Below are 72,089 nucleotides of genomic sequence, written 5' to 3'. Positions count from 1 at the left end.
TAAGCATGTTTTAAGAAATAACAAGCATTATGAATACAGAAAAGTATTGAAACATTAAAATAATTTCATAAGCAGTGAAATAAATAAAGCTAAGAAAAGATCATACAACATGACTACAACAATGAAAACGAAAAGGTCAACTATTAAATAATAAAAAGTGAATTTTACAAAATCACTAGAAATAAGAATGGCACTAAAAATGAGATAGAAAACACATTTATCCCACTCCTTTGAGGAGGTAGAATGTTCATAAGTGTGATATATTACATATATTTTCAGACTTTTTTGATGTGATCAGTTTTGCCAGGGTTTACCTTCCCCCTCATTAATATATATATATATATATATATATATTTATTTATTATTATTATTATTAGTTTTCTGGTATAACTCTCAGGGCAGGAGCCACAATGGTGCCATCTACATGTCACAGAATAAGCAGATAATAAATGCTTAATGACTACTGACTAATGCAAAATTATTTTCTTCTTTCAATTTTTTCATCTCCTCACTACATCTTGTTTTTAGTCAGTCATTTTTCAGTTATGTCCAACTTTTCATGACCCTATTTGGAGTTTTCTTGGTAAAAATACTGGAATAGTTTGACATTTCCTTCTGCAGGTCATTTTACAGATGAAGAAACTGAGACAAAGTGTTAAATGACTTGCCCAGAATCATACAGCTTTTAAGTGTCTGATGCTAGATTTGAACTCAGAAAGTTGAATCTTCCTGATTCCAGACCTGGTACTCTATCCACTGTGGCTCCTAGTTTCCCCCTTACTGCACCTAGTGACCATATATTCTCTGCTGTGAGAAATGATACAATAACTACCCTGAATCCTTTTCATACTAAGATAGATTTGGTCTTATTTTTATTTTTAAAGGAAACTGATGAAGCTGCATCTGGATTAAATTTCCTAAATGGCAAATTGGCGTACAGCCTGGAAACAATGTAATTTTGCTTAATAGAAATTATAATCACTGCTGTTTTTGTTTTCCACCTAACCTGGATGCTGAGAAATACATTTTTGTTAGTAATAAGGCTCATGTGAAAATATGCAACAGATTAAAACCTTTGACAAAAATATCTTCAGAAATGGTAGCAGTAAACAGTATAGGAAGGGCAGGTGGCCAGAATGAGTATCTTGAGCTTAAGTACCCTTCCACAAGCAACTTTCCTTGCAAGGAAATAAGCCTGAAATTGAATTAAGTTCAATGCAGTATATAGGCAGTCTGTAGATTATCCCTTATTCTTTTTTTGTAGGCATTAAATTGGATTAATTTAGATAGTAAATATCGTAGCAATTCAGAATGAATGAAGGCAAGAGTACTATTGGAAGACTTTATGAGTAGTCAGAATCTTATCCTTGAAAGGTTAAGATTGGATAGTAGAGGTTATCATAAGATCATAGGTTTAGAGTCATAAGGGAAGTTTGAAGTCATCCAGTGCCCTTATTTTACAGATGAGGAAATTAAAGTCTGAGGGAAATTAAATAAGAGGTAGGATCTTTTTTGCCTTCCCCAACAGATTGCTCCCACTTTAATTCTCATAATCTCTCTCCCTCTCCCTCTTTTTTTTCTCCCTCTTCCTCTTCTTTTCTCTCCTTCCCTTTCTCCTTCTCTCTTCTTCCCTTAGTTCCTCCCTCTCTCTCCTTCCTCCCTCCAATATTTTTCTAGTTACTGGTTCTTTTCCTTGTCCTAAGTCTCCTCCATGTAATTTAAAAACAACAACACCCTTACTTATATCTCACAATCTCTACTAGTCTATATCTCTCCACTATTCATCATCCAGTCATCCCCATTCACTGTAAGTGTACCCTAAGTTTTGTTCTGGTCTTCTTTTTTCCCTACGCTTTCTCATCTGATGATTTCACCACCTCTCATGAATTCAGTTCAAAACTATGAAGATGACTCTTAGATCTCTATATCTACACCTAGCTTTTCTTCTGAGTTCCATTTTCATATCACAACTATCAATTGACATTCAAACTGGTTGTTATCTTTTCCCCTAAATCAATCACTTTTATATATGTCATATATACAAATAATTGCTCAATTTTGTTTTTTTCTCTACAACATCTCTCAATAAATCTTCCTTTCTTCACTTTCTCAGCCCCAACCATAAGTCAGGTTCTTATAATTTATTACTTGAACTATTCCAGTAATTTCTTAATTGTTTTCTTGCCTTGAGTTTCTCCTCATTCCAAACCATCTTTCAGGGGGTCCTCAAACTATGGCCCGCGGGCCAGATGCGGCAGCTAAAGACGATTATCCCCCTCACCCAGGGCTATGAAGTTTCTTTATTTAAAGGCCCACAAAACAAAGTTTTTGTTTTTACTATAGTCCGGTCCTCCAGCAGTCTGAGGGACAGTGAACTGGTCCCCTATTTAAAAAATTTGAGGGCCCCTGTAAAATCTATATGGTTACCAAAATGATTTTCCTAAATCACAGTTTTGAGCACGTCACCCACTTACTCATTAAGTTCCAGTGACTTCCTTTTTTCTTCTCTAGAATCAAATATAAACTCTTCTATTTGGCATTCAAAGCTCTTCACAACCTCCCTTTCTACTTTTCCAATATTCTTATATTTTGTTTGATACCACACAATCTATAATCCAATCATATTGGTCTATTTGCTGTCCTGCACACAAAATTTGAGCTCCCTTCTTTGTCCCTTTGCACTGGCTCTCCCCCATGCCTGAAATTCTCTATTTACTTCTACCTCTTGGAATTCCTGATACTTCCAGATGTTTGTGACCTCTCTCCCAAAACCATCTTGGAAAGATCTCATATATATTCTGTATATATTATATAAGTACTTGGACATGATATCCCTTCAATGAAAATGTAAATTTTGCGGCAACAAATTTTGTCTATTTTGTCTTTGTGCACAGCACTTAGCACAGTGCCCATCACATGCTAGGTACTTAAAAATTCTTGTTAAAAATAAGATTGTTGAAAAAGCATTCATTATGTACTTAGTGAGTACACACCATTGTAATAGTTTCTTCCCTAGTTTTCCTACTACTTGTCTCATTACTCTGTTTTATTCTTCACATGGCTCCTTCAATAATCTTGATGAGTAGGTCTGATCATATCACTCACCTGCTCAACAACTCTAGGAGCCTCCAGCCCAGTGTGGTTTAATGGATAGAAAAAAGCAGTAGATTTGGTGAAAAGAAGGTTGGAGTTCAACTCCTGCCTTAGGCACTTTAAGATCTACCATCTTAGGCAAGTGTCTCATCTGATAAATAAGGAGGTTGGACTCCCTGGCTTCTAGCACTTAGTATCTTTATGAACATGAACATTCATTAATTATATCAGAGCTTCGACTGTCCTATTTGTAAAATGGCAATAGCAATTGCTATCATGCTTGTCTTAAAGAGTCATGAGGCCCCAATATAAAGTGCTTTAAAAACCTTTAAAAGTGCTTAAAAAACCTTTTGGTTTAATCACCTTTGGCAATTAGGTGAAGCAGAGCACTGGCCCTGGAGTCAAGAAGACCTTGGACACTTACCAGCTGTGTGATTCTGGATAAATTACTTAACTTTGATTGAAAAAGTGAAAAGAGAGTAAGGGAAGGAAAGGAAAGAAAAAGGGAGGGAGGGAAGAAAGGAAATAAGAAAAGAAGAAAGGAAGGAAGAAGAAGAAAAAAGAAAGACCTTTAAATGTTACATATGTCTCTGATTAGGTGCTTAATAATCACTTATTAATTGATGGATTAATTATTACTTCTTTTTTTCCAAATCTAACTCTGTACAGGGTACTTTATTATTTCTGTAACATCCATTAAAGGATGGTGGACCCAAGATGGCAGCGTAATTTAGGGAGCTGCTCAAGCTCTCCCAGTTTCTCTTGAAAACCACATGAAACCAAGCCTCTGAACAGAATCTGAGAGAATGAAATTACTATCCAGCTCAAGAAAGACTGAAAAAACTTCAAGAAAGGTCAGTTTCACTGGAGTAAAAAAGGGTGTTCAGCCCAGCTCAGATAGACTCTAAGATAAAAAGCTGGTAATCATAACTGTAAATGTGAATGGGATGAATTCTCCCATAAAACAGAAATAAACAGCAGAGTGGTTTAAAAATCAAAATCCTACAAGATGTTGTTTACAAGAAACACAGAGATACCCATACAGAGTAAAGGTAAAAGGCTGGCACAGAATTTATGATGATTCAACTGAAGTAAAATAAAAGCGGGGTAGTGATTCTGATCTCAGATAAAACAAAAATAAAAATAAAGCCCATCAGCAAGATATAGAAAGAGAAATTCCATTTAAAATTACTGTAGAAAAAAATTATATATTTGGTAGTCTATTTGCCAAGACAAATCCAAGGACTATATGAACACAAGTACAAGCACTTCTCACACAAATAAAGTGAGATCTAAACAATTGGAAAAATATCAATTGTTCATGGTTAGGCCAAGTTCATATAATAAAAATGGCAATTCTGCCTAAATTGCTCTATTTGTTCAGTGCCATACGAAGCAAAGTGCCAAAATATTATTTTATAGAGCTAGAAAAAAATAATAAGAACATTCACCTGGAAGAACAAAAGGTCAAGAATATCTAAAGTTAAAGAAAAAATTACAAAGGATGGTGGCTTAGCAATACTAAACCTAAAACTATAATATAAAGCAGCACTCATCCAAACCATTTCATGCTGGCTAAGAAATAGAGTAGTAGATCAGTAGAATAGATTAAATACACATAACAAATAGTCAAAGCCTATAGCAGTCCAGTATTTGATAAACCCCTAAACTTTAGCTTCTGGAGTAAGAACTCAATATTTGACAAAAATTGCTGGGAAACCTGGAAAATAATATGTCAGAGCATCAACATAGACCTATATCTCACACTCCATACCAAAATAAGGTCAAAATGGATACATGATTTGGTCATAAAAGATGATAAAACAAATTAGGAAAAGGAGAGATAATTTACCTATCAGATCTTTGGAAAAGGCAGGAATTTATGCTCAAAGAAGAACTAAAAAACATAATGAAAGGTAAAATGGCTAATTTTGATCACATTAAATTAAAAAAGTTTTTGCACAAACAAAACCAACAGAAACAAGATTAACAGGGAAATACAAAGCTGGGTAAAAATCTTTTCAGCCAGTATTTCTGATCAAGGTTGTGATATATAAAGAACTATGTCAAATTTATAAGAATACAAGTCATTCCACAATTGAAAAATGGTCAAAGGATATGAACAGACAATTTTCAAATGATGAAATTAAAATATTTATATGAAAAATGCTCTAAATCACTATTGATTAGAGAAATGCAAATTTAAAAAACTCTGAAATACCACCTCATACCTCTCAGATTGGCTAAGATGACAGGAAAAGATAATGATAAATGTTGGAAGGAATGTTAGAAAATTGGGAAACTAATGCATTGTTGGTGGAGTTGTGAAATGATTGAACCATTTTGGAAAGCCATCTGGAACTATGACCAAAGGGCTATAAAACTATGTATATTCCTTGACCTAGCAGTACCATTACTGGGTCTGTATACCAAGGAAATCATAAAGGGGAGAAAGGAACCACATGTGCAAAAATGTTTGTAGCAGCTCTTTTTGTGGTAGTAAAGAATTGGAAAATGAGTAGATGCCCATCAGTTGGGGAATGGCTGAACAAATTGTGGTACATGAAAGTTAAGGATCATTACTGTTTTATAAAAAGTGATGAATAAGCTGATATTAGAAAGGCCTAGAAGGATTTATATGAATTGATGCTGAGCAAAACAAGCAGAACCAGGAACACATTGTACACATTAACAGCAAGAATGTACAATGATTAACTATGAAAGACTTGGTTCTTCTCAGTGGTTCAGTGATTCAAAGCAATCCGAACAGACCGAACAGAAAATGCCATCTACATCCAGAAAAAGAACTAAGGAGATTGAATATAAATCAACATATGCTATGTTCACTCCTTTTTTCTGTTTTTTTTTTTAGTTTCTTCCATGGTTTTTTCCTGTTTGATCTGATTTTTTTCTCTCCCAACATGATTCATAAAGCAATGTGTTAAAAATAAATTTAAAAAGAAAAAAAAAAAACATTCCTTAGGGTGCTCCAAAAATGAACAGGATGGCCAAACTCATTTCTTAAGCACATTATCTGTCAACAGGTCCTTCTTAACTCTGTTGTAAGTAAATCAAAATAGGTATTTAGCTTTTTAAAAATGGAACCCTATTCTGAAATTAATTTTACCTCAGTTTTAGAAAACCTGGGCATTATGATTTTCTGCTTCACAGTATCCCAAAAAAGTACCAATGTGCACAAATAGTTATTATTATGTTTGGGTTTTGTAGCCAGTACTTTCTCTTTGAGGTTTTTCTCTTGTTTTCGCAAGTTCAAAGGAAGTTGTTGCTTTGGTAAAAGATCAATTGTCACTTTGCACTGTGGTTATTACTGTTTGTCATAATTTCCTAGGTAGGCTCTTCTTCCTGTTGTTAGTAACAAAACACCTCAAAAATTGGTCATATAAGTTATCCCAGAGCTCAAGCTTCATTAAGTTTCAGAATATTTCTGTGACCAAGGGAAATTTAACTAATTTTAAGATGTATAAATATAATCACTGAGATCTGGGACCATGTCTCAAGATCACTGTGGATATAAAAATGTTGTACCATCCAATTCCTCACATCCCATATTTTGCTGCCTTTTGCCCATCCACTTTCACACATAATTCCCACTAGCGTATGACTCAGTGATCACAATATTGCTAACTTAGAGTCTGTCTTTTTGTATTGTTCCATAGAACTCAAGGAAAAGTTCATAGGCATAATAAACATATTTGAACACTTTTCTGAGTAAATGGAATATTATTGCATTTTATTTGATTTTGATAAATCTTGGTATGATCATATTTCCTCAGAAGTCTGTTTGGGGGTGATCTGTGCTATTAATAGAGTACTATTGTTGTATGATATATATGTATGTATGTATCTATGTATGTATGTATATCTTCCTGAGTTCAAGTCAAGCCTCAGATACTTAATATCTGTGTGATTCATTTAACTCTATTTCTCTCATTTTCCTTATCTATAAAATGAACTGAAGTAGGAGATGGTGAATCACTCTAGTATCATTGCCAAGAAAAAAACCCCAATAATAAGTAGTGTAGAAACAAAAGGCACCTAGTAATAATTGCTATAAAGTCATTCATCATAATTCCCCAAGTAGAAGCAAAGGAGATTTAAGAACATCCAAAGCAAGATTAGAACCCAGGGGTTCTTATTTTAGATCCAGAGTCCTTTCATTAATCAACTTATCCTAAATTATCAAAAGTAAGTTATAAAGTTAAATATAAACAATTAAGCACAAAATATCAGCTGCTTTTAATTCACACTATCATAACATCATAGAGTTAGAGTGAAAAGCAACATTAAAGATCATGGAGAAGAGTTCTCCATGGGAACTGTTCTCCCTCATTTTATAGATGACAAAATTTACATCTGAGAGCAGGGATGTGCTGGTAAATGATTAATAACCAGATATACAATATACATTTAAGTTTAATGTGCATTATTAACATTTTCTTCATTACTTTAAGGCTAGGCAATTAGCGACAACAACAAAATCAATTCTGATTTCTAAATTGTAAATTTAACAATAACAGCAAATGTAACAATCAGCTCTCCCTAGTTGGTTTACAGTTGTTCTAGAATACTCCTACCTGAAATCCAATCTGACTCAAGTACAGAGAAATTCATCACCAAGTTATTTGCAGGAATAAGAAATTTTTAGTTGCAGAAAATATTGAAGACACAATCTATTGAGTCTTAGATGGGAGAGATCTGAAGTAATCTTCAAAGACCTAGGATGATTTGGGGATTCCCATTAGTGGACCACATCAGGAGTTCTGCATCCTGTTAAAATCAGAGGTCCTTAAAATAAAAAAGGCATCATTACAGGCCTGATAGAACCAGCCAGAGCTTGTTTTCTGTTGGCATGGCCTTCAGGTTTCTAGGGTAAATTCCACAGTATGATACAATATCAGAGAGTCATAACAAAATATCAATGTATAATATTTTGCTGTATCTGCTGGAACCCAGGTCCCTGAGAAACATCTTTCTTTGTTCTCCCAACCATGCCCTTCCCTCTCAGATACCTTCCTCCCTTTCTTTTCTGCTCTTCACTTCTTTCTTTTTCACCTTTGTGTATTGTGTTCCTCCATTAGAATAAACCTCCATAAAAACAACTTTTACCTTGAGAACTCAGGTAACTCAATGACCAAACATGATTCCAGAAGACTGATGAGAAATCCTGACAGAGATGTGATGAACTGAGGAAGCAGAACGAGATCTATATTTTCAGACAGATAATTTGTTTTGCTTTATTGTGTATATTTTTCATAAGGGCTTTTCTTTCTTTTTCTTTCCTTTGGGCTTTTTTGTGGGGGGAGAGGGAAAGGTAGAATTAAGAGGGGCTTAGAGCATAAGGATAGTAGAATAATAAAGGAACAAAAAAGATCATTTGGAAATATTTTTAAACAGTATGATAAATGTGGGAATATGTTTAGAAAAATTTCACATGTTTACTTATATTGGATTATTTGCTATCTAGGGGAGGGGGAAGAGGGAAGAAGTGAGAAAAATATGGAACACAAGATTTTGTAAGGGTGAATGTTGACAACTATTTTTGCATGCATTTTGAAAAATAAAAAGTTAATATTATGTAAAAATGATGTTTTCAAGAAAAAGAATAATAACTAACATAGATAGGGCATTTAATATATGCCAGACGTTGTGCTTAGAGATAAAGAATCATTACTTCATTTGAATCTCACAACTACAGCTGATAGGTGCTAGTATTATTCTCATTTTACAAAGTATAAAAATGAGGCAAACAGAAATTAAGTGACTTGTCCAGGATCAAACAATTAGTAGTAAATTTCTAAAGGCAAATTTGAACTCAGGTCTTCCCAATGTCTCAAATATGGGTAGCAGCATTGGGAAGGGTAAATAGTAAAGATCTGATATTTTTATTCTCAAATAATCCTTTACTAATTTTATATAATGTTTTGGTAGTTGTTTTTAGAGATTTTGGCACATAAGAACACTGATTGCAAAAATTATGAGGCATAATGATTCTAAAGAAGTCAGAATATACCAACCTAATGTGAGTTCTCTATTTCACCCAGTATTCTGCGTGCTATGTTGTGAACCACACTCAGTTCCCACAGTCCTCTCTCTGGGTGCAGATGGCTTTCTTCATCACAAGGCCATTGAAACTGGTTTGAATCATCTCACTATTGAAAAGAGCTACGTCCATGAGAAGTAGTCATTGTATAATCTTGTTGTTGCTATGTACTATGATCTCCTGCTTCTTCTCATTTCACTTAGCATCAGTTCATGTAAGTCTCTCCAAGCCTCTCTGAAATCATCCTGATGATTATTTATTACAATTTTGTTTATTTTAATATTATAACCTTTGCCTAAATATGGGTATGACAATGATTTTCAAATTGTGAATATAACGTACTTATGTCCTAATACTGTTCTATGGGAAATTATTTAATTGCTTTTCCTTTTTTCCTCTTCTTTTTTCTTTCTTTCTTTCTTAATTTTTTTTGGTGAGGTGACTTGCCCAGGGCCACACAACTAGTATGTATTACGTGTCTGAGGCCAGATTTGAATTCAATCCTCCTGAATTCAGGGCTGATATTCCATCCATTGCACCACCTAGCTGCCCCATTGTCTTTCCTTCAAACATAAATTCTCAAGCAGTACAATATCAGAGATGATTTATAGTGCATGAATAACAATGATAGAAATAGAAATATGTTATTTGATCCATTGTTAGGAAAACTTTTTTGAAAACTTTAGTTCAAAAGATGATTCACTGAATTCCTGAGACAAACAAAGCTGCCTTTAAAAATTTATATATTTGGTTAATAATGTCATTGGCCAGATGTGGATAGTGATCACATATTTGGAGAAATAGTTTGCAAAGGCTGTAAACAGTGATTTGGAAATTATCTTAAAAATCTGCTTGGTCTAGACAATTGAATCAGTCTAAAACATCCTTGGGACCTGAGTCATCTGTTATACCTCATTCAGGGGTATAGCTCACAGAAAACAGCTTTTGAACCAGTCTTCAAAAAGTCTATCTAGAAAGCTAGCAAATTTATCCAGTATAAATCAATTCAAATCTCCAAGTGGATTTTTTTCAGGGGTGTCAGAAGTGATGTATTATTTGATAGATTATCTACATTGAATAAATTGATTGTGTAATTACTAAGTCTCAAATTCATTTTGGAGTCATGAAGATAAATGATAAGAGGGGGAAAAGAGGCTTTTGACGTTTAGTGACAAAATGGGAGTATTATTTGATAGGTTATCTACATTGAATAAATTGATTATGTAGTTATTAAATCTCATATTCACTCTGGAGTCATAAAGATAAATAAGAGGGAAAAAGAGGCTTTTGAAGTTTAGTGACAAAATGGGACCCTTGAGATGGTTAGTTTTGCCTATACATTACTGTACAAATCTCTGATTCAAAAGAACCATTTTTTTTTCTATAAAGAGCTGAAAGATGATTAGAGGAGATAATATGATACACTAAAAAGGACCACATGGCACAGAGGATAGAGAAATAGATTTGATATCAGGAAGATTTTGCCTTGAATCTCACCTCTGTCATCTCATAGCTATGTGACCAGAATTTAAACCTCAGCTTCTTCATCTGTAGAAAAATAATGAGATCATGTACATGATGTTATGCAATATACTATAGATATTGTTAAGTCTTTGCAACTATCAATTATTATTGAAAGAAAACTAGTTGATTAGAAGGATGATAATCTTAAAGATAAAAAAGACAAATGGGAATATAGGCCACTTTTGGATATCATTTTTTTTAGTAAATCCTATGGTTTCTGGATGTCAAAGCACTTTGTTCATTTTATTAGCCCTTATGGGAGAGAATATTATTGGACTGTTCTACAGAAAAGGAAACAAGGCAGAGAAAGGTGGCATGTCTAGCCCAAAGTCTACAAAAAAAGTGGTATTAGAGAAGGCCAATATTTTCTCAGCATAAGGTGCCAATGCTGGAGTCATGTTGGTATATCAGAGCCAAATGAGAAAACAGCCAAAGAGTGATGTAGCTTGAATACCTCCTTTCTTCCCTGGAGGTGTAAAAGGATGCCATGTGGGATCCTTCGGCTTTGGAGGGGCTCCAGAGAAATATCTCACCAAGGTTTCATGACAGCAAGGAGGCCAAATCTCTCCTGGAGAATATTCTTGTGGTGTGTGAAGAAGGTGTTAAAGAGCCAAAGAAAAGTCATTTTCAGGTCTCTCTAAGCCAGAAGTTCTTTTAAAAAATGGAACCTAAAGCTTGTGTGTTTGCTTGTAAAATTTATATGCACCTAAATTTGAACTCATGCAACATATAATACCTAAGGATTAACCATAAAAGTCCGACATCTTGATCCAATTTTCAATTTTTACCCACATGATTCCATTTCAGCTTTAAGCTTTTCTCTTTGCATGGGATATAAGGGATAGAGGATGAACATGTATTTTCATAGGTATAAGAAATTCCCTATTCCAGGGCAGATTGATACCTTCTTTGTTACTTAAACACTTAGGGAATTACCTATGGCATTAAAACGTTACCTGATTTGCTAAGAGTCACATAGTAAAAATGTATTAGAGGCAGATCTTGAATTTTTACAAAGCTGATTCTTTCTCTCTACTATTCCATGCCAAATCTTTATTAGTCCTTCATGATCCACTTTGAGGAGGAGCAGGATGGAAAAGGAAATGGGTGCATCTGGATAGAGCAGTGAAGGATTTCATCTTCTTGGAGAGTAAATTCCTTAATGAGAGTCCATACAGTACAGTAGAAAAGTGGTTTTAAAGTTAAAGGACCCAGAGTCAAATGCTGCTCCTAACACTTAATACTCATGAGATCTTTGGCAAATAGTTTAAGTTCAGTTTCCTCATCTATAAAATAAATGAGTTGAACTAAAAGATTTCTGAGATTCCTTCCAACTCAAGACCTGGGATGCTATGCCTAAAATGGAAAAAATATAAAACAAATATAAAACAAAAAATAATTCTGGAGAAAGTATCATAGACCTTTAAATAAGTGGTATCTAAAGAAAAAAAGGACTAAGAAAGTGACTAAAGTGCTCATGGCACAGAGATCATTCTGAAAAGAGGTAAGGTGGTACAGTATATAAAGCACCAGTCCACCAAGTCAGTAAGGAAAATCCGAGTTCAAATGGTACTTCAGACACTTGATGGTTCTGTGTTTTACACAAATCACTTAATCTCTATCTGCCTCAATTTTCTTATCTGTAAGTGGAGATGAGAATAAGTACCTATCTCCTGGAGTTGTTGTAAGGCTCAAGTGAGATAATTGTAAAGCGCTTAGCATGATGCCCATCAAATAGTATGCAATATATAAATGTTAGGTATTATTATTAATATTGTTAGACATATACTCCAAGGAGGTCAAAGACTGAAAAGCCCAATCTATACCAAAATATTTATAGCAACACTTTGTTTAATTAATCTAGAACTAGAAACAAGACAAATACTTATCATTTGGCTCATGGCCACAACTTTTCTGGATTTCATTTTTCTTCAACTTTAAAAGAAGATTGGATTTGATCATATGTTAAGGATCTTTTCAGTTCTAAATCTATGATTTTATGAACCTATAAGCCATTTAAGTTCTCTGGGTTTTAGTTTATTTTCTATAAAATGAGGCTGCTGGACTCAATATTCTCTAAGGTCCCTTCCAGTTTTAAATTAATGAATCCTTCAAGTCACCAAACCTCTTTGGGACTCAGTTTTCTCATCTGTAAAAATAATTAGATCAAATTAAATGATACCTAAAATCCATTCCAGCCCTAAATGATAATCCAATTAGTAAAAATTTGAAAAAAATAAGATATGATCAATGGTTTTATAACTATTCACCAACTGAATGATAGACATTAAACTTCAACATGAATTGCTCTCATGGTGCCTTGGCAGTTGCCTACAAAGAGGGTGTAGAACAACATGAGAAAATCCTTTGAAGAGCACAAAAACTTCTAAACAGTTTCATTTTTTAAAGTGTGAGGATGTTAAAATACGAGGCACATTATCAAGAGATAGAAGTTCAAAGAGGCCCGAGCTCCGTGTTGGATAAACAGTAACATATGCACAGCCTCAGAGAGATTTCAGATGTGTTGCAAAGCAAGGCTCTGTCAGAAGAAAAATGTTCAGAGTTCAACTGTGAAAAATTCATTCGCATATTAGAAACGAGCAGGTGTCGGAAGAGATCACCAACTTTCTGGGAACGTCGCCATCAGATATCCAAAGAGCAAAGAGCAAAGGAAAAGGCAAGAGGCTGGGGATCATTGAAGATCAGGATTTCTGAGAGAGGCTGAAAAGCAACAGGTGACCTGGAGCACTATTTAAATGTTAGCATAAGATGTCTTTTTATAAGGAGAAAATCAAGATGTTGGAAACACTTTAAATTCAGCCACTGAGCAGACTTTCTAAAGAAGTGAGCCAGGATTGGGCAGAATTCGGAGAACACTAGTTAGAAATGAAAATAATTTGAAAAACAAGAGAAAAACTTTTTATCGATGAAGGAGAATGACTGAAATAATAATGCCCAGCATTTATGAAGGACTTTTAGTTTGGCTAAATGTTTTAGATAAATTGTTTCTTATCTAGTCCTCACAACAATCCTGGGAGATGGGTGCTATTTTTATTTCCCATTTTACAGATAAAACTGAGGTCACTAATCCTGGAGTCAACTAGCTGGTAAATGTCTGAGGTAGAATTTGCTCTTGCCTCTTTCTGACAGCAAGGATACCACTCTAAGCACCGTACTATGTAGCTGTCTAGGTGAAATAAAATAAATATAACTGCATTGGTTACAGTGATCTAGAATTGGAAAGGTTTGTAAAGGCCACTGAATTCAATCTCCTCTTTTTAAAATTAATGTAGAAATGGATTTAAAGAGGCTAATTGACTTAGAGGGTTATCGGATCATAGATTTAAAGATAGTTGAGACTTTAAAAGTCATTGATCAACCTCCTCACTTGACGGATGAGGAAGTCAAGAGGTTCACTGTGATTGCTCAATAAAGGTAGAATGGCTAAGTGATAGAGATGATATTATTTAAATCAAAGTGAAAGCATAACAGTTCCAATAACTTGACAGAGGATCAGAGAGAATTCATGCTCACAACTGGACATCATTAAAACTATAGAATAGGTATACTTTGCATTCACCACACTAAATTCCATACCATTCAACACACTATTCAATAATCCCTTCTCTCTTTCTAACTTTTCCCTTCTCCTTTCTCTAGGCATGGTGAACTATCTGATCTCTTGTGGCTAGAGGAAGCTATCCCTATTTATACTCCCCACTTTAGAAGCTAGGATCTTTAAAATTTCTCTCCATCTCCCTAATTAAAATTTCCCAATTCCATGTCACATTTCCTGAAGACTCATTTTTTCCCATTAATCTGATAAGTTAACTCGGGTCAATGTGATAACAGGTTTATATGTTGTTCCCACAAGAGATCATATTTGATTTTGAGCCTTCTGACAATCTAAAAGCACTGTGTAAGACGAATGATCAATTTTATCTGTTGTTCAGTTTGATTGGAGCATCAAGTATGTGAATAGGGGTACTATGAAATGAGTCTGGGAAGTAGATTGGAAGCAGACCGTGGAGTATCTTGAGTGCCAAACTGAAGAATTTAGATTTTATCATAAGAAATGGGAAGCACTGAAAATTTTATTGTTGATGTTTTTTTTAAAGTAAAATGCCTTAGAACTTTTTTTTTTAGAACTTTTTTTAAAGTAAAATGCCTTAGAAACATAAGACATCTTAATTTTTCCTTGGTATTTAAGAAGCACTGAGACTTATTTAAATATGGTGTTTGATAAAAAAAAAATCATGTATGAATATATGAGGGAAGCAAAAATTGAAATTTTCCCAATTAAGAGTAAAGAGGTAGCTTAGATTTAGTCCAGATTTTCTCAAACCATAATTGTTCTGTATATCTGGGGCTTACAACCCCCAAGGAAGTTGAAGGTAGATTTCTGGGTGGTAGGTAAATGTGTCATACAGTGTGGGATGTTAAATTAAAAACTAATATTCCGACTATGGAAATTGTTGGTCCAAGGCATGGACATAGAGATAAAAAGATCAAAGTCCTGAATTATTCAGAATGTCATTTGCACCACTGGATATAGACTGGAATTGGAATACTGAGTGGTGTTTTTTCTGTTGTTTTCAGTCCCCAGTTCCTCTCTACTTGCCCTCATTTACATCTCTTCCATCTCATTTCTTCTTTTTTTTCCCATAATGTTCTTTCTTCTTTTCCCTCTCCTCCTCCCTCTTTTGCTTGTTTTTCTCCCTTTCCCAGAAATCCCCATGGCCTTAGGACATTTTCCATTGCTCATGACATTTTCAGTTGCTACAGAGGTAGTCACAATGCTAGAGAATAAGCATGTGTTTTCAGAGAAAAGTTATTTTCCAAGAGCTGACTCTCATTCTGAAGAAAAGAGATATAGTGGTTCTCAAGACTTTTAACACTTTGATTAAATGCAACAGCCCACTAAAACTCTAAAGTGGTTTCTTGGGACCACAGGACCTAAAAGGGGTAAGGAAAGTTATAGCCATTCTCTATACTCAGCTTGATTCATAGTGCCCAGGTGTGTGTGTGTGTGTGTGTGTGTGTGTGTGTGTGTACCCAAGGCCATCATCCCCTCTGGATTCTACAAAGAAGAAATTGTCCCAGTCTGGTTGTTTTATAGATGCATCCTATTCTGGCTACACAGATAATAGCAAGCACTAAAGGAATACAGAATGTTTTCTCCTAGACGCATGGTGCTGTTAATATTTGTTAATTATTTGTATAAAACAAATTATATTAAACAAATGTTGTATTGAAATCATATATGTGCATACATATGTATATCATATATTCTGATACTATTTGTTATATTCTTGAGTTCTTTAAGAAGCTTCACTGTACAAGATCCAACCATATAGAGTAATGTATGTAGATAAAGTAACAGACACCTGAAAAGACACTGAAATTATGCTCTTCCCTCCGATTTCCCAACACAATCATGTATTAAATACATTTTGGTTCCTGTTGTTGTTTAATCATTTCAGTCATATCTGACTTTGTGACCTCATTTGGCATTTTCTTGGCAAAAATACTGGAATTTGCCATTTTCTTTTCCAGAAATCAGAATATCATTTGGATTTATTAAACATACAATTCTTAATGGGTGCCAAGAAAGAATAGGATTGACAATTTTGAGCTTGAATCCAGAGGTCAAGCTGAACTCACAAAACTCACTTAAAACTACCTGTCTTCTCCAAGTAAGACTTTCAAACTTTCAAGAAGTTTATTAGCAAGCAAGATCCTTACAAATTGGGAAACTGAAGCAAAGAGGGCTAAGTAACTTGCTCAGATTCACTAGTTAGTATATGAGCTTAGATTTGAACTCAGGTTTTTCTGACTCTAGATCCAATGCAGTATGCCTTATTAAGCAAGGTCTGACTATATATATTTTATTGCTGGTATTCAATAAAAGGGTGAGAATGCTGAAGGAAAAAAAACAAACAAACAAAAATCTGGAGGGAGACATAACTGGTGGCAGTCCCATACGCTGCTTTACTTTGAGTTGAGTTCAACTGGTACTTGTTTCTAAAGTATTTTACTTGGTTAAACACTGTATCAGATTGATATAATCTTTTTTATAAATGCCTGTGACCACCCTTATCCTGTACATTTCCTTGTATCCCTTGGCTTGCAGCATGGGGACAGTAGGATAGCTCTGAGAGTTGCATAGCAGAGTGTCCTTCCTGTAGCAGAGGCCTGAGATCCCCATCTTTAGCCCACTGTTGAGTGTTCTCTAACTGGGGGAATAATTATGGGCCAATCATATGTTTTATAACAAACACTCCCAAGTGGAGAATTACTACATACTTGAGCACTTCAAATATTTCTTATCAGATAATAAACTCAATCTGGTAATCTGGTGAACTTAAGGTGACACATGGATTTTGTCAAAGCGTTTTTTGGGTTGTTTTTTTTGGTCTTTCTATCTTAGTAGCTACCATTGTGTCTGGCACATAATAGATATATAATAAATGTTCACTGGGACAGAGAGATTAGAACAGGAACACCCGAGTTCAAATGCAGCCTTGGACACTTATTAGCTGTGTGACTGTGGGCAAGTCACTTAACTCTGCCTCAGTTTCCTCATCTGTAAAATGAGCTTGAGAAGGAAATGGCAAACCACTCCAGTATCTTTGCCAAGAAAAACCCAAATGGAGTTACAAATTGTCAGACACAACAACTGAAAAACAACAACAAATTCTAATTGATTAGAAATAATATCTCAAAATCAGGACTCTTCAGGTATGACTCTCAGGCAAAGTTTCTTATCCATAGATACTTCATGTTTTAAATTGGTGTTAATTATCACAGACTCACGAGATATATTGCCACCTTCATCTTCAAAACTGGAACTGGCATGATTTAGGGAACAGAATATTCCACAATGGGAGACAGAAGCAACTATATTTCATTCTAGACTGGTCTAGCCATCTGCACTTATAATAATTTCACAGTAAGATCTAGATCTGGGATTTTATTGATAAAGGTGTTGAAACTCCCTCTACCAATGTAGAGGGGCAACTCCTTTATAAGGTATGGTCTTTGAGTATTGTCTATCACTGATATGTCCAGTGGTTTTCTCATGATCTCAGGCATAGTATATATCAGAGGCACACAAAATTCATCCTTGACTCCCGTGTTAACTGTTCATCTACTAAATCTCTTCTCTTTCAATGTATCTCAGCATAATATTGAAGTCAAGGACGTCAATGTATGTGGGCTGTTACTTCCATGAAGAGGAGTTCAATATTTTCACTGCTATATACACTTCAGAAGTAGAGACTAATAATAATAATTACGGTAGTGCATAGAATATTAATGAGAGAAGAATAACAGCAGGATAATGACTTATCCTCAGAATATTTCAATCTTAACACTATCAAAAAAAGATAAGCTTAAAATAATCATAATCATAACAATCAAAAGGTGGGATTATGTTCAATTATAAAAACAACACAACAATAACAATAGTTATATTACTCACCTTGTGCATGAAAAATAATAAAGTAGCATCTTTCATAGAACTACCAAAAACATGCAGTTGTTAAAATGTTTTTACATGTAATTAGAAAAAAATCCTATAGAAATTTTAAAAGATACAAATAATAATAAGTTGATGGGAAGATTTGAATTAACACTGTGGTTAGAGTGATATAACTATTTCTATGAATTAAAGAAATAAATAAGATGGCATAGGATTGTAGACTGATTCTATTTGAAACCATCATAAGGACCAGCTTGGCAGAGAGGACAGTAGAGAGAGTGTTACTCTCTTATATTTTACTGGTTCAGTGGATAAAAGTACTGGATCTGAAACCAAGAAGATCTGAGTTCAAATTTGGCCTCAGATACTTATTAGCAAGCAAGAGTTTTAATTTCTCTTAACCTCAGTTTCATCATTAGTAAAAATAGGGGTTATAATACCATCTACTTCCCAATGTTGTTGAAAGGATAAAATGAAATAATATTAGTAAAAGCACTTTGCAGACCTCCATGTGTTATAGGAATTCTAATTCTAATTATTATTGTTATATGATAAGAAGATAGGATATACTGGTGCAAATTAGAAATGCCAATACTTCACTTGCTAGATACACATAAAATGGACTAAAAATGCTCTTGTTTATACAATAGTCAAACATTATAGCATTATTAGGGATGGGTTGGGAGATGGAAGCAAGCATTTATTAAGTGCCTATCATGCCTAGGCACTGTTAAACACTTTACAAACATTATTTTATTTGATCTGGAAACATATCTTGCCAAGTATAAGCAAGAACTTTGCTTATAATTGAACAAATTCATTGAAAACTTCATAAGATGGCTTAGTCATGTACTATAAATATAAATGATCTAGACATAGTGAGAATGCTAGAGTAGTTGATGTCTACATGGAAATTGTTTTCTGTTTTAAAACACACAAGCAACACAACAATGTCAAGAACAATTTATGTAAAATATAGTGTCATACGGGGAAAGCAGTTTTAGCTTGGGTATGTGCTTTTGCTTGGCATTAACATTACCATCACTATTGAATAAAAGTAAAATCTTACTTTTAAGTCAAAGAGGGAACAAAACCTCATGTTACTCATTTGATGTGTATAGTTAACAAGTTTTAAGATTTCACTGAAAAATCCCACTAAACAGTTATTTAATCTCATGAAAACTTTGTCAGTGAAATCAGAATATCATTTGGATTTATTAAACATACAATTCTTAATGGGTGCCAAGAAAGAATAGGATTGACAATTTTGAGCTTGAATCCAGAGGTCAAGCTGAACTCACAAAACTCACTTAAAACTACCTGTCTTCTCCAAGTAAGACTTTCAAACTTTCAAGAATTTCAAAAAGAAAGCTGAAGCTGAGTACTAGAAGAGGTTGACTAACATCCTGAAGTCAAAGTGTAAAGTGAAGAGGTACTTTAAAGTAATTAGAACCTATTGGTCTTGATAGGCTCCGAACAAAAACCTGTACTAAATTAGCAGGGCTGATCTCATCAAGGCAGCTGTAGAAAGATATACATGTTATGACAAAAAAAGAGAAAAAGAATTATCAAGAGGTTTTCAAAGCCCATAATCAACATGATAAAAATTTACAAAAAAAAAAAACTTTTGGATTTTTTTTTAACAGAGAAATAGTAATGAATAGAAATAGGTATCAGCCATTGGCTCTTTCAAATACAACAAAAAATGCTTTGTCTCTGAATGGAGTCTATGAAGCAGTTAAAATCAAAAGTGAAATCGAATGGACCACATCCACATAAACTCAACAAAAATATATCCCTCAAAAGAAAGTATCAAATAAATGAATGAGCTGTAAATTTGTTTATAGAAATAATAAGGTTTTTGATAGTAATTCAGAATTCTATTATTACTAAAAGAAATTCCAGATGGGTTATGGTTAAGAATTCCTGATTTGTTTATTGATGTAGATTATGCAGTGAGGTGGTGAATGGAAACTATTATATATCATGATTGTATGCAAAATTTTAGCACCTACTGAATACTTAGAAAGACATGATTGGTTATATAGAATAATGCAATAGAAGTTCTCTATCTTTTGTGATGTAGTAGACAATAAATTCTAATAATACAGACACAAACCTTAAAATATCTTTTAGAATTTGACAAATAAATTTCAACAATAAGGACCAGAGAATCATAACAGATGGAACCATTGTCTACAACCAGTTAGATATGACTATATTTTATTATATTTTAAGAACAATTTTTTAGATAATTGTTGTCATAATCAACAAACTGTATTATGGAATGAAAAACATTTAATATTCAGGGATCTAATGGAAGAAATTCAAATTTTTGAGTGAATAAGTCAATATACTTATTATTATAGGTGTTCTATCTGATATTCTTCTGAAGAAATTTTTGTTGAATCAGTGAGAAGATGAGCTTATGCTCTTGTTTGACTACAAAAAAGTCATTTTATCCATGTGCATTATAGACTAGAGAACATCAAATATCAAAGAATAAATACAGAATTATGAATATTTCTCCTCTGATCATTCAGATCTCCTCTGAACCCTATCAAAGTGAAGAGAAGAATGTGGTAACAATGATGGCATTTACACAGTAAGTTAAATCTTGCAAAACATTTTACATTTACCATGACAAAATTTGAGTATATTTCCACTCTAGTGCAGTCCTGCAATCCCTAGCCAGACCCAAACATTAGTCTATGCTCTTCTTCCAAGTTCTAAAACATTTTTCATAATACCATTCAGTCAGTTCGATCATCTTAAAAAAGAATGCTTTCCTTCATTTTTGTGAAAACGCTATCCTTCCTGTAGTCAGTTTCCTAGTCAGTCATTAAAAGGTGGCAAATACTGACTTTCTACAACACAAAGTAGTTCTAAGTTCTTTCAGGATATTGATATACTTTTCAATATCTTGCTTTTCTTAAAGTCAGAGGGAAGTGACTGAGGTAGCTTGATTCTGTGCCATGGTGATAATGATGATCAACTAAGAAGGTCTGTTACTGGCAGAACTGGTATATGCATTGAGATGCAAAGCAGCGCCAAGAAACAATATAAAGTGTGAGAACAAGCAGTCTGAGTCACGATCTATTGCAGATTCCAAATCATACACTTCTGTCTCTATATATAGCATGTCAAAAGTGTCATTTCTGCTGTCAGGCAAACTTTTTAGATTGTCACCTCCATCAGTATAGCAGCAACAATGGCATTTCTTCATATTATCTGCATTTGAATTTTATGGCAAGATTTGATTTATCCCTCCGGCATATTTGACTTGGGAAACAGTAGGGTAGGAGAGCCTTTAGAGAAAAAAATAGATCACTGATTTTTGCTTGTGCTTCAAGTGGAATTGCTGGAGATGACATCGTCTAGAGAGTGTTGTACATTTTTGGATTTGGCTGTCAGAAAGCGTTCCAAGTATGGTGTGAAAGATGTATAATATTCTTTCAGCAATGCTATTTTTCTAACTGGTATGAATGTGGGTTTGAAAACAGAATGTGAGTTCTCTAGTTAATAATCCTTCTGTGTCCTGATTATACAGCTGAGGTGCTAGAGGCAAGGTGCTGTCACATTTTCAAATGTTGGAGAAGTGGAAAACATCTTTTTTTTTTTAAGGGTCAGTTTTTTTTTTCCTCTTCGTGTATTTTGCTTTTCTTGGGAAGTATTTTTGGATCCTCTTGGGCTATAGTTACTCTTTGTCCAGGATCTTTAGAAAAGAAATTTCTGCTTTGTTCCATAAGGCAATGTTAATCCAATAAGAGCTGACTGCAGCTTAACAAATGATTTTCCCCCCTACTCCCCAATGCCTTGAGACAAAAGAATTTAGTCCTCTACAATGATATTGGAATTTATATTTTACTGCTGACCTTACCAAGATCTCATAGGGGGAAAACATTACAATGTTTCTTTTAAAAGAATTATATTTCAACAGGTATATTCATTCTACAGGTTCTTTAAAAAGAATTCTAAAGCTCAGGGAAGCTGCAAAATGTAAATCTATGCAGTATAAATCGTGACTTTTTAAGTAAATGGTCAAAGAACTGAGATGTTTTTATAAGGAAGGATCCCCTGTAACCTTATATATTAACGCTTGGCCTGAATAGATTCTAACCTTGACTGCAGTGGTAATTGATCTTCACTCACTCAATGAACTGATTTTCTGCAGCAGAGATTTCCTGGTCTACCAGCTGCTATTACCATTCTATACAAGGATACTTTGTGTATGTTTTGTGTCATAGATTATGATAGGTATCTAAATCTTCCTTCTTCCCTCCCTTCTTCCCTCCCTCCTTTTCTCCTTCCCTCCTTCCTTGCCTCCCTTCCTCTCTCCCCTCCTCTCTCTTCCTCTCTCTCTCTCTCTCTCTCTCCCTCTCCTCTTTTCTCCTCTTTTCTCCTCTCCTCTCCTCTCCTTTCCTCTCCTCTCTTCTCCTCTCCTCTTCTCCTCCTTCTCTTCTCTTCTCTTCTCTTCTCTTCTCTTCTCTTCTCTTCTCTTCTCTTCTCTTCTCTTCTCTCTCTCTCTCTCTCTCTCTCTCTCTCTCTCTCCCTTTTTTTTCTTTGTGCTGAGGCATTTGGGGGTTAAGTGACTTGCCCAGGTTCACATAGCCAGGAGGCCATAAGTGTCTGAGGCCATATTTGAACTCAGGTCCTCCTGACTTCAGGGCTACACCTGAAGATACATCTTCAGGGCTACACCTGAAGATACACCAACTAGCTGTCCCTGATAGGTATCTAAATAGAAGAACCAATGGTTAGATCAATCAATAGAGATGGAACTAGAGAGATAATATATTTTTATTCTATATTATTTATCCTTATCTGTCTTTCTGAAAGGCAGAGGTCTCATAGTCCCTACCATAAAGAGTTTACATTCTGATCAATCAATTAGTAGATATATCAATCAATAGAGATATATCTATATTTATCTAGATGTCTTTATAGATATATCTATGTTTATCTGCATAGATCTCTACTGACATAACTTTCAATGTCAAGAGATGTGTGACTTTGTCTTTCTATTTCCAGTGTGTAGCACAGTTTCTGTCCCTTAGGATCTGTTGATTAGTAGCTATCACACACACACACACACACACACACACACACACACATATGTATAAGGCACTGAAGGTGATAAGATATAGTCCCTCCAATCAGGCAAATTATAGGAGTATATGATATAAACAAAGATAAGTATTATACAAAGCATTATATATTATATTGGTGAAATGCTAAATGTGTATTCTATTTCAGGTCAAGTGGGCCTATCTCTACTAACTGAGGCAGAGGGAAGGTCAAGGTAGACTTCATGGAGAAAGCAGCATCTGAATTATGCTCTAAAGAATGAGTAGGGGAAGGTGAATAGAGGGATAGAGCCAAGATGACAGAATAAAGGCAGGGGCTCACATGAATTTTTCCCTAAACACCTCCATAAACCTTTAAATAATGATTCTAAACAATTTCTAGAGCAATAGAACCCACAAAAAGATTGTGTGAAACAATTTTCCAGCCTAAGACCACTTAGAAGGTCAGCAGGAAAGGTCTGTTGCACCAGGGTGAGAGTGCAGTGAAATCCAGCACAAGCCAGGTCCTAGCAAACCAAGTTTCTGCAAATCAGGAGAACTCTTTGGAAGCCACTCAATCATCATCATCATCAGTGGCAGCAGTGGCAGTGGCAGCAGCTTCTGGAGCTCATAGCTCATAGAAGGTAAAGGAGTTGATTAACTAGTAAATTAATCCTTCTAGTAAGAAGGAGATTAAGAGCTCTCGTAAGAGCTGAGGCAGGACTCTGTTGCTTTCCCCATAATTAAATCTGTATTGCAATCCTGGATCATTGTCCTAGGGTGAAGAAGAGACCTAGAACATCAGAGTTTATAGCCTCAGTGGAATGAGTATCATTCTCATGGTTCCAGGATAGGAAAGAGTGGTCATTCATAGACCAGAACACAGGCCAGGAGAATAGTAAATTCTGTTCTCTCCAGATCAGACAATCTTGAAAGAATTGAAAACTTGATAGTCCCTAGAAAGATTTCTTAAAATAGCCACGTAAAACTCCTGAACCTTGAGACAATGCACCTTCCTCTCTGAAAGCAGAACTCTATTTTAATAGAGTGAAAAGTTGAGTAATAGACTGAGGAAAGGAACAAACAATAGAAAAGGATTCTGCCCACAGAAAGTTGCTTTGGTGACAAGGAAGATGAAAATATATGCTCAGAAGATAAAAAAGTCAAAGCTCCTACATCCAAAGACGTCAAGAAAAATAAGAATTGGTCTCAGACCTTAGAAGAGCTCAGAAAGGATTTGAAAAATCAAGTAGGACAGATAGAGGAAAAATTGGGTAGAGAATGAGAATGACACAAAAAGAAGTGCAAAAAGTCAATGAAGAGAAGAATGCCTTAGAAAGTTAAATTAGCCAAATGGAAAAGGAAGTACAAAAGCTCATTGAAGAAAATAATTTCCTAAAAGTTAGAATTGAGCAAACGAAAGCTAATAACTTTATGACAATTCAAAAATAAATATAACAAAACCTCTAAAAATGAAAAAGAAAGACAATGTAAAATATATCATTCATTGGAAAAACAACTGACATTGAAAATAGATGCAGGAAAGATAACTTAAAAATTATTGGTTTGGTTTACCCCATAGCTATGATCAAAAAAAGAGACTAAATATTATCTTTCAAGAATTTATCAATGAAAACTGTCCTAATATCCTAGAAACAGAGAATGAAATAGAAATTGAAAGAATCCATTGATAACCTCCTCAAGAGATCCCAAAATGAAAAATCTCAGGAATATGATATCCAAATTTGAGAACTCCCAGATCAAGGAGAAAATATTGCAAACATCCAAAAAGAAGCAATTTGTGTATTTGGAGTTATAAACAATGTAATACAAGAATTAGATGCTTCTACATTAAAGAATCAGAGGGCTTGGAATACAACATTCTGGAGAGCAAAGGAAATAGAATTATAACTAAGAATCACTTATCCAATGTAATGCTTCAAAGATAAAAAACGAAAATTCAGTGAAATAGAGGACTTTCAAGCATTTTTGATGAAAAAAACCCAAAATTGAATAGAAAGTTTGATTGTCAAATACAAGATTCAAGAGAAGCATAAAAAAGTAACCTGGAAAGGGAAATCATAAGGAACTTAATAAGGTTAATTTGTTTACATTTCTACATGGGAAATAGGTATTTTTGACTTGTAAAAAAATTTCTCATTAATAAGGCAGTTAAAAGGAATGTGTATGTATTATATATATGTATATATATATATATATATATATATACAGAAGAGTATGAGTTAAATATGAATGAATTATATCTAAAAATAAAATTAAGAGGTGAGAGAAAGGGAAGGAAGTGGTAGGATGGCATAAATTATCTCATACAAAAGAGGAAAGTAAAAGCTTTTATAGTGAAAGAAAAGAGAGGAATGAGTAAACCTACTCTCATCAAAATTGGCTCAACACTCAGTTGGGTGTAGAAATCTATCTTACCCTAAGAAACAGGCTAAAATAGAAAGGGGATGTGAGAAGGGAGAAGGGTGATAAAAGGGAGGGAAGATTTGGAGAATGGCTAGTTAAAAGCAAAACAATTTTAAGAAGGGACAGGGCAAAAGGAGAGAGTAAATATATAGGGATAAAAATAGTAATAGTAATTATGATAATAATTGTGAAGCAAGTTTCTCTGTCTGATAAAGGTTTCATTTCTCAAACATATAGGGAATTGAGTCAAATTTATTAAAAAAAATGATAAATTAACAAAAGATATGAACATAGGAAATAAGGAAAGCTATATTATAAGCCATATGAAAAAATTCTCTAATTTGCTATTGACTGGAAAAATGCAAATTAAAACAATTCTTAGGTACTATTTTGTACCTAAATTAGCAAATAGGCCAGAAAAGGAAAACTGAAAATGATGGAGGATTTGTGGGGAAAATGAGAGATATAATGCATTGTTGGTGTAATTGTAAACTGATTCAACCATTCTGTAGAGCAATTTGGAATTATGCCCAAAGAGCTATAAAACCATGCATATTCTTTGACTTAGCAATATCACTTTATTTGGTCTGAATCTGAGCTTTAAAAATACTAAAAAGGGAAGGACATATATGTACAAAAATATTTATAGCATCTTTTTTTCTCAAGGCAAAGAACTGGAAAGGGATGGGATGCCCATCAATGGGAGAATGGCTGAATAAATTGTGATATGTGATTATGATGGACTACTGTTGTGCTACAAGAAATTATGAGCAGGATGCTCTAACAAAAACCTGGAAAGACTTGCATGAGTTTATATAAAGTAAAATGTTCTAAGTACAAAATAACAACAATATTGTGAGATAATCAGCTGTAACCGATTTGGCTATTCTCAGCCACTTATGGTGAAAAATGTTATCTATCCCCAGAGAAGGAAATGATGGTGTCTGAATACAGATTAAAGCATACTTTTTAATGTATGAAAGCCATAAACTTTGAGAGTTTTTTGGGGGGGAGATAAGGGATGTCTATGTTTTCTCTTGCAACATGACTTTTATGGAAATGTTTTGCATGGCTTTACAATGCTTTTTCAATAAGGAGTGGGGAGGGAGAAGGGGAGACAATCTGGAACTCAAAGTTTTAAAAACAAATATTAAAATTGTTTTGAATACAACTAGGAAAAATAAAATAATAAATAATAAAAAGAATGAATAGGGATTTCAAGTATAAGGAATAATGTGAGCAAAGGATTAGGATTAAATGAAATTACTGAAAAAATAGTGTAGACAGATAATATAGCTTAGAACAGAACTCTGTAATAGGATTGCATTTAGGGAATGGGACATGGATACCAATTTAGTAAAATAAGCTAAGAAAGAATTTCAAAAATCTAAGTTTGATATTGTCACTTCACTCTTCCATTTCTCCCAGTCAAAAAACTCCATTACTCCCTATTATCTGCAGAATCAAATTTAAATTATATTTTACTGTTTAAATACTCAGCAATCTATCTTTTGAATTTTTCTACACCTTACTAGCCTGCTTGTATTTTGTGATCTAATGACATTACATTCTTTGTGTTACTCAAATTAGAAACTCCCAATGTGATGGTTTTCACTTTCTGACTCCCATGTCTGGAATTCTCTTTCCTACTTGTGTCTCTTAGCTTCTTTGATCTTCTTCAAATCCTATCAAAAATCCCAACTTACAAGTAGCCTTTCTTTATTCTCCTTGATATAAATTTCTTGCTTCTATTGACTATCTCCAATTTATTTCGTAGATCTGGTTTTTTTTACGTAGTTCTTGCATATTGTCTCCCCCATTAAACTTTAAATTTCTGCTGAGTGAAGTGAGCAGAACCAGGAGAACATTGCATATAGTAACAGTAGGATTATGTGATCATCAACTGTGATGACTTTGGTTCTTCTCAGAACCTTAGTCTCTCAGCATGCTCTCAGAGTTTCAGAGCGCAGATGCAGCGCAGCCATTGCTGTCCTGCTAGTGCCTCACTGCTTCCCCCTGAACTCTGTAGATAAAGCTCGGTAATACCATCCAAACCCCCCCCCCCCCCGAAAAAAAAAAAACAAAAAACCAGACTGCATTTGATGTTTTTGTTAGTTTGTTTTCTTTGATTCTTCTTTGACAAAATGAGCAAAAAATTAAAATGGACTCTAACTATTGATAGCTTCTATATGGATAGAGAGCAGACTTTAAACCCTGAGGAGACTAAAAACAGATTGTCTCCGGATGAATCCCCAGAGGGGAATATGATCTGGTCCTCAAAACACAAGACTCTCATAGAAGAAATTAAAAAGGCTCTCACAAGGGAGCTAGAAGAAAAATGGGAAAAGGAAAGGGAAGCTTGGCAAGAGGGTCTGGATAAATCATCCCACTCATTTAAAGACAGAGTGGATAAAGAAATCAAATCCTTTAAAAACAGAATTAGTGAATTGAAAAAGGTAAACAATTCTAAGGAAAACAGAATCAGTTAATTGGAAAAAAATAGCTCTCTAAAAAATAAAATTGGTGAAATGGAAAAAAATTCCATAGAATAAAACAATTCACTTAAAAACTCAATTGGACAATTAGAAAAAGATATTTTAAAAGTGAGTGAAGAAAATAATTCATTAAAAATCAGAACTGAACAAATGAAATTGAATGAATCAAGAAGACAAGAATCAGTCATGCAAAACCAAAAAAATGAAACAATGGGAAAAATGTCAAATACCATCTTGGGAAAATAACAGACCTGGAAAATAAATCTAAGAGAGATAATTTGACAATTATTGGATTTCCTGGAAAATATGACAAAAAAAAAAGAGCTTGGACACTATTTTCCATAAAATTATCAGAGAACTGCCCAAATATTATAGAAACAGAGAGTAAAATAGACATGGAAAGAATTCATTGATCACCTACTGAAAGGGACCCTAAAAATCAAAACTCCAAGAAATATAGTGGCTAAATTCCAGAATTATCAGACCAAGGAAAAAATACTACAAGCTGCTAGAAACAATCAGTTCAAATATAGAGGAGCCATAATAAGGATTACTCAGGATCTAGCAGCATCCACATTAAAGGATTGAAAGGGCTGGAATCTGATATTCTGAAAGGCTAAAGAACTTGGTTTGCAGCCAAGAATTACTTACCCATCCAAAATGAGCATTTTTTTTCCAGGGAAGAAGATGAACATTCACTGAAATAGGTGAATATCATCTATTTCTGATGGAAAAACCAGAACTAAACAAAAAGTTTGATCTCCAAATATAGGATTCAAGATAAAACTAAAAAGGTAAAAAGAAATCTTGGAAACTATATTTCTATTATAAAGATATATAAAGAACACATGTATAATTTGTTCTAGAAACTAGAGTTGGAAGGGAAATTGTACCAGAAAAGGGGTAAAGTGGGGGTATTACATCTCACGAAGAGGCAAAGGAAACCTATTATATCTGAGAGAAAGAATGGAGGAGGATGAGCATAGTGTGTATCTTACTCTCATCAGAATTTGCTTAAACAGAAAAATATTAGACATATTCAATTTAAAGGGAAACTTCTCCCACCTCATTGAAAAGTGGTAGGAGAAAAGTGAAAAGGGAGGGAGCAAGCTAAGTGGAAGGGAATATAGAAATTGTGAAGGAAAGGGGGAGGAACTTTAAGGTGGGGGAGGGATATTAAAAAAGGAGGGCTGTGAGAAGCAAGTGGTGCTCACAAGTTTAATACTGGGGAAGGGGGAAAGGAGGAAGGAAAAGAGAAAAGCTTAAGCAGGGGTTAGCAAGTAATATAGAATTAGTAATTTTAACCATAAATGTGAATGGGGTAAACTCCCCCATAAAGAGGAAGCAGTTAGCAGACTGGATTAAAACCCAGAATCCTACAATATGTTGTTTACAGGAAACACACTTGAAGTAGGATGATACATACAGACTAAAGGGAAAAGATTGGAGCAGAATCTGCTTCAGGTGAAGTCAAAAAAGCAGTGGTAGCCACCTTGATCTCAGATCAAGCAAAAGCAAAAAATGATCTAATTAAAAGAGATAAGGAAGGGCATTATATCTTGCTAAAGGATAGCATAGATAATGAAGAAATATCAATATTAAACATTTATGCTCCAAGTAGTGTAGCATCTAAATTCTTAAAAGAGAAATTAAGAGAGCTGCAAGAATAAATAGACAACAAAACTATAATAGTAGGAGATCTCAACCTTGCACTCTCAGAATTAGATAAATCAAACCACAAAATAAATAAGAAAGACATCAAAGAGGTAAATAGAATACTAGAAAAGTTAGATATGATAAATCTTTGGAGAAAACTAAATGGAGACAGAAAGGAGTACACTTTCTTCTCAGCAGTTCATGGAACCTATACAAAAATTGACCATATATTAGGACATAAAAACCTCAAATTCAAATGCAATAAGGCAGAAATAGTAAATACATCCTTTTCAGATTACAATGCAATGAAAATTACATTCAGTAAAAAGCCAGGGGAAAATAGACCAAAAAATAATTGGAAACTCAATAATCTCATACTGAAGAATGATTAAGTAAAACAGCAAATCATAGACATAATTAATAATTTCACCCAAGAAAATGACAATAATGAGACGGCATACCAAAATGTGTGGGTTGCAGCCAAAGCAGTAATAAGGGGAGATTTGATATTGCTAAAGGGCTACTTGCATAAAATAGAGAAAGAAAAGGTCAATGAATTGGGCTTGCAACTAAAAATGCTAGAAAAGAAACAAATTAGAAACCTCCAGTCAAACACTAAACTTAAAATTCTAAAAATAAAAGGAGAGATTAATAAAATTGAAAGTAAAAAAACTATTGAATTAATTAATAAAGCTAAGAGTTGGTTCTATGAAAAAACTAACAAAATAGATAAACCCTTAGTAAATCTGATTTTAAAAAAAGGAAAGAGGAAAATCAAATTGTTAGTCTTAAAAATGAAAAGGGAGAAATCATCACTAATGAAGAGGAAATTAGAGCAATAATTAGGTGGTACTTTGCCCAACTTTATGCCAATAAATTTGATAAATGATGAAATAATTTTTCATTATTTCAAAATGATAGCTTCAAAATACCTTCAAAAATATAGGTTTCCCAGATTAAGAGAGGAAGAAGTAAATTGGTTAAACAGTCCCATCTTAGAAAAAGAAATAGAATATGCTATTAATCAACTCCCTAAGAAAAAATCTCCAGGACCAGATGGATTTACATGTGAATTCTACCAAAGATTTAAAGAACAATAAACTCCAATGCTATATAAAGTATTTGAAAAAATAGTGATTGAAGGAGTCCTACCAAATTCCTTTTATGACACAGACATGGTATTGATACCTAAACCAGGTAAGTTGAAAAGAGAGAAAGAAAATTATAGACCCTAATGAATATTGATGCTAAAATCTTAAATAAAATATTTGCAAAAAGATTGCAAAAAATCATCCCCAGGATAATACATTATAAGCAAGTAGGATTTATACCAGGAATGCAGGACTGGTTCAATATTAGGAAAGCTATTAGCATAATCGACTATATCAATAACCAAATTAACAAAAACCATATGATCATCTCAATAGATGCAGAAAAAGCATTTGATAAAATCCAACATCCATTCCTATTAAAAAACACTTGAGAGTATAGGAATAAATGGACTTTTCCTTAAAATAGTCAGGAGCATATATTTAAAACCATCAGTAAGCATCATATGTAATGGGGATAAACAAGAACCATTCCCAGTAAGATCAGGAGTGAAACAAGGTTGCCCACTATCACCATTACTATTCAATATTGTATTAGAAATGCTAGCCTCCGCAATAAGAGTTGAGAAAGAGATTAAAGGAGTTAGAGCAGGTAATGAAGAAGCCAAATTATCACTCTTTGCAGATGATATGATAGTATGCTTAGGAGAATCACAGAGATTCTACTAAAAAGCTATTAGAAATAATTCACAACTTTAGCAAAGTTGCAGGATACAAAATAAATCCACCCAAATCCTCAGCATTTTTATACATCACCAACAAAATCCAATAGTAAGAAATACAAAGAGAAATTCCATTCAAAATAATTGTCGACAGCATAAAATATTTGGGAATCTATCTACCAAAGGAAAGTAGGAATTATATGAGCAAAATTACAAGACACTTTCTACACAAGTAAAGTCAGATTTAAATAATTGGAAAAATATTAAGTGCTCTTGGATAAGCCAAGTGAATATAATAAAGATGACAATATTCCCTAAACTAATCTATTTATTTAGTGCTATACCAATCAGACTTCCAAGAAAATATTTTAATGATCTAGAAAAAATAACAACAAAATTCATATGAAAGAACAAAAGGTCAAGAATATCAAGGGATTTAATGAAAAAAAAAATCAAATGAAGGTGGCCTAGTACCTGACCTAAAACAATAAAGCAGTGGTCACCAAAACCATTTGATATTGGCTAAGAAATAGATTAGTTGATCAATGAAATAGGCTAGGTTCACAAGACAAAATAGTCAATAACTATAGCAATCTAGTGTTTGACAAACACAAAGATCCCAACTTTGGGGATAAGAATTCATTATTTGGCAAAAACTGCTGGGAAAACTGGAAATTAGGATGGCAGCAATTAGGCCTGGACCCATACTTAACAGCGTACACCAAGATAAGATCAAAATGGGTCCATGATTTAGGCATAAAGAATAAGATTATAAATAAATTAGAGGAACCATAGGATAGCTTACCTCTCAGACTTGTGGAGGAGGAAGGAATTTGTGACCAAAGAAGAACTAGATGTCATTATTGATCACAAAATAGAAAATTTGATTATATCAAATTAAAAAGCCTTTGTACAAACAAAACTAATGCAAACAAGATTAGAAGGGAAGCAACAAACTGAGAAAACATTTTTATAGTTAAAGGTTCTGATAAAAGCCTCATTTCCAAACTATATAGAGGATTGACTCTACTTTATAAGAAATCAAGCCATTCTCCAGTTGATAAATGGTCAAAGAATATGAACAAACAGTTTTCAGATGATGAAATTGAAACTATTTCTGCTTATATGAAAAGGTGTTCCAAATCACTATTGATCAGAGAAATGCAAATTAAGACAACTCTGAGATACCACTACATACCTGTAAGATTGCTTAAGATGACAGGAAAAAATAATGATGCATATTGGAGGGGATGCGGGAAAACTGCGACACTGATGCATTATTGGTTGAGTTGTGAATGAATCCAATCATTCTGGAGAGCAATCTGGAATAATGCCCCAAAAATTATTAAACTGTGCATACCTTTTGATCCAGTAGTGTTACTACTGGGCTTATATCCCAAAGAGATACCAAAGAAGGGAAAGGGACCTGTATGTGGCAAAATGTTTGTGGCAGCCCTTTTTGTGGTGGGTAGAAACTGGAAAATGAATGGATGCCCATCAATTGGAGAATGGTTGGGTAAATTGTGGTATATGAATATTATGGAATATTATTGTTCTGTAAGAAATGACCAGCAGGATGAATACAGAGAGGTTTAGAGAGACTTACATGAACTGATGCTAAATGAGCAGAACCAGGAGATCATTACACACTTCAACAACAATACTGTATGAGGATGTACTCTGATGGAAGTGGATTCTTTGACAAAGAGAAGATCTAATTCAATTCCAATTGATCAATGATGCACAGAATCAGCTATACCCAGAGAAGAAACACTGGGAAATAAATGTGGACTACTTGCATTTTTGTTTTTTCTTCCCAGGTAATTTTTACCTTCTGAATCCAATTCTTCCTGTGCAACAAGAGAACTGAAAGGTTCTACACACATATATTGTATCTAGGATGTACTATAACATATTTAACATGTGTAAGACTGCCTGCCATCTGGGCGGGGAGGAAATGGAGGGAGGGAAGGGAACAGTTGGAACAGAAATGAGTGCAAGGGATAATGTAAAAAAAATTACCCATTATTCTGTCAATAAAAAGTTATAAAAAAGAGTAATAGTGTTGTTTCTTCATTATCTATTCTACTTCCTTTAATATCTTTTTTATCTCTTATTGCTAAAGCTAATTTTCTAGTATAATACTTAATAAGAGTGGCATCAATAGGCAACTTTATTCCACCTCTAGTCTTACTAGGAATGTTTCTAACTTATCCCATTACGTATAATGTTTGGTGATGGTTTAAGATGTATGCTACTTATCATTTTAAGGAAAACTCCATTTATTCCTATGCTCTTTAGTGTTTTTAATAGGAATGGATATTGTATTTTGTCAAATACTTTTCTGCATATATTAAGACTGTTATATGATTTCTGTTAGTTTGGTTATTGATAGGTCAACTATGCTGATAGTTTTCCTGATATAGAACCAGCCTTGCATTCTGGCTATAAATTCAATGTGGTCATAGTGCATTATTCTGGCAATAAGTTTCTGTAATCTCTTCGTAGAGCTTTCAAGTTGTTATTCAACAATTAGTGGTAGAATGCATTACTAGTCATAAAACCAGTTCAAAAACCACTTTACTGTACTAATGTTTAGCCTACATATCTCCAACTTGAATATAAGAATGCCAAAATTGTCAAGATGCTTTGCTCTGAGAAAGGCAAACAATATTTACATTCCTGGATCTATAAATTTAAAAAAAATTAAGAAGAAGAAACATTGTATTTTTCTTGACCTTTTTTTGAAAAAGTCACATTTACTTTTTCATCACTGCTTTTTCTGGATGTTTACTAACCATCCTTTTAGTAATTCATTTTGGAATTTATTTAAAAGCAATTTAAAAAAAATTTTTTAAAAAGCAATGATATCTGAGACATATGGACTTTCATATAGCCAACCCTACAATGCCACAAAATATTATTCATTTAATAGGAGAAGTAAATATCAACCCACTCTCTGTATTGGCTTGCTTATTCTAACCTTTCCTCATTTTGCCAGGTCTATATTTTCAGAGAGGATATTACTGAATTGTTATATTACAGTTTTCTCAAGAGTCACTCTGTTGAAGAGAAACAAACTCTCTACTCACCATTCTAGCTCTTGAACCCTTATCAAGGTGTCTTTTATTTTAAAAACTCACAATGTAATATCTACACTGTAATGTTCTGGTTTAGCTTTCTGGAGGTCTTTGGACCAGCCTTCATTTCAGCTGAGTAATCACCACAAGAATAGTCAGAAATAAAGTCTAAATTCTTTATTATCTTCTTCACAGTCTGTCTCCTTCACTTGGGGCTCGGCTAGCTTTCTGAAGGGCCTTCAAACAGGACTTGGTTTCAGTGGAGAAATGAAGGATGACAGGCCACCACAAAGGTGGGAGATGGAGTAAATGTCTCTCATCCAGTCCTTGTTGGTTCTTATATACTCTATTATAATTACATCATCGTAGGTGTAAATCTTGTAGAATAGGTGTCAATCTTATAGAACTATATTAAGTACTAAATATATGTACTGAACTAGAGAACTATTAATCACTATGTTAAACTGGATAACCATTATATTATCAGTTCCTCTGAGTTAATACCTTGTTTCAAGTATGCGTCTCCAGAGTTCTGGCTCTCTACATCTCCTGCTTTCTTTTGTTTTAGAACATAGGTGGTCATTCCCTCCCTGACTTCTCAGCGAGGTAAGAACCCCAAACAGGAGGTGATCACGTCCCTCCTGACTTTCCAGAAAAAGGGGTGAGAACACCATAAAAGGAGGTGATCACATCCTCCCTGACATCTCAGGAAGAGAGATGAAAATACCAAAGGGAAATGGGGAGTCAAGTCAGATTAGCAGGTTTCTGAAAGGTCTGACTTGAAACAGGTATACATAAAAACATCAGCATGGGAGGTATTAACCAAGCACATAGCAATAAAACAAAGGCTAATAGTGATGGAACAAACAACATGAATCAAAATGAGAAATTATACATGTCGATAAGTCCTAGAAATAGTCCAAAACCAATCTATTGTCCATTACTTCATGTATCAGGGAATCCAATGATTCCTGATGATTTTGAAGTTCTGCAACAATCTTATAAACAATTTTTCATCTCAGGAAATGCAATGATTCCTATGGGTTTTAAAGTCCTGCAACAGTCTCAATATCAGCCATGCTCTTTCAGTGTCAGATGTTTCTTAGGTCTTCTTGGTTTTGAGGTTTTTCTCTTTTTCTGTCTCTGATGGATAAGGAGAATAAGGCTCGTTGGCACCCATCTGATTCCTTCTCCATCTGTAGAGAGAAAAGCAAACCCCTTCCCCCAAGCAGTTAACCTATCTTGTCTCTTCCATTCATCACTTTCTGGATCTCTCTTCAATCCCTGGCAATTACATTGGAGCTGCTTGTACTCACACTGCCCTTCTGTTGGATTAAAAAGCCTGTATTCTCCCCAATTGTAATCTCTTTCTCCCATCTGATTGCTTTTTGATTGATTGATCATGTTAGTGTCCTGAACTTCTAAAGACTCTCTGGGCGTAACCTTGGCTGCCATCATACCCCACCTGTTTTTTGCCTGAGGACCTGGAGCTAGACCCCGCCTCTCATTTCCCTGGATCAATCTACATTCTGATGTTCACTGGGGCCCTGGAGCTGGGCCTTGATTTCCGTTTTCCTGAGTTAATCTACAATCTGAGGCCCAATGGAAGCCTCTGTTGCATTTTGGACATGGGGTTTTGGGTCTTGTTCTTTCATCCTGTCCTCTTACTCTATATCTATGCCAACATTGAGCATTCAGATGCCCTACTTTATCACATTGAAAGCATTGATGAGTCTCTTTGGAAGTCCCTTGCCAAAAGGGATCCTATCTTCCCATGTCCTGCATCATGTCCTGGGCATTTGTGCACACTGTGGCACAGCGTCTTATGATTTCCTCTAAAGGAACCTCATTGTGTAGTTCTAGTATAATTCTTCTACAAACATCATTAGCATTTTCTCTAGCAAGTTGTTTGATCATTATTCCTCTTGCTGCATTTTCTCTTATTGTTTATATGACAGCTGTCTGCAGACATCCCACAAAAGCAGCAAAGGGTTCAATTGGACCTTGCTCTATTTTTGTGAAGGCTTCCCCACTATCTTGTTTTCCTGGGAGGGTGCCTCATGCTTTTATAGCAGCAGCAGCAATTTGCTCATATGCTATCAAAGGGTAATTAATGTGTGCTAGAGCATCCACATACTGACCTTTACCTGCTAGTTGATCAAAAGTGATTGTATATTAACTTCAGTTTGCCTATTTATTTGTCTTGTATTCTACAGAGTTCATTATGCTCCAAAAGCCAAAACAAGTTTTGTCCAGATTCTAAACATGTCCTTGCTATAAATTTCCAATCACTAGGGGTTAAAATTTCATAAGCTAAATTCTCTAAATACCATCATAATATAAGATGATGTAGCCCCATAAAGAGTAAAACTCTTTCAGATCTTTGATAATTTCCAGATGACAAGGTATGACAGAGTATGTTTTTATTCTTAAATCTGATATATCCTGTCCTTTAAAACAAACAAACAAAAAAACAAAAAACCTTTAACTAGTGCCTTTTGTAATCTTGTCAGAGGGGGTGGACAAAGCTGTTTCATGGGTGGTGCTGATTGTGTTACTGCCCCTCGCCCTCCTCCTTTTCTCTCCACACATGAAGGGTTAATTGAGGGGGGTCAGTCAGAGGATGCCCTAATGGAACCTGCTGTGAAGCAGGTTCTACCCCAAAATGTAACTGAAATGGCTCCCTGCCCAGATATAATTTATAGAAGAACTCAAAAAAATTCAAAAATCAAATGCGATGCATTGAGGAAAAACTAAAGAAAAACATTTAAATCATCCAAAAAAACCCCAAAAGATTATTTTTTTTTAAAAAATTAACCAATTAGAAAAGGAGGTATCGAGTCTCAAAGATGAAAATAACTTTGAAAATTAGAATCGGGCAAAGGGAAGCCAATGAAGCTACGAGAGATCAAGAAATAACAAAAGAGATTGTAAAGAATGAGAAAATAGAACAGAATATAAAACATCTCATAAGAAAAACAACAGATCTAGAAAACAGAACAAGAAGAGAAAATATAAAAATAACTAGACTGCCAGAAAGTTGTGACTAAAATGAGAATTTTGACACATAATGCAGGAAATAATCCTAAAAAATTGTCCTGGAGTGATAGAACATGCAATGAAAGTAGAAATAGAAAAAATCCATCCATTATCACCTCAAAGAGATCCTTTGTGGAAAACACATAGGAATATTGTTGCCAAATTTTGAAACTCCCAGATCAAAGAGAAAATATTGCAAGAAACAAGAAAAAACGAATTCAAATATGCTGGACCTACAATTAGAATTGTATAAGACTCATCAGCAGCTATAATAAAAGACCACAGGTTTTAAAATCACATCTACAGACAAGCAAAAAGAACTAGACCTGCAGCCAGAAATATCATATCCAGCAAAATTATCTATAATTTTGAATGAGAAAAAAAACAGACATTCAATGAACTTGTAGAGTTTCAGGACATTCTATCACTCAAACCTGAACTTAACATAAAATTTAACATATAAAAGCCAATATCAAAGAGCAATTTTAAAGAACTCAACGTGGACAAATTGGTTAAACACAGACAATTTTTTTTCACATGGGAAATGTACACTTTATGTTTAAGATTTACATCAATAATAGGGTAAGCTCAAAAGAAAGATTGGCAGAGTAAAGTTAAAAATAGTAATCATGTTATACAAAAGAGGTACAGGGGAAGAATAGACACAGAGGCCTTAGAGCAAAGAAGAGGGTTCATAGTTCTGAAAACCTATTCACATAGAGAATGGGTTCAATAGGCAACACTACACATACACACACACACACACACACACACACACACACACACACATATATATGAAGACAAGGGAGGGATCCTTGGATGGGAGGAGGTTAAGTAATAGTAAGCCAAATTATAGAGCAGAATTTAATGAAAAACTCAGCAGGGATAGGAAAGATATGTCTTTGTGGAGTATGTGTGTGTATGTATGTGTATGTATGTATATATCTACATATTTATACATAAATATATCTTTTCTTAACTGTAGCTTGCTTGGGGATAGAGGGGGGATGAAAGGGAGATATGTGTGTCTATGTGTGTGTACATGTATGTGTATGCATATAAATACATATATATTCTTTCTTAACTATAGCCTGCTTGGGAGTGAGGGGGATGAAAGGGGAAAAAAAGAAAAAGTAAAAAAGGTGTGTAGCAGAGAACAAAAGAACAAAACAAAACAAAAGATCCAAATATAACTAACCCTATTATATGACTAGGCCTCGGTAGTATCTTCACAGGCTTCCTCCTCACAACGAACATCCCTCCCACCACAATAATTCCTATAACAATACCAGCCCTATCAAAAATATCAGCCCTAATAGTAACTGTTGCAGGCATCCTAATTTCAATTGAACTAAATATGTTAACTAACAAAATGCCAATCATACCTCTAATCCACACACATAACCTCTCAAACATACTAGGTTATTTCACACACATTTTCCACCGACTAAACCCTCTGGGCAAGTCTACAAATAGGCCAACACATTGCTACCATACTAATTGATCTAGGGTGATATGAAAAAACCGGACCAAAAGGCCAAGCTAACTTACACAGTTCCATATCTTCCTCTATTACTTCAACTCAAAAAGGACTTATTAAATATTACTTCCTTTCCTTCACAATCTCTCCAACATTAATTCTTCTAATCCTATAACTAAAGACCACGAATAACTTCCAAAACTACTAAAATAGTAATAAATAAAATCCAACCTAATAATACCATAGCCCAACCCCCACAACCGTACAACAAAGACACCCCGTTCCAATCCTGACCTACACAATAATTACCCAACGAATCAAACAATTCAACAGCTGTAACCTTTACAAGGAAAAAAAGATGTATATTCGTGAATATAATTTCTTCTACTAATATATATCTATATATACATAAATATTTATACTTACTTAAATTGGTATTTGTTGTTATATATTTGGAATCCTCCCTGATGTTCTGCTGGGCACATGATCTTTTACTTTCTTTCATTTAGTTTTGTATTGCTTTTTTGTTTTTCTTTTTTCTTACTCTGTTTCTTCAAATAAAATAAATTTGAGGAAAAAAAATTTGCTTAGCAATAAGACAAAGGATAATTACATCATAGATATACACGTATTAAATCAAGTGTTTTAATAATAAGATATATCACAATCTGCACATAATCCTGAGTCAGACAACATGCTCAATATCTGTTGAGGAGAATATGCATACATTTTTAGGGATTGGGAGAGAAGCACATGAGAAAGTAACAACTCCTATGTTTGTGGTAGCTTGAAGTTCTGATATGCAGGCTTTCATGTCATTGGTCCATTCAAGAATCTGCACTATACAAAATTAATTCTTTGTTCACTAATTTTCTATTGGTACTTATTACTTTTCCAGAAAGGCAAATCTTGTTTTCTTTACTTGAATAGAACATTTATAAGCCTTTTCAATTTATGATCACTTTTGAAAAAGAGTTCAGAAATATTTACCTCAAAGTGAATTAAAGTTTCCTTCAAGCTGGAGAACTGCAGAGATCACCACTCTCTAGATTATACATATCAGATCAGCTAGTTCTTTCCCTACTGAAATGCTTTATTATAAAATTATAACAGAGTCCATGGTACACAGCTTAAGCTGAATTTTTAAGCCAGGTAAACAAACTCAGTCAGAACACCAGGTTACAAAGCAATTGAAAACCCTTTCTCTTCTGCTTCTCATTCTCAAACAAAAGATGGCAGCAATCAGCATAGTGGCATTTATGGGAAGCCTCACTTTTCACCAATTCTAGGTGATACTCAGACAATAGCTGTTACTGAAGTTTAACTTATGAAAACAGTTCTCTCTCTCTCTCTCTCTCTCTCTCTCTCTCTCTCTCTCTCTCTCTCTCTCCAATCAGGAATCAATCTTATGAAGCCTGATATCAGTTGACTGCTTACAATTGCCATAGCCCTGACAGAGAAACTTTTTGGCTCCCTACTAGTTCTTCTATTTTTCTCCCCCACCATTTTTTTTAAAATCAGGGTCTTCTCTCTTCTTTTCAGTTTCCTCAATGTCCAATGGCTTAAATGAGTCTCCTAACCCCTAGTGATTCATCCTTTACTTAAAAAATTGTAACTTCCTACATTTCTCTCAAGAAATCAAAGTCCTTTTAAATCATACCTTCTTATCCAAATATTTATGATTTCTCTTTTTAGGTTATAACCTATTCAGATATAAAAGAGTTATTTGCAATATACTCTGAGGTACTTCTCTACTTATGAAGTCATTAATGGTCCTCCAAACCATTTATTGTCCTTGTAGTCATAGATTTCATTTTCTAATGAATAAAAGCTGTTTTTCTGCCTCTTTGAAACACCAAGTGAGAAATTTTTCTTCATTATGCACAGGATGATTTGAGTTCTTATATTTATCCTACAATTCATTTTCTGTTCAAACCACTCAATTACTATCTGAAATTTGTGTTCCTTTAGATTCATATTTTTAAATTTTTTATTAAACCAAAGTTTTATTTTCTACTTTTTAAAGCATCATAATGTTAATTTATGTCAGCATTAATATCTTACATCTTTTATCAAGTTAATTTAACTGCTTGATTTAACTTCTTTGCCCTTTTCATAAAGCCATAAAAGGGCTTCAAAGGACCTATGCAACAGGAATAGTCAATTAACTTTTTTTGCAGCTACTCAGAAACTTTTCAAAAATCTTGATATGAAGTAGTTTCTTGCCTATTTCTGAAACATCCCTAGCTGACAAACTCAGATCTTGAGTTCAGAAAGGACCAAACATCAGGGAATAGTTGCTAATAGGGTAGTCCATTTGCAGAGAAACACGATAAAGTCTCCTCCAGTCTCAACTTATTTCAGCATCAAGTTGTCTGGAATACAATAAAAGGTAAATAATTCCATTTTGTTACTACTTCTCCTGGAACCCCAGTCAAGTTCAAGATAATTCTAGAGTCCTAGATGTAATCTGAGATTAAATAAATGATTCTAAGGATTTTATTCTGTAAAAGCATATCTTTTGGATCTTCCTTCTGGGTCTTGTTGCTTTTACTTTGGTTGGTTACCAATTTCATAGAATTAATGCCATTTACACAGCCATAGTCATGAAATTTATCCTTTTCTTTTAAGGGTAACCTAGAAAAAATAGTGAGATCCCTAAAACTATTCCATGATACTACATTAGCAACTTTCTTAAGATATCAATAAAACTTAATATTCTGATTTGCATTTTAGCAGGAAAATATGTCAAGAAAAATCACTACAACAATGAATTTTCCACTTTTACTTTTTGTCAAAGGCATTATTCTCACTGATCATGAGGACTGAGCTGCATCAAATCAACAGCCTCCTCCTCTTGCAATAGCCCAGTTTATTTGTACCAACTAAAGAATCACAACACAGCTGCTGGAGCTAAAGGATCCAACAGAGGCTTTGCATTAAAGACCTTATATTGGATTAGTTCCCAGTCCCAAAGTGGGAGAATGTGTGGGCATATGAAAAAGAGACTAAACCTCTTGTGTTCATGTGTTTTAGGGGCCTTCGAGTTTTCTACTAAGTTGGTACCATACAAAAAGTACACTTCTTAGTACATTGGCCTGAGGTCTATTTGTTTCTCCCTTTCAATTGAGTTGTCTGATATACTGCCAGTTTTATTGGTTTCCAGGATGTTGCCCCTGTTGACATGCTGAAACTCATTTTAATTGCACCAAACTATGAATGGTCATTGCCTACCTATAATGTCACTGTCAATATGAAGTTGGCAAACCTCCCGGGACCTTTTCAAAAGAGGCCTGTGGATGCAAGTGAAGCTGTGGAATTTTTTGCACATAGTAAGAAAAAAAATCAAAGAGAATTAGTGTTTTTTTGGTCCTGTTGTCATTTTCTGCCATTGTTTCTAATGAGTTTATATAATATATGTTGTTTATACCATTACAATTATTCTCTCTTCCACCTTCCTACCTCACAATATGAAAACAGGACTTCCAGCTAATTACCACATATTCCTTAAAATCTATATTTACGAAATTGTTTGCGTACATATTGTAGATATGGATGTATCAGTTTTGTAACATATGTCGCATTTATGTTTGAAAAGTAGACCAATTTGTAAAGGTTCATTGTTTTCCCCAAACTCCTTTCATAAAGTCTTTAGTCAAGACTAATGTAGAATCATCATAAAGACTTGTTTTCTAACTAATGAACTGATACCACTGTCAGATTAATGTAATTTTGAATTATAAAATGAAATAAAGATTAGTCATATGAAAAAAAAAGACTAATGTAGAAATCAGAATGACAAATACTCAACAAATGCTCATTTTGTCTGTGCTGGGATCTTCCTTCAAATTTCTGGGCTATGGAATCCTACCTAGTACATTTTACATTGGGTACTCTTTGTTATGTATTTGGGGAGGGATTGAGGGGAGTGTTAGCAGAGCTCTGGTGCTTCTGTGATATAAAAACACTTCCAAAAGAAGAGCTTCTTGAAATATCTGGAATTCCACTATGACTGTGGCTAATTTTCAACTTATCCAAATAGCTGAGAAGCTTCTTAGAAATATTGGGGGGGAGGGGCAGGCAATAGAAAGAAAGCATCCTCTCAAAGTAAAAAAAAAAAAAAAAAAAAAAAAAAAAACCCAAACTCCACCAACCTGTTATGCAATCATCAGAAAAATTGAGGTCTGTAATAGAGTGATTGCTCCTGTATTTTTTTTTTTGCGGTCTCCAATTTCAGAAAAGTGCCTAATGAAGGCCCAAAGTTACCCCAAAGTACATAATACAAAAGATATCAGAAAGAAAAATGGCAAAGAATGTGGTATTTACTACAAAATGGTTCCAACAATCTTTTAAGCTTTCCAGATGCTTTGAGTTTCTTATTTCCTTTATACAGCAGCAGTGTTTTAGGAGAATTCATATGTATGCTTGGATAGCTTACACAGAAAACTTCATAAAAGCTACTATCCTTTTGCCTTTTAAAAAAGTGTGTATAATGTTAAGGGCTTAAAGCACATTTAATCAAAAAACTTTGTTTGAATTTTGGAATTTGTGACAGCCTTCATCATCATTGTCTTCATCATCTTTATCTCCATCATCACAATAGCTAACATTTTATATAGCACTTTAAAGTTACAAAATGCCTTAGAAAAATGCTATCATTTTATTCTCATAACTACCAGAAGTAAATTATTATTATCTCCATTTTATATATAAGGAAACCTTTACTAAGTGTCTGGAGTTAGATTGAGCTTATATCTTCCTGACTCCATGTCTAATACTCTTATTTACTGTACTACCTAACTGCCTATATTTCAAGGAGTTTTGGGAATTTATCCCTACCCAAAAACAATATTTTTAAAAATCCTATTACTATAACACTCCAAAAGACATGTGATTTCATTAATATAAGTAATTCTCTCCAATGATGCAAATCTTATCCCTGACTTCCAGTCCTGTAAGACTCTTGTCCATATATTGCTGAGTTTGCATCAAAACCCTTCTTTGAGTTTTGATGACATTTTACATGTCTTATGCATATTTCCTGGCTGATAAAGAATTGTAATATGCTTAGATCCACCATGCTCCCCTCCATTGGTTGATATTCAACTTTAGTTCTTTAGCTACTGTAGTGTTCTACAGCTCACTCCCAGATGCTGTCACAATGTCAATGTAAAAAAAGATCAAAATCATGCACTTGATCTTAGCCAAAAGGCTGAGAAGCAATTCAATTTCTCAAAATCAATGTTCTTTTCTCAATTTGTTCTTTTTTCCTATTCAACTCTGGACCCATTTCACTGTCTAGACACTCTGTAGCAGGAGCTGTTAACTTCTAGTCCAGGAACCTCCTATGGGTTCTTGAGTCAATTTTTTATGTTAAACATGGTAAAAATATATGTTAAATCCAATACATGCATGCATATTTATACAATTTTTGTGCTACACAAGAAAAATCAAGTCAAAAAGGGAAAAAATGAGAAAGAAAATCAAATGCAAGCAAAAGTAAAAATACTATGTTGTGATCCACACTCAGTTCCCACAATCCTCTCTCTGATTGTAGATGGCTCTCTCCATCACAAGACCATCGGAATTGGTCTGAATCATCTCATTTTTTAAAAGAACCACATTCATCAGAATTGATCATCTTATAATCTTGTTTTGCTGTGTACAATGATCTCCTGGTTTTGCTCATTTCACTTATCATCAGTTCAGGCCTCTCTGAAATCATCCTGTTGATCATTTCTTATAGAACAATAATATGCCATGACATTCATACTTATTCAGCCCTTCTCTAATTGATGGTCGGCCACTCAGTTTCCAGTTTCTGGCCAACACAAAAAGGGCTGCCACAAACATTTTTGCACATGTGGGTCCCTTTCCCTCCTTTAAGATCTCTTTGGGATACAAGTCTAGTAGAGACACTGCTGGATCAAAAAGTATGCAGTTTGATAACTCTTTGGGCATAGTTTCAAATTGCTCTCCAGAGTAGCTAGATGTATTCACAATTCCACCAACAATGTATCAATATTCTAGTTTTCCTATATCCCCTCCAGTATTTGTCATTATCTTTTCCTGTCATCTTAGCCAATCTGACAGATGTGTAGTGATACCTCAGAGTTGTTTTAATTTGCATTTGTCTGATCAATAGGGATTTAGAGCACATTTTCATATGACTAGAAATGGTTTTAATTTCTTCATCTGAAAATTATCTGTTCATATCTTTGGACCATTTATCAATTGGAGAATGTCTTGAATTCTTATAAATTTGAGTCAAATCTCTATATAGTTAGAAATGAGGCCTTTATCAAAACCCTTGAATGCAAAATTGTTTTCCCAATTTATGGCTTCGCTTCTAATCTTGTTTGTATTACTTATGTTTGTACAAACACTTTTTATGGTTTTTTTTTACTTAATATAATCACAATTATCTATGTTGTGTTCAATAATGAGCTCCAGTTTTTCTTTGGTCACAAATTCCTGCTTTCTCCATAGATCTGAGAGGTAAACTCTTCTATGTTCTTCTCATATTTGCTCATAATTTTCTTTTTATATATAAATCTTGAATCCATTTCAACTTTACCTTGGTATATGATGTGAGGTTAGTCATTTTGAGTCAATGACTAGTTTCTGCCATACTATCCTTAGATCAATTTCAAGAAATCTGTGAACTTGCCTGGAAAAAGTCCAATCTTTTAATATATAATTGGGTTCCCTTGTAAACTTATGCATTTTATTTTATGTAGTTTTAAAGATTATTCTGAAAAGGTGGTCATAGGATTTACCAGACTTCCAAAAAGACCAATGACACAAAAAATATAAAGAATGACTATTCCTCTATAGGATGAGTTCTATAGTTCTATGTAACTGACTTTATCAAATCTATTTGGTTTTTTTGAGTGATTTTTGTCCTTATTTAGGAGCCTCGGCAGTGTTCCAGGACTTGAAATCAACAGTGTCTTTGCCTACAGGCAGCTTCTTTTCTCCTATGGAGATACAATAGGCTCACAGTAACACACACACATCCAATTTATATAAATAAATTTACATACTTATATATATATACATGTATATATATAGTTGTGTATGCATCTCTAATATATGTCAAGATATATCGATATGTAGCAGACTGATTTCAGAAAGGCCTGGAGAGACTTGCATGAACTGATGCTAAGTGAAGTGAGTAGAATCAAGAGAATATTGTACACAGCAACAAGAAGATTCTGTGATGATCAATTCTGATGGACTTGGATCTTTTCAACAATGAGGAATTTCAGGCCAATTCCAATAGACTTATGATAGAGAGAGAGCCATGTGCACCCAGAGAGATTGTAGAGACTGAATGTGGATCATAACATAGTATTTTCACATTTTGTACTTTTCCTTCTCATTTTTCCCCTTTTGATCTGATTTTTCTCTTGCAACATGATAAATGTGGAAATATGCTTAGAAGAATCATACATTTTTATTACATGCACAACATATACATATTGTTATATTAGATTACTTGTTATCTAGGGGAAGGGAGAAGGAGGAAGGGAGGGAGAAAAACTTGGAACACAAGGTTTTACAAGGACAAATATTGAAAATACTTGCATGTATTTTGAAAAATAAAAACTATCATTATTTTAAAAGATCTTTCTATCTATCTCACATAGTGTCAAAGGGTAGAAGCCCACTAACAAATAGGGGAATCAAAGAAGCTCAAAAGTGACACTTGAGTTGAGAATTCTAAGAAATGGAGAAGGAGATCGTGAGGAACATCATGAGGAACTGAGGAAAAATCTGAATCTGCCAACATCTTTATGTTGGTGTGAACTATGACCAACCTTTCTTTCTGAGAGCTGATCCAAACATTTCTTCCATTCCAAGCAAAATGGACACTATTTTCATTTCTCCCATCTTGAACCATACTTATGGTTCAAGTATGGTTCAACTTAAGTATAAGCCATCAAGCCTCTTTATGTATAAATCATGAATCCTTCAAATGCCATTTTTATCTTGGCATTCTATAGCATTATACCCTGAAAGCCACATTCCAAGAGTTGGCTTTTATATATTCATTCTTATTTCCACTCACTTCTTTCCACAGGCTATAATTCCCTTAGTAGACACCAGCTTGGTCCTTTATAAGTCTCCTCAACCCCAGGTATTTCAAATACGAGTGGTCCTTTGATAAACCATCTTAGTTGAATGCATTCATCTAAGAATACCGAACTAAATATCCTTTACAATGGGGTAGCAGATTGTCAGATCTCAAAATTGTTTGGGTTTTGGCATTTCTGTGGTTGGATCAGTTTGGAAAGAATGGAGCTTGGCTTGCCTTGTTGGATCTGAGGCCAGAATAAGAATGAACATTTTTTTAAAATTTTAAAATCTCTACCTAACCAAGTATTTCGAACTTTCATATAAGATTGGTTTTAAATTGAGTTTTGTTGCCAGGCAAGGGTCTGAAAGCAGGATGCAAGTGGCTGGCTTACCTGAATCAGCTGGTACAATTATATTTTATGTGCAGAAGGATGAAGTGAGAATTTCGGCAAACTAAAACTGTTGTTTAAAAGCGAGGAGGCTGGAAAGCATCTGTCAAAACAACATATTCAGGACCAAACCAAATGGTGTATGTACTAAATGATGAGTGTGTACATGTTATGAATGGCTGCTATGTGTTTCTTTCCAAAGTTTTGTATACAAAGTGATGAAAGTTTTCTTTCTATTGATATGATTCATTGGTGCAACAGAGGAGATGGTTGATGATAGCATTACTTAATCACTTCTAATGCGTTCAAAAGCTAGGGTTCCATTTCATTGTATTTGGGTGGTATAATATGGAAAAGTGATGGTTTTTTCCCCTGTCCAAAAGACTCTCCACTCCCTAACCATGTCTTCTCTTTCCACCTGGAATCCACTTCTTTCTGCTCTCTTTCTTCTCCAGAATCCCCATAACTGAAATCTCTTGTCTAGGTTAGAAACTTCTGTGACCTTAGAGGCAGGAAATCCACAAGTCATCTGAACAAGTTCTTTATCCTCCCTACAAAACACCTAAGTTTTTCTGACTGGGAATCCTCCATAACTCTTTAAATGAATGAAATGAACTAGAACATGAACTCATGAGTTCTAGATTATTATAAACTCTCTTTTTCTGTCCTGGACTGAAGATCACTATATCAAAAGCTCTCTGATGACATGCCCAAGGTCATTCTAGTAAGAGATGGGACACAGGCTTTATTTAAGGACTTCTGAAACAAGTCCAATGTTCTTCCCATTTTATCAGGGGTTCTTAATCTTTTTGTCATCTACCCCTTTGACAATCTGGGGAAGCTGTGCAGCCCTTCTCATAATAAAGGTTTTAAATACAAAATATAGAATTACAAAGGAAACAAATTACTTTGAAATATAGTTATTAAAATATTTTTTAAGACAGGTTCATAGGTGACAGGTTAAGAACCTATATACTGAATCATAGCTAACTCTCCCTTGCCCTCAGCATATGGCTACCATGTATGGTACTTATATGTGTTCATGATTCAGCCTTTTCTTGCCTCATGTTCCAAGAAGAATATAAACTTTTAATGATAGGGATATTGTCATCATCTTCTTTTTGTTGCTAAGGTATAAGTTACATACCAGCTTGACAAAAGATAAATCATAGATTATCCCTCCAAATTATCAACCAACAAAGCCCATCTAAAGCATTCATTTTTGCCCAAGTAGAAAAAGGTTTTATTAATTTCCAAATGACTCAAACAGTATGTGATACATGGTAGATACTTAATTAATGCTTTTTTGATTAACATATGAGATACCAGAAAAGAACAAAATCCTGTTTCTATATTTTGGTTCCTATTGACCTTCACTAGGACAATCTCTAGCATTTTCTTAACCTCCTGGCCTTTCTCTACTGCTCTCTGCCTCAGGAAAAGATCTTTTCCTCCTCTTGCTCTCTAGGGCCTTTTCCAGGCTCCCATGCCTATACTTTGTCCAACACATTGTGAGATAGAGCCTTAAAAGTCCAATGTTAGTATTTGTCACAAAATTGGATCTTAAGGGAGAACATAGAACAGTCTGTTCATGTACTTCCCTCACATAAAAATTTTCTAACAATTAATACTCTGTCTGTATTCGTTTAACAGTTCCAAATCATCTTGTATTTTCTGAAATATTATTTGCTAATGTACAAGCCTCATTTCTTATCTGACTCTCTCCCCTAAACCTCAAATACCGCTCCCTTACTTCACTTCAAACTTATTGCCCCATAATGCCTCATTCTAATCTGCCTACCCCTTCTACTGTGCTCTCTGGGATGTCTGCTTCATAATTACAAACTTCCTTATATATTATATAACTCTTCCTTTCTTATTCCTTGGCATTCATTCAGGGAAACCTGGCTTTTCCTGATGACTTCCTTAATCACCTTTTGCAACACTGGCTATATTTCCTCTCTTCTCTTTGATTTAAATGAGATCCAGAACACTTCTTATTACAAACAAACTGTCTAATCGTTATTAAGCATTTCCCCTCCTTTGAGGTTCACATATTTCAAGTCTATCATTCAATCCTATGCAATAGCAATTATCTATAAACCTCTAGGACATTATTCTATCTTTCACAATGGATTCAGTTTTTCTTCCCACTTTAATTCCTGATCTCATACATGGAGACTTCATTGTACATGTTGATACTTCCTCACTTCCAAATGCTGAATCTTAAGGGACAGTCTATTCATGTACTTTCCTCAAATAACATTTTCTAACACTTAATACTCTGCCTGTATTCATTCCTAAATGGTAATACTTCCAAATCATCCTATATTTTCTGAACTACCATTGACTAATGTACAAGCCCTATCTGCCATCTGACCTTCTCCCCCAAACCCCAACTTCATGACCTGAACAATAGTTCCTCAATTCATTCATACCTTTGATCTTCCCATCACTTGCAAATGTTTTATTTCTATTTTCATAAACTCTGAAATTCTTTTGATAAAAATGTTTATCATTCCATATTTCCACATGCCTTATCACATCTTAATCCATCATGATTAACATTTCCTCCAATTCTTTAGTTCTTTTCTAGGCCATCATCTCTGAACTAGCTATACCCGTGTCCTTTCCCTACCTTAACCTCCTAATGAATCAAATCATCAGCACACTGTTCTCTATCCTCAAATACATTGCCTCCTTCTCTTATCATTGATGATTCCTCACCAAACACTAATCTTGGATTACACACATCATTCATTGTCTTCCCTTATATTCAAATGTTACTCAATGGAGTGAAAAGAAATCACAAAAATCATATTACATCCCCTACAAATTCATGATGTCTAATGTCAAGGAATTCCTCACTGCAACAAGGTAATTATTATAGTCCTCTCTAATTTATTTGCTATCCCACTCTTCACAGTTGATGTTCCAAACTCTTTTATTTTTCTTGAAGCCTTCCATGCTATTATTCCCTTTCCTCACTCTCTCAGCTGAGGACTTTACTTCATACTTTACCAATAAAAATTAAACTCTTCATCAAGAACCTCCCCTTTTCCAGTTCTCTTCTTTGAGTCATCTTCCCCTATCATTCCAACTTCTCCCAGGTCTCAGAAGAAAAGGTCATTCTTCTCACTGTCAAAATGTTCTCTTGATCCCATTTCCTTTCATCCTCCTGCTACTTTCTAATTGCTTTCAATATACAGAAGGTACTTAAGTACCTTCTACTTAAGTTTCCTCATCCTCACTTGCTCTATTCATCCCAAGTAAATATCATTCTATCTCTCTCCTACTCTTCATAGCTAAACTACGTGAGAAATCTATTTTTATATGGTAATTCAACTTTCTCTTACTCCCCTCCCTTTTCCATCTGTTTTTCACCCTCATTCATCTGAGACGTCTTTCTCCAAACTTACTAGTGATCTCTTAATTGCTTTACCTGTTGACTTTTTCTCTTTCCTTATCCTTCTTGATCTCTCTACAACATCCAACACTATTGATCATTTCCTCTCACTACTCTCTTGCCTCTATGCTTTCAGGAAGTTGTCTTATTCTAGTTCTCCACCTATCTCTCTGAATCCTCCTTAGTTCATTTCTCTAAGTCTTAATTCATGTAATGACAATTAATAGTAAGTATACCGCAAGGTTCTATTCTAAGTCTTCTTTTTGCTCTGTCACTTTTTTGATCTCATTAATTCTCAATGTTTTAATTATCATATATATATATATATATATATATATATATATATATATATATATATGAAGATTCCCAGATCTACAGGCCCAAGCCCCAGTCTCTTTCCTGAGTTATAGCTCTTTACCACTAAGTGTCTTTAGACTTAAGCTAGATGTCTTGTAAGCACTTCAAATTCAACATGTCCAAAACAGATTTTTTCTCTATCTCAAATCCTCCTTCTTCATAATTTTTTTTCTCTCCTACTTTTCTAGTCTTTTATTTTTTTACCTTTACCATGACTTACTTCTTAGCCTTTCATTGAACTATACCGGCTTGCTATAATTTATATACTAAACTCCGTCTTCCATCTGCATCCAATACCTTTATATTGACTGTCCTCCATACTCCACCTCCATGTCACTACTCTTAGTTTCCTTGACTTTCTTAAAGAGTCAGCTCAAATCCTAAATTCTTCAGCAAACCTTTTCTGGGCCTCTGAACTACTATATTTACCTAATTATTTATATGTTGTACCCCAATAGAAGTTCTTTGAGGAAAAAAAAACCCTGGTTTTGCTCTCTTTTGCATTTCCAGTACTTAGCAAAGTGCCTCATTTTTAATAAATAATTAATAAATGCTTATTGATTTGATTTGCAATCTTTTAGTCAGGCACTATTACAAAGTAATATTATTTTACATTAATCCTTAGAGGAAATATTCCCTAATTATTTTCTAAATAATGACAAATATGATACAAGTTTTCTTCAAGGTCCAAATCAGTGCTGTTCTCTTCCTTAGACCTTCTGTCACCAATCCCTTCTTCCCCAAGTAAAAGTGATTTTTCTCTATTTAAATTTCTCTTAATACTTTGTTTACACATCTCTTTCACATTATCTTTCTTCTTTGTAACATAGTTAGAGGTGTTTATTGGTTTCATTCTATTGGACTATTAAATTGGAATCTCCTTAAGAACAGGTTGATATGTGTGTGTGTATGTGTGTGTAATACACACACATATGTGAACGTATATCTTTGTAGTCTCTCCTCCATGTCAAGCAGTTCATTCATATAATAGATGCTTTGTTGATATGTAAATGAATGAATGTTCCAGTAAAGAGAATGACTGAGAAACAAAGTTAACCTGAAAGCCTTTAATTCATCAACCCCCATTATTTAAAATCTCTATAAATTGTTATGTAACTTCAGTACTATAATTCCATATCTTCAACTCTTTAAAAAACAATCTCTGATAAATTAATTTGTTAATTCAATCCAAAATTATCCTGAAGACTGAAGAATTTTGTACTAGGCTTCCTCAATTTCTTAGGAGCCATTCATTCATTTCTGGCACCACATAGGGAACACCATTTTTGTGATTTGGCTTCACTATTGTCTGACACTGACATGGTTCTGAAGAGATAAGTAGGTTTAAGGAAAGAGAGAGATCACATTCAGCAGAATTTATGGAAGCCTATTTGTTCTAAGCCCTCCCATCTTTCCCTTGCATGAGAAATACTTTTCTCATACTTTCTCTCACAATTTCATCTTCATTCAAATTAGCTCTGGTCTTTCCAATTCTTGATCTATATCTGTACACTGTTTCCATTGTGTGCTCTCTGTTGTTCTATTTAAAAAATGTGTTTACTTATTTTAACTAAAATATTCTTTAAAAAAAATTATGAACATGACAAACTCAACAAATGAATCTTTCTTCACACAAAGAACAGAAAAAATGGTCATATCTGACACTGTAAATCTCTATTAATAGATTGTTTTTTAAAATATATTTGAATATTTTCTATTTAAGCACTGCTGTTTGTCCTTTTCTGAATTTCCTTCTCCACATTCTGTATAATTTTGTTTTGTTTTGTTTTGTTGATTTCAGTTTCTTTCTTTTATTCTGGCTATTACTATCAACCATCCTTCTACTAGCTCCTTTCAGGCATCCTTTACATGAACTCTCCCTATTTTGAAATGAAATTATACTTCAATTTGTATTCAGAGTTCATCAGTTCTCTTTTCTCTCTCTGAAGAGAGAGAAAATTTTTTTATCATGAGTCTTTTAGCATTCTCTTGGATCACTGTATTGATCAGTGTAGGCAAGTCTCTTATTATTGATCATCTTTACAACATTGTTGTGATAGTGCACACTGATCTCCCAGTTCTGCCCACTTCATTCTGCAACAGTTCATATAGATCTTGCCATATTTATTTTTTCTGAAACCACCTGCTTCATCATTTTTTATAGCATACAGTAATACTCCACCACAATCATGTGTCTCAACTTGTTCAACCATTCCCCAAATGATAAGCATCTATTTAATTTCCAATTCTTTCCCACCACAAAAAAAAAGTCATTTAAAATATTTTTGTACAGATAGGTTGCCTTTTTCTTTGATCTCTTTGGAGTACAGACCTCGTACTGGTATTACTAGATCAAAAGGTATGTATAGTAACCCTATAAGCATAGATCCAGATTGTTCTATAGAATGATTAGATCAGTCCCCTCTAGCATTTGTTTCTGAGGTGGGACCTTAGAATTGTCTTAATTTGTTTCTCTGTAATCAATAATGATTTAGAATATTTCTTTTCATATGATTATAGACAGCTTTGATTTCTTCTTCTGAAAACTGCCTATTCATATCCTTTGACTATTTAAAAATTGGGGAATTGCTCTTATTTTATAACTATTTCTTATTTCCTTATATATTTGAGACATGAGGCTATAACTTGCTATAAAATGCTTTGATATTATTCCATTGTTTATGGTCTTTTTTAGGGAAAAGGTTGTTTCCCTCATTATCTCTTTCAATTACATCTAATTTTACTTTTACTTTGGCATTATGATTGCTACCCCTACCCTCTTCATTTCTGCTAAAGCCTAATAAATTCTGTTCCAGTTCTTTATTTCACCTCTTCCAAGTGTTTCTTGCTGTGCCATGTGTATCTCTTAAATATAACATATTGCTGAATTCTGGTTTCCAATTCATACCGAATCCAATTCATCCACTTTTTTTTTTTTTTAATAGCCTTTTATTTACAGGATATATACATGGGTAACTTTACAGCATTAACAATTGCCAAACCTCTTGTTCCAATTTTTACCTCTTACCCCCACCCCTCCTAAATGGCAGGATAACAGTAGATGTTAAATATATTAAAATATAACTTAGATACACAATAAGTATACATGACCAAAACATTATTTTGCTGTACAAAAGAATCAGACTCTGAATTATTGTACAATTAGCTTGTGAAGGAAATCAAAATGCAGGGTGTGCATAAATTAGGGATTAGAATTCAATGTAATGGTTTTTAGTCATCTCCATAGTTCTTTTTCTGGGTATAGCTAGTTCAGTTCATTACTGCTCCATTAGAAATGATTTGGTTGATCTCCGTTGCTGGGATGGCCTGATCCATCAGAACTGGTCATCATCTAGTATTTGTTAAGTATATAATGATCTCATGGTCCTGCTCATTTCACTCAGCATCAGTTCGTGTAAGTCTTTCCAGGCCTTTCTGAAATCATCCTGTTGGTCATTTCTTACAGAACAGTAATATTCCATAATTTTCATATACCACAATTTATTCAGCCATTCTCCAACTGATGGACATCCATTCAGTTCCAGTTTCTAGCCACTACAAAAGGGCTGCCACAAACATTTCGTGCACAGGTCCCTTTCCTTCTTTATAATCTCTTTGGGATAAATCCAGTAGTAACACTGCTGGATCAAAGGGTATGCCAGTTTGATAACTTTTTGACATAGTTCCAAACTACTCTCCAAAATGGTTGGATTCGTTCCCAGCTCCACCAACAATGAATCAATGTCCAGTTTTCCCACTCCCCTCAACAATCATCATTATTTTTTCCTGTCATCTTAAGAATCTGACAGGTTGTGTGTGGTATCTTAGAGTTGTCTTAATTTGCATTTCTCTGATTAATAATGACTTGGAGCATCTTTTCATATGACTAGAAATAGTTTCAATTTCTTCATCTGAGGGTGTCTGTTCATTATCCTTTGACCATTTTCAATTGGAGAATGGCGATTTTTATAAATTAGGTTAATTCTCTATATATTTTGGAAATGGGCTTTTATCAGAACCTTTGACTGTAAAAATATTTTCCCAGTTTATTTTCCCTTCTAATCTTGTCTGCATTAGTTTTGTTTTGTACAAAAACTTTTCAGTTTGGTATAATCAAATTTTCTATTTTGTGATCAGTAATGATCCTAGTTCTCTTTGGTCATAAAGACCTTCCCTTTCCACAGGTCTAGAGGTAACTTCCTATGTTCCTCTAATTTATTAATAATTTCATTCTTTTATCCTAGGTCTGAACCATTTTGACCTTATCTTGGTGTACGCGTTAAGTATGGATCATCCTAGTTTCTGCCATTAGTTTCCAATTTTCCCAGCAATTTTTATCAAACAGTAAGTTCTTATCCCAGCTGGGATCTTTGGGTTTATCAAAACTAGGTTGCTATATTTGTTGACTGTTTGTCCCGACCCAATCTATTCCACTGATCAACTAATCTATTCCTTAGCAATACCAAATGTTTTGGTAACTGCTGCTCTATAATATAATTTTAGATCTGGTACGCTAAGCCACCATCATTTGATTTTTTCATTAATTCCTTGAAATTCTTGACCTTTTGTTTTCCATATGAACTTTGTTGTTATTTTTCTAGGTCATTAAAATAGTTTTTGGAGTCTATTGGTATGGCTAAATAAATGATTAGTTTAGGTAATATTGTCATCTTTATTATATTTGCTCGCCCTATCCAAGAGCATTTAATATTTTCAATTGGTTAGATCAGACTTAATTTGTGTGAAAAGTTTAATTTTGCTCATAAAGTTTCTGATTTTCCCTTGCAGATGGATTCCAATATTTTATATTATCAGTAGTTCTTATAGATTTCTCTTTGTAAACTCTGACTGTTGGATTTTATTGATATATAAGAATGCTGATGACTTATGTGGGTTTTTTTAACCAACAACTTTGCTAAAGTTTGGATTATTTCTAATAACTTTTAAGAATCTCTGGGATTCTCTAAATATACCATCATGTCATCGGCAAGAGTGATAATTTGGCTTCCTCATTGCCTATTCTTATTCCTTTAATCTCTTTCTCAGCTCTTATTGCTATAGCTAGCGTTTCTAATACAATATTAAATATACAGGTGATGTGGGCAACCTTGTTTCCTCCAGATCTTATTGGGAATGGTTGCGTTTGTCTCCATTACATATGATGCTTATGATGGTTTTAAATAGATGCTGCTGATTATTTTAAGGAAAAGTCCATTTATTCCTATACTCTCAAGTGTTTTAATAGGAATGGATGTTGGATTTTATCAAGTGCTTTTCTGCATCTATTGAGATGATCATATGGTTTTTGTTAATTTGGTTATTACATGGCCAGTTATATTGATAGTTTCTAATATTGAAACCTGCATTCCTGGTATAAATCCTACTTGATCATAGTGTATTATCTTGGAGATGATTTTCTGTAGTCTTTTTGCTAATATCTTATTTAAGATTTTTAGCATCAATATCATTAGGGAGATTGGTCTATAATTTTTCTTTCTCTGTCTTCAGCCTACCTTTTGGTTATCAGTACCATTTGTGTCATAGAAGAATTTGGTAGGACTCCTTATTCCTATTTTATCAAATAATTTATTAGCATTGGACCAATTGTTCTTTAAATGTTTGGTAAAATTACATGTAAATCCATCTGGTCCTGGGGATTTTTCTTGGGAGTTGTTTAATTGCCTGTTCTATTTCTTTTTCTGAAATGGGACTATTCAAACAATTTACTTCTTCCTCTGTTAGTCAGATCTGTATTTTTTGGAGGTAGTCATCCATTTCCTTAGGTTATCAAATTTATTGGCATAAAGTTGAGCACTAACTCCTTATTATTTCTCTAATTTCCTCTTCATTGGTGGAAAGTTCTTCCTTTTCATTTTTAAGACTACTAATTTCATTTTCCTCCCTCCTTTTTCTAATCAGATTTGCAAAGGCTTATCTATTTTATTGGCTTTCCATAGAACCAACTCTTAGTTTTATTAATTAGTTCAATGGTTTTTACTTTCAATATTTTTAATTTCTCCTTTTAATTTTAAATTTCCAATTTAGTATTTGATTGGGGTTTTAATTTGGTCTTTTTTAGTTTTTTTAGTTAGCCAATTCATTAATCTTTTTTTCTCTGTTTTATTCAAGTAAGCCTCTAGGATATAAAATTCCCTCTTATTACTGCTTTGGCTATCCCCACAAATTTTGGTATGATGTCTCATCATTGTCATTATCTTGAGTGAAATTATTAATTATATCTATAATTTGCTGCTTCACCAATCATTTTAAGATGAGATTGTTTAGTTTCAATTCTTTTGGTCTATTTCCCTAACTTTTTGTTGGAATTAGTTTTATTGCATCATGATCTGAAAAGAAAGCATTTACTATTTCTGCTTTCTTGCATTTAATTTTGAGGTCTTTATGTCCTAATATGTGGTCAATTTTTGAATAGGTTCCATGAACTGCTGAGAAGAAAGTATATTCCCTTCTATCTCCATTCAATTTTCTCCAAAAGATCCATTTTCCTAATTTTCTATTTACTTCTTTAATTTCTTTCTTATTTGTTTTGTGGATTTGTCTAATTCTGAGGTTGCAAGGTTGAGATCTCCTACTATTACAGTTTTGTTGTCTATTTCTTTTGCCTCTCTTAACTTCTCCTTTAGGAAGTTGAGTGCCATACCACTTGGTGCATATATGTTTAATATTGGTATTTGCTTCGTTGTTTATGCTCCCTTTGGGATGTAGTTACCTTCTTTCTTTTAATTAGATCAATTTTACTTTTTTGATCTGGATAAGGATGGCTACCCTCTTTTTGACTTCACCTGAGCATAATTTTGTCCAGCCTTTTTCTTTTTACTCTCATCCCTGCTTTAAATGTGTTTCTTGTAAACAACATATTGTAGGGTTCTGACTTTTGAGTCAGTCTGCTATCTGCCTCCTCTTTTGGGAGTTCATCCATTTACATTTCGGTTAGAATTACTAAATCTGTATTTCCTGCTATCCTAAACCCCCAGATTGTGCTTTCTTTTTGCCTCCCCCACCCTCTTTCCCTTTTAACTATGTCCCTCTTATTCATCTTTCCTCTTTAATCCCTCCTCCCCCTTTGGGTCTTTCCCCTTCCTTCCCTTTTCTTTTCTTTTCCCTTTCCTCCCCATTTTAATGGGCCAGAATTTTCTCTAAAACAAATTCAATTTTTTCTTTGAGCCAACTCTGATGAGGTAAGATTCACACAATGTTTCCCCTCTCAAATTCCCTCAGAATTGATGGTTTCCTTGGCCTCTTTGTGGGATGTGGTTTCCCTCTTTTTTATCCCTCCTTCCCACCTTGTTCTGCCATCTCCCTTCTCCATATCTACTTCCCTTTTTATGTTATATCATTAATCAAATATACATGTATTCTTTTGTATACCAGAAATACAATTCTCAAGGTTATTTTTACCTTTTCTGCATCTTGGGTTCTATTCTTGGATCAAATTTTTGTTTAGTTCTGGTTTTCTTCAGAAACAAATGGAATTCATTTGTTTCATTAAATTCCATCTTCTTCCCTAAGGAAAATGCTCAGCAGCTGGGTAGTTTATTCTTGGCTGCATCTCAGTTCTTGTCCTTTCAGATATCATATTCAGGCCTTCTTCCTTTAATGTAGAGGGCAGCCGGATCTTGGGTGATCCTTATTTGGCACCTCGGTATTTAAATGGTTTTTGTGCTTGTAAAATTTTTTTAATCTGATAGTTCTGAAATTTTGCCACAATATTCCTTGGGGTTTTATTTTAGGGTTTCTTTCGAGGGTGTTAGATAATTCTTTCAATCCTATTTTCCTTCGTTCTATTACATCTGGGCAGTTCTCTTTGATGATTTCTTGTAAAAATAGTATCTAGGCTCTTTTTTTCATCACTGGTTTCAGAGTCAATAATCCTCAGTTATCTCTCCTAGATCTATTTTCCAAGTCTGTCGTTTTTGCAAATTAGAAATTCGTGGTTTTCAGTTTGTCATTTTTTGTTTTGCTTGACTGATTCTTCTGTCTCAATGAATCATTAGTTTCAATTTGTTCAGTTCTAATTTTTAAAAATTATTTTCTTCAATGCTTTTTTTACTTCTTTCTCTATATGTCCAATTGAGTTTTTGAATGTATTGTTTTGGTCTGTAAGATTTTTCCATTTCACTAATTTTTTTTTTAGATTATTTTCTTTTTCATTCACAGATCCTACTTTCTTGCGTGTTCTTTGTCTTTTCCAATTCACGGATCCTACTTTCTTGGGGTTCTTTGTCTTTTCCAATTCCTGATCCTCTTTCTAGTGAATTCTTTATTTTTCCAATTCACAATTCTTACTTTCCTGAATTTTTATTTTTCCAATTCACCAATTTTGTTTCCTGACTTCCTGGGAATTTTTAACTTTTCAATTCATTATTTCAGGAAGTTGTTGCTCTCTTGTAAGGCTTCTCTTTCCTTTCCCCATTTATCTTCTAACTCTCTTTGGACTTTTAATGGTCTTCTTCTAGAGAGCATTATGTAAAGGAGGACAGTCTGATGCATTTTTGCTGTTTGAGGGTCTCTTCAGGTTTTGCTGACCTGCTCTTTTTCTGCATAGAAGCTGTCATTTTCTTTTCATCTTTTTATTCATGTTTTAAAGCCTTTAGGGTAGGTCCTCCTAGGCAAGGGTTACCAGCTTCCTCTGCAGAGCAGGGAAAGATGTAAACCATTTCCGCTCTGAGGGTATGGAGTGCTCTGGGTGAGTTTTCCCTTCCCTCAACAGGAAGTGGATTCAGCACTGGCCGGAGCTATCAAACTGCTTAGTAGGGGCTGAGTGGATTAGCGTGCCCTAGGCTAGAGACTAAGTGGGTGAAGGTGTCACCGCCCCAGGCGGGCCTCTTGTGGGACTGTGGTTTAGCAGCTGACCACAGACCGCACAAACTCTTGGCGTCTCTGCCTGAGTCACTCGGCCCTGGAAACTCTATGGCCCGGGCTCCCCACTGCGCAGATTGGAGGCTAACCCGGGCTCGTCCTCCTGCAGTGGGATACACTGCCCCAAGGAAAAGCCCTGTACTGCGGTTGGGGCTGCGTGCTTTGCTGAGATCTGTGCTTTCCACTTTCGGTTTGAGACTCTCCTGGAACCTAATTTCTCTCAGTCTCTGATCTCCCCTGGCCCCGGAACCAACCTTTTTGGCGGACTGCAGATTTTCTTGACGGTGAGTTGTTCTCTTCTTATCTTCTGATTGTAGCAGTCAAGACTATTTTGAGGCTTCGATATAATATTGATAAAGAGGGTAAGAGAAGAGCTTAGAAAGTCCCGTGTGTCTTCTCCGCCATCTTGGCTACGCCCCCCCAATTCATCCACTTTTGTTCTGTGAATTAGCTCATCTCATTCACATTCACAGTTATGATCACTGACTTCATTTCCCTTCAGCCTATTTTATTCTGTTTAATCCTTCTCTTTTATCCTATTCTTCCTCAAAAATCTAACTTGCCTCTGACTACTGCCTCCCCAAATCTTCCCTCCCCCTTATAATCTTACTCATCTCTTATTCTCATTCCTTCCCCCCACCCATGTATACTCTCTTCTATGTTTGAACCAATTTGAATGAGAGTGATTTTTATGTATTGTCTACCATCTCATCCATTTTCTCCTCCACTCTAAACACTTCTTTGCTTGCTTCCTTTATGTGAGAAGATTTCATCCAACCTGTCTCTCCCTTCTCTCTTTTCCCAGTGTATTTCTCTTTCTCATTCCTACATTCTTTACATTCTTTTTTCAATATCATTCCAACATAACTAACTCACACATATGCTCTCTGTCCATGCAGACTCTTAACTTCCCTAATGATGATACAATTTTTAAGATGTATCATCTTCCTATAATGTAAACAGTTTAGCCTCATTGACTCACTTATCATTACTTTTTATGTTTAGCTTTTTATGCTTCTGTTTTTTTTAATTGCTATTGATATCCTTTGTTGGTATATTATCTCATTTCTTAAAACTCTTTCCCGTTATGAGACCCATTCTATAAAATAGATTATTGTTATTATTATTATTTTGCTGAGGCAATTTGAGATTAAGTGACTTGCTCAGGGTCACACAACTAGGATGTGTTAAGTGTCAGAGAGCAGATTTGAACTCAGATCCTCCTGACTTCAGAGCTGGTACTCTATCCACTGCACCACCTAGCTGTCCCAAAAAAGATTATTAAAAAAAAAAAAAAAAAGAAAATGAAGTGGGGGAAAAAATCTCAACAAAACTGATAAACAGAAGATTTGGGGGTTTTTTCTCATTCAATTTGTGATTTTTGTTTTATTGGATTATCTAATCAATTCAGATGTAAAATTATTAGAGAGAGCTTTAAATTTTATCTTTGTTGCTAATATGGCTTTTTTCTGAATTGGAATTTTTTAAAAGTCCATTCTCTTTAAAGATATTATTGTTTCTTAAGTTATTTTTATTAATCTATTTTAAGGAAAGCCTACTTGCATAGCTTCTCTTTTTTACCCCTTAAATCACTGTCCCAGGCTTCAGGGGTTTTTTTTTATGCTGTTGTTTTCAGAGGATTTCTATGGGTCTGCAAGGTTTTTATACTTTCAAAGTGATGTTTTCTGGACAGAGGTATGGCTACTGTTCTCCTGGTCTGCACTCTGATCAGGTTCTCTGCTCTTTCTTCAGCCATAAATGCCAGCATTCCTCTTGGTCCCAGCCCCCGATCCTTTATGGCCTATCACAAGTGCTCCTTTCCATCCTTGAACTTTGACTCAGAATTGCTTGGTAGCAATTGAGTTGCCATTCAGGTCTAGCTGTACCCAGAACCAGCAAAAGATCCTCTTGTAATCTCCTGACCAACTGTCCAAACTCCCTTACCAGCTTTGAATTGAGAGCTCTCAAAGCTGCTGCTTGTATTGTCACAGCCACCTTGAAGGTCCGTGGCTTTTGCTCCTATTTCTTTTAGCCCACCAAGGGGTTACAGACTTCTTGATATTTTAGACAAACTCAAAAGCTTCACTAATAATTCATTGGTTTGTCCTATTAAAGGTCCTCCAATAGCTATCACTTTTTCTTTTTTTATCATCTCTGTTAGTATATTAGGTGTAAGGCTGATCCTCAAAGTTATTGAATTTTCATCTATTTTATATCAGTAATTTTCTGGTTGTTGATGGTTTATCTTTTTTTCTTTTGATAACTACTTTTTTATATCTTTAAATATTTACCTATTGAGGAGTAGTCATTGTTCTTATATGTTTATATCTGTCTCCTTTATATGTTGGATATTACAACTTTATTAGAGAAATTTGCTAAAACGATTTTCCCCAACTAATAACATAGATTTTCTTTTTTTAATCTTATGTAATCAAATGATCCATTTTAGTTCTTATAACACATTATTTAGTCAAGAATCTTTCCCCATTTCATAGTTTTGAAGGTTATGGTCTTCCCTGTTTATATAATCGGATTATATTATTTTATATCTAAGTCATGTAACCATTTGAAGTTTCTTGTGGTATTTGGCAGGGGTCAGCAAACTATGCTCCAAGTGTTAAATGCAGCACACCACCTATTTTTGTGTGAGTTCATGAGCTAAAAATGGCTTGAAATAATTAAAACCATTCTTAGTTGTTAGCCTTAAAAAAAAACAAAACTACTGGTGGGTCAAATTTGACTCTAAGATCACACCCTGTTATATAGTGTGAGATGCCAGTTAAAATCTAATTTCTGCCAGACTTCTTTCCAGCTTTTCCAGAAGTTTTTGTCAAGAGATAAACTGATATTGAAGTAGCTGGAGTCATTGAGTTCTTTAATCACTATTCTACTTTAAATGGTTATTTCAGTCTTATTTATCTAATCTATTCCATTGGTTTAGTTCTCTTTTTTTTTTTTAACAAGTACTTTAGTTCTCATCATTTCCATTCTATCAAGTAGTTCCTTCTTCGATTTCAGAGATAATCAGATCCAAAATAGAATTAGTTTCTCTTTGTTATTTTTTTCATCTTTGAAGGATGAAATTTTCATTAAGTCAAGTAAAGAAGCTATGTTATTGTCAAGTTACTATTTGGCAAGTAAAGTCAAGTAAAAAAGTTCTGCCTACTGATGACTACTATTTTATGTTATAATTTGAGATATAGTGATGCAATCATTTTCTATTGTTAACAAGTTCCATTCATCAATATTTATTCTTCTCACACTCTCTTCCAAGTACCAGGGATTCATCAAAACCTAGATTTCTTCTTGAGACCCCATATTTCTTGGCATTCTCTCCAAGTGTATCTGATCTTTCATACCTCCTGATACTGAGCTAGGAAAAGGACCTGGTATGTTTTTTTTTTGCTCCCCATTACCATTTTCAGATCCTTCCTGTGTCATTATCACACAAAAACAATCTCTCCTACATTTAAGTTCTTTACTGGAGCTTGATCACTGTTGCTGTTAACTTTGGACCTTTAGGTCACTTTCTCCCCTTCCTAATAAGTTCATAATAACCTCGCTCATAGTTTTCTCTATTTCAAGACTTCCATTGAGCATCTTGACATCTTAGTTACTTGGTCTTCTCAACTACTATGACTTATGTTTGTTGTCTAACTCCACTGTGGACAAGAATACATACCATAGTGATTCCCACAATCTCAAATGAATTTGTCCTAGGTGCTAGAATTCCTAGTTTTATCTCTGTATCTAGTCATTTTTCTAATTAAGAACTTTGACCTTTAGCCTTTTTCCTTTCCTCAGTAGTGCAAGAGAGAAAGAGACAGAAACAGAGACAAAGATAGACAAAGAAACAGTCATACCTGTGTGAGGATAGGTATTGTTTTCATTTTGTCTTTTTGTCTAGCACATAATAGGCATTTTATAGATAGATAGATTTATTTTCAAAATTAACAAGTTTTTTTTTGTGTTCCTAGATGAATAAGGAGATATTCCTCAATAAAGGATCCAGTTCTTTCTTCAACAGGGAGAAATTTATTTACTTATTTATTTTTAAAAGCTGGAAGTTTCCTTTTTCTTCTCTTCCTTCCCTGTGACACTCTTCTACTCCTCAAAAAGTAGGTGTTGGGGAGTAGCAAGCTCATTTTTCCTTTCTGCTACTTCAAAACTTCCCCTACCATGATTGAATCCTTTTCCCATTCTTTTTAAGTGAACCCATTGTTCTTGATAATCTAGAGTATGCTTGAGAAGGTCTGGAGCCATGAGTCATGAGGACAGGTATGGTCAATCAAATAGTATTTAAACATATTTAGTCATTTTAACTTGAAAACAACACTGTGAGACAAGTATTTTGAGGGAGAAATTGGACTTCTACTTTAACTAGTATAGGGGAAAATAGCTATCTTTATCGTCATCTGTGTAATTGGAGAACTTTTTTGGGGGGGAGAGTGTAATTTATATACAGAGAAAAGGACTGACTTGCTTAGGTTACACAATCAGTATATCAGTTACTCCATCTGTTAATAAACATTTATTAAATGACTTCTGTGTGCCAGACACTGTTAAGTTTCAGAAATACAAGCCAAAAAAGAAAAAAAAGGCAAAAGACAGCCCCAGTTCTTCAAAGACTTTCACCCTAATGTGAGACAACATACAACAACCATGAAAAAAACAAGCCACATACAGGATAAATTAGAAATAATCAACAGAAAGAAGGCAGGACTTGAAGCTAGGTCTTTTTGTCTTCAAAACTATTCCTTATATTCTTGTCAAGCCGAGTTAAATACTCTATTTTTGTTGGGATTCAGTTGTTTCAACTTTTCATGACCATCTACTTGAGATTTTCTTGGCAAATATGTTGGAGTAGTTTGTCATTTCCTTCTCCAACTCATTTTCCAGATAAGGAAACTGAGGCCAATAAGATTAAATGACCTGTCCAGGGTTACACAATGAATGCCTGAAGCTAGATTTGAACTCAAAAGATGACTCTTTCTGACTTTGGGACTGAAAACTCTATGGACTGTCTCTATCTGGCTGCTCTACTCTCTATTTTACAGATGAAGAAAACTGGCTTAGGTGCCTTAAGGGATTGCCCATGTTTGAATAACTAGTATCAGGGGCAAGATTTCAACCTATATCTTCCTGACTACAAGTCTAATCTGCTATCCTGAAATCCACACTGTTTCTCTAGTCGATTTTAGGTGAAAAATGCTAATGAGATGATAGACAAGCAGCTTGGAGATAGTCATATTTCATGCAAATCAGGATAGAGTTTTCACCCACAAAGGGTGTGAGAAGTCCCATTTTGAGGATAGGATGTTAGATTAATCTGTGAAATATCAGTTTTCTCAGGTGTTTGTAGATATAATTTCTTCTGGGCTCAGTGGGAAAAGTCTCACTGAGATATTCATTTCTTCTTCCTTTAGGAATTTGTTTCTCTCAGGTTGGAACTGAAGTATTGATAGAAATATAAAGCTGTTTACTTTTTCCTAACCAATACTTCTTCCTACTGATATTCCTAGTGATAACTTTCTATTTATTCCTCCTGACTTAATAATCTCTTCTCTTTTTTTAAACAATTCTTCCATACATATTTCCACAATTATCATGCTGTACAAGAAAAATCAGATCCAAAAAAAAAAAGAGAGAGAGAAAAAATAAAATAGAAGCAAACAGCAACAAAAAAGTGAAAATACTATGTTGTCATCCACATTCAGTCCCATAGTCCTTTCTCTGGGTGAAGATGATTCTCTGCCTCACAAGGCCATTGGAATTGACCTGAATCACCTCATTGTTGAAAAGAATTATGTTCGTCAAAATTGATCATCCTGTAATCTTGCTGTTGCTTTGTACAGTGATCTCCTGGTTCTGCTCATTTCACTCAGCATCAGTTCATATAAGCCTCTCCAGGCCTCTCTGAAATCACTCTGTTGATTGTCTCTTATAGAACAATAATGTTCTATAACAGAGAATCTCTTTTTAAGAAGAGTTGAATCTAGGCCACTTCGCTTCACTCAACAATTCTCTTTCTCAAGGTGAATGATTGCAGCCTTTATGCTCAAGTCTCTCCTAATATGCAAAGACAAATAACTACTTTATTTGGGATCCTTCAAGCTGACCTGGCAGAGTAGATAAAGGGATAATTTTGAAGGCAAAAAAAGCTTAGATTCAAATCTTGCCTCTTTTCTGTTGATTATTTCTAATTTATGCTGTACATATCTTGTTTCATTGTGGTTGTTGTATCTTGTCTCACATTACAGTGAGTGTTCCTTGAAAACAGGAGTCATCTTTTACTTTTTGTTTTTTGTATCTCTAGGACTTAACATAGTGTCTGACACATAAAAGTCATTTAATAAAAGTTTATTGACATATGCATTGACTGATATACTAATTGTGTAACTTAGGCAAGTCAGTCCTTTTCTCAGTATCTAAATCACTTAACTGTGACTTGAAAGTGCTAGCTTTTTCTCTTTTAGCTTCACCACTTTATGATAGAATTATTTGTCTCATTGATTTAAAGTATATATGTGGTTTATGAAATCAGATCCAGTGACTCCAGCCACATCCTAAAAGGAAAACTTCCTTTGTAGCACCCAATGATGTATCTCCTAATTATTCATACTTTCATGCACAGTTAAATATTTAATCCAAATAATAAAACAGGTTTAAACTGTTTGAGGGTCATCATTGTACAACCCTAAATTTTAATATTTCAATAAAGTATAGAATTGAAACTTAGATGCAGACAACTCTTCCAAGAATTACTTGCTCCTTTACCATAGACAGAATGCATCATACCTGAACCACCTGAGAGGTACTTTTTCTAGTCATAAAAACTCCACTTAGAAGCCTCCAGTTCTGATCACTTTTACCTCAATGCTCTTTCGGCCTCTTTCTTGTCTAGGAGGCATTCATTTTGCACACTGAACTCTTGACCAACAGAGCAGATAGCCTAGTTATTACTACTTCATCAAAGGCACAAAGCTGATGGACAAGTGTGGGCTGGTCTTATGCTAACCATCATTTCTGTGTCTTATCCTACTCACCTGTTGACTTTATATAGCTCACTACTTGTTTCTCACCCAATTCACCTGCAAAAGTCCCTAATTCTGATTAAACATTCATATCAGTGAATATGACCTCAAGGCTTCAGAAGGACAAGAAAATATATTACACAAGAAAGATTCACAAAGAAACATTAAAGCAAATTCTTTGTTCTTGGGATTTACTGGATTAATTTACTATATTGGAAGATATTTAGTAGCTCAAAATCAAGGAGAGTAGTCAAATGCTTTATCTAGGGAAATTTATTCAGATAAGGAAAAAGACCAAAACTTTCTAAGCTATTTCAAACTCAGATTAGTTGGAACTAGCCAAGATACCTAAAAAGAGGAGAACTATCTCAGTTCTTGATTGACTTCCCTTGGAGTATGCTTAAAAACATTGTATTGCAAGGAGATATTGTTTATCTGGTCAAAATGAACAAATCATCATACTTTGTAAGGTAGGGAAATAGATCAATTAGTCAATCAATATTTTATTAGAGCTCTAAGGAAAAATAAAGGTTTATGGTTTAAAAATCTACTGTTGTTTGGAAGACATACCTGTGTTAGCTGAGAATTCAGGCTGCCTAACAACCTAAAGAAAATTCACCATTATCCTTTTCCTCTGAAAGCTTTCATTTTTAAGGAATAGCGACATGAGATGTTTTGTACAGGCACTTTAAAAAAAAATCTATTTTCTGATTCTAGTTAAGCTGATGATAATGTTCATTTTGGAAAGTATGAGAGAGTAAAAAAGCACATCATTAGAAAGTGATATTTTGAACTCCTTTTGTGCTGAACAGCTGAGCAAGAGTGGGCTGGAAGCAGACAGTGAAAAGAGGACAAGAGGGTGTTAAATTCTTGATGCTGTTCTTCTAGTGCTAGAAATGGACACAGTATAGCTCTAAGGAGAAAAACTGAGATCTGGGTGGATACCCATGTGGATTTTTCTCCTCAACTTCCCTCTTATTTTTGAGGGGTCTAGACTCCAGACTGCTTAGATCATGTGTAAAATGAGGTTGGTCCTAAGTGAAATGAGGTCTCCTGATTGCCAAATCACACTGCATAGTGAGTACCTCTATTGAGTACCAAAGAGTTCAGAGGGCCTGAGGGATGTTTAGCAGTCAAAGCCATGGGTAAAGGAAGACGTGTGGGTTTTACAAACCACCTGCACCTTGGCCATAATATTATCACATTACTTCCATGAGAATAAAAGGCCAAATGAAGAAACTAGTCACAGTTATAGAAGAAAAATATGACATCTTTTGTCTGTACAAACAAATGAGAGAGAGAGAAAGAGAGAAAGAAGAGAAAGAGAAATAGTGTAAATAAATGGAATCTTGTTTACAGCAATTCCTTAACATTTGTTTTACAACAGTTGTTTCCATGTTCAGCCCACACCAGCTGTTCCCAAAACATAGTGTTTTTGAAACTAATATGGTTTGCACTAACACTACCCCCCTGCAATGTATAATGCATTGTAATCTTTTTCCATCACTTCTTTTGTTTGAGCTTCATCCTGCCCAATCAAAATTAAGAAAAAATGTAGGACAGTGGTCGTTTCTGGAATGCAGAAAAAGATTTAAATTTTTAGAGTTATAAGGTGAATGATGGATGAGTTTGGGAATCAAATTTTTCTATGCTGTGATTGTGTTCAGCTTTTAAGGAACACCATTAATTTTAACAAGATAAACTTTTAAGATATGCCATCTTTTCAAGTGAGTTCTATATTAATATTGATACAGATTTCCTTCCTGCTACAAAGGAATTTTGCACTTCATTAAAGCTCCGGACATCCGGAGACTCCCCGCCTTGTAAGAAAAAAAAAGGCAGGGAGTCCCGGGGCAGTCTGAATATTGGCAAGTGCCACTATTGGCAATTGATAAAATTATGCAATCTTTGAATAAATATTCCATGCTAATGAATTCCTAAATATTTGCCAGCCTGATATTGGAGCTGAATTTGTGTAGGTGGATTGCCCAGATCTCAGATTTTTGTCTTTTTATGCCTATTACATTTATCTCAGCAGAGCTATTGTTTTTTTTCCTAATAAGCTGTTTTGGTAATTTTTTCTCATGAGCTCTGAGGCCCTCCAAAGATCATTTATATAATGACATCTTGTTTTAGGAAGTCTCTCAGTATTGCTTATAAGTAATCATTGTTTTATAAACTTGATCCATAGCCACAATGATATTTTCAAAAACCAACCTGTCGATTTTCAGTCGATTTTGTTGTAAATTAAGGTTTGTCTTTTAATCACCTGCTATGGGATGGAGCCAGTAAGGGACCTACATTCTGAAATAGACTTCTTAGGTTGTCAACTTAAAAGGTAAAATATATAATTGATAAATGACTCATATAGCTATTTTGATAGCCAGTATGGAGTAATGAATAAAGGACTGGTATCAGAGTCAGGAAGCTAGGGGGTCAAATCTTACCTCAGGTATGAATTATCTGTATAACCCTGAAGTCATTTAAGGTCTAGCCATCTCAGACAGCTCTCTAGTACTTGAGATAGGTAGGGTATGAACTTGGATTGGTAGAGGGAATTTCTCTTCAGAGAAATATGGAATTCCTTAAGCTGAAGACATAATAGATTCTTTGGACATCTCATGGATTCGTAATCTAGAATCAGAAGATGAGCTTTTACTAGATAGGGAATTTGTATGTTAACGGATTGAGGCAGGGAAAAAACCAAGTAAAACAAGCAGGATGAAGTTTAAAGGGTATTATATGATCATAATCTCACAAATAAAAGGTTGAAAGAATTTTTCATGTATTCAAGAAGTTGTAGAAAAGAATTTTTTTGCCTAACAACAATTAACTTAAATGATTATAGCCAAATCAGGAAAATTATAAGAAGAGTATTTAACAGAAGAAAACAAAGAATGAATAGATTGTGTGTTTATTTAATTCACAAAGGATATAGGTAGTAACATAGATGTTCTAAAAATTTCCCAAATCTTCCTGAAGAAAGTCTTTCATGTAGTACAAATTATAAGTTTATCATATACTGCACATTATATTTGTATGAACCTATTACAAAGCACTGCATAGATTTTTTTAATTAAAAATTTTAATGCTTAGTTATAAGCATTTGTCTAAGACTTGTGTTCATTAAAGATGAAGTAATTGTTCCAAGATGGCAAATTTGATACTTATTTTAAATGAGTTATCTTTTAGAAATTAGTATTAGGACTCATTTTTAAAACTTGGGGGGAAAAGAAAGGAAGAGAGGTTATCTCTAGAGAGACATATTACACAAGTGGTAGCAAATTCAAATAGAAATGGGGTTACTAAAACATATTTAAGAATTCCTGATGATCACAAACTGACTTGGAAAACTGCATATTAACATTATCTATGTTCTATTTTATTTTTTATTTCTCTTTTTCTTTCCTTCCTTTCTTCTTTCCATCCTTCTTTTCTTTTTCCTTCCTTCCTCCTTTCCTTTCTTCTTCCCTCTCTCACTCCCTTAGGCCTCCTTCTTCCCTTCATTCTCCCTCCTTTCTCTCCTTCCCTTTTCTTCCTTTCCTCCCCTCATTCTGTTCACATAGAATATCATATCTTTACCTATAGATGTTTTTAAAAACTTTTTTTTTCTTTTGGATCTCCAAACCCTCCCAAGATAACTTTAGGTTTAATGGTTAACCTGATAGAGATTCGTTACATGAAACTTAGTAAAATCATGAGTACAGCCTCTATCTTTAGTCTTATTCTTCTGGGGATGTAAGGAATTAAAGCAAAAAGTTACCCAAAGTTTATTGTAGACCTAAATAGGCTTCAGCCTACCAACATTGTTGTTCAGTCATTTTTCAGTAACATCTGACTCTTTATGACTCTGAAGTTTTCATTGTAGAGATATTAGTTTGCCATTTCCTTCTCCAATTTATTTTACAGATGAAGAACTGAGCAAAAGTATCCAACACACAGCTAGTAACTGTTTGAGGCCAGAATTTAGTTCAGGAAGATGTCTTCCCAACTGTAGACAATTCTATTCACTGTGTTATCTAATTGCCTACCAACATTACCCATCAAGAATTGGACAAGAAGCACAGAGAATGTCTTTGGAGAAATATATTCACAAAAATGGTGGAGCAGTCATGTAATAAGAGTGAGAGATGACCAGTGGATAGCTTGAGTACTCTTACATTTAGGCCTTTAATATCTAGATACCTAGAAGACAGACCCCAATATGTTGGGTGGACCACTGTGCAAAATATATACAAAAAGGTGCAGATGGATTGTGGATAATCAACATTGAAGGGGATTGCCTACCCTGATGACAGCAAAGATAAATCAAGCTATGAATTAAGACTTAGGAAATATTAAAAACATATAGCAAGTTAAATAGTATAGTTCTAGACCAGAATAATGTAATTACCCATTATCCAAATGATAAAATGGAGACCCAGAGAATTTAGGTAACTTGCCCAGGACACAGAGTATAGCAGAACTGGCATTTAAACTCTGGCCTACCAACTTTAAATCTAATACTCTTTCCATTAGTTCTTCAGTTTTCTTCTTTCCAAGTAGTCAGTGACCACAATGGCCATGTGGGGTTAGGGAATGGGAGTAGGAGATTTCAGGGGGAGAGTAATATAGTCATTGTTGTGAATATTTTTTGCTTAATCACCATAGTGGGTGGACGCCTTAGTGGACTTAGTGGACACCTAGAATGCTTAGTGTGCATCTGGGAAGCAATAAGTTTCAATGGAGAGAACCAGTGCTCTAGAGTTAAAGGCCATCGCATATCT

Source organism: Sarcophilus harrisii, chromosome 2 (genome assembly GCF_902635505.1).
Source record: "Sarcophilus harrisii chromosome 2, mSarHar1.11, whole genome shotgun sequence".
NCBI classification, from domain to species: domain Eukaryota; kingdom Metazoa; phylum Chordata; class Mammalia; order Dasyuromorphia; family Dasyuridae; genus Sarcophilus; species Sarcophilus harrisii.
This window is presented reverse-complemented; position numbering follows the sequence as displayed.